Source organism: Amblyomma mixtum, chromosome 4, assembly GCF_055824585.1.
Source record: "Amblyomma mixtum isolate Tamu chromosome 4, ASM5582458v1, whole genome shotgun sequence".
NCBI lineage: Eukaryota > Metazoa > Arthropoda > Arachnida > Ixodida > Ixodidae > Amblyomma > Amblyomma mixtum.
The window spans coordinates 54,625,373-54,697,461 of record NC_143015.1 but is presented as its reverse complement, the minus strand read 5'-3'; the positions used below and the strand labels follow the sequence as shown (position 1 = coordinate 54,697,461).

The 72,089-nt window shown below is 47.2% G+C and overlaps 1 protein-coding gene, 1 non-coding gene and 1 pseudogene across 2 annotated transcripts; 1 reads left to right on the top strand and 2 right to left on the bottom strand.

Moving 5' to 3' along the window:
- Window positions 1–46,086: 46,086 nt before the first annotated feature.
- LOC149346520 (uncharacterized) lies at window positions 46,087–47,717 on the bottom strand (annotated as a pseudogene).
- A 2,594-nt stretch (window positions 47,718–50,311) lies between these two features.
- Window positions 50,312–51,148, bottom strand: LOC149346519 (ubiquitin-conjugating enzyme E2 Z-like). The gene has a single exon (XM_089541364.1). It carries the CDS (start codon window positions 51,146–51,148, stop codon window positions 50,312–50,314), a length of 837 nt encoding a protein of 278 aa, XP_089397490.1.
- Window positions 51,149–66,027: 14,879 nt separating this feature from the next.
- On the top strand, window positions 66,028–66,190 carry LOC149346518 (U1 spliceosomal RNA). The gene has a single exon (XR_016282593.1). It is a non-coding gene; the product is annotated as a U1 spliceosomal RNA (small nuclear RNA).
- Window positions 66,191–72,089: the final 5,899 nt, after the last annotated feature.

The following is a 72,089-nucleotide window of genomic DNA, read 5'->3' as shown; positions in this document are numbered from 1 at the left end:
TGCAGAAACCTAGGCTCAAGCATGTGTCTCTCTCCTCAGCTTAGGCGCGGCCAGACCACCTGAGGTGTGCTCAGCAAGGCTCGGTTAGTGATTTTATACTCCGTTCACAGTGTCCAAGCAAGCAAGCAAGCAAGCAAGCAAGCAAGCAAGCAAGCAAGCAAGCAAGCAAGCAAGCAAGCAAGCAAAGCAAAGCCCAATAAGCAAAGCAAGCAAGCATCGAAGCTCTTCATATGCGGCATCTTGTTTTTATTTGGGAATACTGTAGCGCTCACTTCAGGGCCATAACAGGAGAGGTTTTTATTTTGATTATCGACGAACAAAAACGTCAGGCACCGACAAGACAAAAAAAAACACATAATCAAAACACGAATATTTAACAACTTAACAAACAAGGATGAAGGAAATCATAACAACAGCATGATCAGTTGTCAGTTCCCCTGTTGCCTGTAATATAATTCCAAAAGGTTCTCAAACTATTTGACATTTTGAGCTGTGAAAATGAATTCTGCAAGACCATTCCACATATTAATACATGAGGGAAAAAAAGAGTTTTGAAAAGCACATATCTGGGCTCTGTACGGCCGTATTGCGGCACTGCGGTTTAAACGCGCACTTTGTTTTAGAGGGGGGTGAATATATATTTCTTTGTTTATTTTTAGTTGACTCCTGGTGACTTGGAAAAACAGTTTCAACCGCTGTTTTTTTCGTCGTGTTTCAAGCAGTTCCAGGTCGCAAGATTTAAGCATGTCTGTTACAGAATCGGTCTTCCAATAACGCGAACATACAAAACGCACTGCGATTGTCTGAATTTTTTAGAGCTTATCTCGCAAGTACACTTGGTGGGGGCTCCAAACAGAGGAGGCATTTTCCATAACCGGGCGGATAAATGTATCGTAGCTAAGCGATTAAATTATCGCAAATTAAATTATCGTAATTATTAAAAGTATCGTAGCAAAGCGATTATCGTAGCTAAGCGATTAAAATGAAAGCGTTCGACAACGTTCTGATTTGGGATGCAAATTTAAGAGAGAAATGATTGCCAACCAAGTTTTTACAAAAAAAAACACCATGTTTCGCAACCTTATTCGGTATCCTCATCAAGTTGTGGCAGAGGGCGAGTTGCAGCTATCTTGGCTTTAAACACACATACGAGGTCTGTTAGAAAAGTATCCGACCTTTGGCCGAAAAAAAGGAACTGGCATAACTGGAGCGTTGGAAACCAAATCATCTTCAAAGTAGTCTCCTTGGGACTCCACACACTTCTCCCAGCGGTGCTGCCATTGTTGGAAGTATTCCGAAAAGGCCTCTTTCGGAATGGAGTTTAGCTCAGCTGTCGTTGCAGCCATAATGTCCTCTGTGGTCTGAAATCGCGCTCTTTTCAGTGTACTCTTGATTTTGGGAAACAGCCAGAAGTCGCAGGGGGGCATATCAGGAGAGCAAGGAGTCTGTTGAACTACAGGAGTCTGGTTTTCGCCAAAAAAAGTCTGAATCAAGCGCGAGGAATGTGCAGGAGCATTGTCGTGATGGATGCGCCAATTTCCTGTTGATCTCAATTCCGGTATCTTGCGCCGCACAGCACCACGCAGGCGACGGAGGACATCCCTGTAGTATTCTTTTGGTCAATGTTTACTTTGTGGGGTGCGTACACGTGGTCTGCCACACAGAGGGTGTCAAAGAAAGCGGTCAGCATCACTCAGACATTGCTGGCACTTGGCGGGCCTTCTTTGGTCTTGGTGACGTGGAATGCTGCCATTGTGACGACTGGGATTTGGTGTCCGGGTCGTACCAAGACTCGTCACCAGCGGTTATGGTGTTGATGAAGTCGGGGTCACTGTTTGTGGAATCCAGCATATTCTGTGAGACTTCAACACGAAGCTGCTTTTGCTGCACCGTGAGCAGCTTCGGCACGAATTTCGTCGCAACTCTCTCCATGGCCAAATTTTCGGTGATAATGGAATGTGCAGAAAAATTGCTGATGTCCACCTCTTCCGCAATTTCTCGGATAGTCACACGACGGTCCCGTATCGCCACACAGCGTTCACTTCGGCAATGACCGGGTCATTTCGGCATGTTGATGGCCGACCGGAGCGTGGCTCGCTCTCCACCGATGTGAGGCCATCTTTAAACCAATTCTACCACTGTTTAATTTGTGTGCTGCTCATAGAATCTTCAACGAAAGCCGTACTGAATATTCCGAGTAGTTTCCACTTGACTGTTGTCCAGTTTCTGGCAAAATTTGATGCAGTAGCTCTGCTCCTGTCGCTCCGCCATTTCCCTTGGAATAAAAAACCGACGAGAGCACTGCGCAATGCCTCACTCAAACGCTGCGTCCCAGCGACTGACGCTATCAGCAGGCTGGAAAAAATTCGTGCATGCGCACGAAGGTTCAAGGTCGGCTGATGCAAGCGCGCTTGTTTCATATCCATCAGGTGTTCGCAAAAAAAAAAATAAAGTCGGATACTTTTCTAACAGACCTCGTATAGTTGGCCAGCGCTTCACTGAACCTAAACCGCAAATCGAGGAAGGGCGAACGTTTCCGAGGGAGCGATTGATATTTTCTGGCATCTGCTGAACGCGAAACGAGTGAAGCAGCAGCCTTGTGCGCTTATTTGGCTTGGTTTCCAGCGCACAATGATTGCGTCACTAGCCTGTGGTCGCATGCCTCGCAGTGCTAGGCCACTGCGCTTCGCTCATTTTGACATCAACTTTGTGCTGTTTCATCGTTTCCTTGGAATACTTTCTTGCCCCAACCTACAACACCAGATACTGAGAACAGGACTTCTTGTACTCAGCGCTTTGGGCCTTTTCTTTCGAATGAAGCCCTTTCGGGCGAGGCAGGAGGGTCCGGTGGTGGTAATTGGCTTGAGTATTGTTGGCACCCCTTCCTTTCCGAGAATACGAGCCGAGGATATGCTGGCACCTTTTACGTATGGTCTACATACGCGTCTTTCAGGCTGGCGTATGCTTGTGCTAGGCGCAGAATTTTTTTGTTTGCGTATTTTTTGGTTTCAGGCGATACTTGCAATTAAAAACTGTAGTATACTTTTCTTTAGAGGTCAGTAAAAAAAATAGTCTCCATATTCGCTTTTACAACACCACAGAAAGCTGCGATCTGCACTCAACGCAGCGCCGGATCCGCATCGGCAGCTTCTCCAGTCCTCAAAGTGTCGTCACGATCGCTCTTGACCAATCACGGGCGGCGGCGCGCCGCACGGAATGCCCCGCGGCACAGGCTGCACATTTCTGCTAAAAAAGGCAATACGCGCTTGTTTTTGCCTTATTTGAATGCGATATTCCAGTATACAGCGTGAAAAACTATAGGACGCCGCTGCCAGCCTGATTTTCAAAAAAAGTGCTTCAGTCTCCCTTTAAGGGAAGCTCGCATACAACCACTTCAACAGAAACGTGGCATCCTGCGCGCGGGATGCAACCACCCTCAGTTTAAGCATTCCACCGCCTGCGCCAGAACCTTCTCTGTTCATTCTCGCCGCATATGTGCATCACGTGGCAGCCACCTTTCGGTATCTTCCTCCTCTGCCAAGCGCATTTTCTTCTCCCCACTTTTCCGTCTCCTAACCGTGGCCGGCACGAGATCGAGGCTTCAGAGAATGGACACATTCTCCAACTCGAGGGTTTTAATGCTATCGGATTAAAAGACGCGCTTCACCATATTTGGGATGACGAAAGCTGGAAGAGCACAATGCAGTATTGAGGACAATAAACACGCCCGCCAAGAACCAAGGTATTTTGCCTCAGTAGCAGCTAGCTTGAAGCTGCGGCTCACGCAGAACACTCAAATTGAGCCATAACTATAATCAGCGGCCTCGTAAAAAGCGTATCGCTTTCACTTTTTTCACTAACTTACGAAGCTCTGAGGGATGACACAGGTGTAACGAATTCCATGACACAAAAGTTATTTTCAAAATTATTGAAAGAAGCTAATGGAAGGTTTTTTTTTTGCTTTACACGATATAAATCGTTGTTTGTTTCTCTCTGTTTTGAAAGGAACTTCCCTGAGTCTAGTAACAACAAATGAAGTAATTTTGGCTAACTTCTGAATCACTGAGAAATGGCACAGGTCCGCCGATAGCCACGCCACCTACATTTCAAAATTTAAAGAAGAATAAGTCAGCGGAACCGCCGCCTCTCGCTTAAGGAATGCAAAAACGCCGCTCTCTCTCCTGTTTTGTAAACATTCTTTTGGATTATTGGAAACAAAAGAATCAATTTAAGACGCCTTCCAGAAAACGTTTTGCAATATCGGCGGGATGCGGAGGTGGCACGGTCTAGGAAAAGATGGATCAATGAGCGCGGAAGGAGGGCTTCTAACGTTCGCTCGCTGGACAACAGCTTTGCTGAGCCAACGGGGTGCGTTCCGACGGCCGTCATAACACAGCGGCCTTATTTCGCCGTCCTGAAAACCGGTTTTCATTTGTTTTCAGCGCTCCCCACTCATACACTAAAGCAGGCGTTCTTGACAGCTGCAAAACTGCATTTCCTTTGTATTTGCGCTGCTTTTGAATAACGCCCTCATGGGCCCCGCCGGAGAGCTCTAAAGCGAAAGTGAATTCCGAAAAAAAAAAAATACCGGAAAGCATACGCAGTGCTCAGGGTGAAATCATGAGTAAAAAAAAAACAGGCAAAGTCACTACTTGTTGGGTGCGATATGTTTATCCCTGGACGTAGCAGTCTCCTAAATGCAAAGTGAAATTCCCGAGTAGGCTATCATATCCCCCTGCACACCGGATTATTACTCTTTTTCTTTTTCCTTGAGCTTCCGCAAATAAGACGGCCTCGTTCATTAATCTTTTCCTTTTCTTTACGGCGCAAACGTGGGACGCACTTCAAGACTATATGCGTTTTTATGTTTTTGCATTAACTTTCTTTCTGGTCTCTGAATTTGATTTGTATTTTGACACAATTGAAATCTCCTCTTCCATTCTTTCTAGGGATCATCCGTCTTTTTAAGGTGGTGAGAAGAGACTGGTGCAAGAGTAGTTTTCAATTTCCTTACGTGCTTTCTGGGTCTCATTTCGTTAAAACCTTTAGTTATAGTCTAAAAAGACTCCTTTTTATATTACCGTCCACACATAGTAACAACAAATTAGGATAAAAAAACTCCGCTGGAAGTCATCTTGTTCTGCGTTCGTACAGAGGGGAGATAGGAATGATAGAAAAACATAGAAACGCTGTGTACGCAATGCCTTATTACCTCGAGCGTACCACAACCTTCGAATAAAACCAACTTTATCTTAATTGATAAAAAAGAAGAGGTCAATGACTTGAAAATTACTGACTCATCGGCCAACTGCGCGTTTCCTATAGGGTATTTGCAAAAGTAATCGGTACTTAAATAAGGGTAGTCTTAATTTTAGATCTACTAAGGCACAAGGCAGGCTTTCGTAAAAAACACTCGAGAATAGGCACAATTTACATGATCAAGCACGTGATAAAAAATACAGAGCATAGAACCAACTACTATGTATATATAGCTTTCATCGAATACGAGAAAGCATTTAAATCAGTCGAAACTCAGCACTTAAGCCAGCATTATTCAACCAGGCTATAGAAGAGTCATATCAAAAAATGCCCTTAAGTATCCATAGGGGCTTCGCATTATCAATAGCCCTGCATCTAGAAAGAAATAAAATCCCACTTAAGCACAGTGTTTGGCAGGGCGACGCAATCTGTTCAGTGCTACTCGCCGCTTGTTTACAAGGCTTATCCAGAGACGTGGAATAGGAGCTGTTAGGGAAAAGGGTTAGTAGAGAATATCTCAGTAATCTGTGAATCGGTGATCACGTTCCCTTGCTAAATCACTCAAATTTATTGTCTCTCTCCCTCTCTCAGGGGACGAACTGTAGAGCATGGTCTTTGACTTAGGCAGGCTAAGCAAAACGATGGGTGTAAAAATTATGCTCAAAACGAAGACAATGTTAAACCGTCTCAGAAGCGAGCAACATTTTCCCATAGGTAGCGAAGCACTGGAAATGATAAAGGAGAGATCTGCTTAGGGCAGGTAGGGACCGCATGTCCGGTCTACGAGAGCTACTTGAATAAAGGAATAAGCATGGAGTCGAGCACATTTGGCAGCTACTCTCAGATCATTTGTGGCGACTTACCATTATCCTTCGAGAGAAAAGTTGATGCGTAGTGCCGGAATAGAGGTGTTTATGACTGCAACACTCTTGAAAAAGGTTGCGAACAACCAGTACACTTTACACAAGAACTGAAGTCCTATTTATTCAAAGACAAAACTAAGGAAGGACCACATAAAATGTTCCTAGAAACTGCGTGATAGTTTAGAAAACGAGAAATACACATTATAAATAGAGTAGCTGTTCAACCCCATTTGCGTAACGTAAAAGTGTGCGTTCCGGAAGAACTCAATAAATGAACACCCACACCTAGAAGATTAATGAGTGCTGAACGTCATACACACGCGCGGAAAACGCACAGGGGAACTTTAATAGCGAATACGATGATTTGCTTTACACTGACACAACTAGATATCACTTAACGGCTGTTACAAATAATAATTAGTTAAAAATGTGCAAGCACAGGCACTTTGCACATCCTGCCCATTCACTCACAGCTAAACTATAAAAGGCAACGATACGTGACTCTTCAGCTGAACTATAAAAATAATATGAACAAAGCCGTCACTAGGAAAGACTTGTCATTCCTAGTCATAAAAAAAAAATTACCGACGATTACGTTACTTCCTAATGCGAAATTTGAGCGCAGCAAATAAGCTGTTTCACCTTTTCGATAGATTGAGGCAAAGAAATCGAGCAACACATGTATGCGCTATCACAGAATTTTTTTTTATTTTTCACACGTATTCGCAATTTCGGCTCGGGCGGTGCACATATACAGATCCGCCGCCACCGATCTGGCTCTCTGATTGCCACCGCACAGGGGTTACATTGGAGGAGGAGCGAAGAAAGGAATTAAGTTCGAGCCGGCGCTTTGACAACCGGAGACTCGCAGGAAGAGGGGGGAGGGGGGCGGCGTGTACACCCAGCGGCAAACGATGGGGGCAGAAGCGCGCGCAGCAAGCGGACAACACGATAAAGGGAGGAGGGAAGAGATAGCAGCGACTGACTGATGCCGCTGACGCCGATAGCGCTGGGGGAATGAAAGGGGGGCGGAGCTGGTTACGAGGCCGACGACGACGCGAAACCCAGGAACGGACGCCAAAGAGCTGCGCTCTAAAACGAAACCACCACAATATGTGCGCATTCTTAACTACCTACATCTACCGTGGTTTCTTGCTACAACGTGCCTCCACACAGTCACGATTTCAGATCCCCGCTCCCTTCTACACTTCCAGGATCGTTCCTTTTACAGAGAAATTGCTTTTCCATGTTCGAAAACATTTAAACGAATCCCCATCCAAGAGCTTCAACGATATAAGGGTAGACGCTTGGTGTATTGGTTCATGATTCCGAGAAAAACATGGGTAATAGGAGTTAGAAAGACGGACACACCCAGCGCCAACTTCTAACAATAATTTATAGCACACACTAATCCACGCTAAATAATTTTTTGAAGTTACCGCTATGTTTGTTCCTCTTTCTGTGCAACAAGTCGCGTACAAGATTCTCAAGTATGACATGCCGTCGAAAGTCTACTTTCTTTTAAGATCAATGCCTCTTCATTCCATGTAAACGCTGACGTTGGACCAGACAGCACGTGTTTTTTTTTCCTGGTGCTCGACCGATCAGCATTTTATGACACCGGAAAACCCTCAGTTATGTTAACAATTCCTTCTTGTGCGAAAAATCTGTTACGAGAATTGCAGTATTGACACCGCAACCACTGCAGGGTCCAGATGTGGGCATATGAGAAACCTACAAAGGAATTATTAACCATGAAATCCTTTTAGCTCCCGTTCTCGGCAGTGTGGTGACGTCACGCCAAGACCGAGAGCCAACATCCGGGCACTGAATTCCACTCATCCGGGCACTGCAACGAGAGCACCCGGGCACCGCACGAGATTTAACGAGACTCTCTAAGCCCTCCTACATGACCGGCATACAAGCGCCGGTAGCTTCGCTCCGAACGGGTGGTGGCGTTCCTCTCTTCCTGTACGGTGCGGTTCGGGTGTCCACCGAGACGACAGGGAATTACTGCGCCATTTCTTTTCCTCAAAAAGCGTGGCGTTTAAAGGGCAAGGCATCGCGCCGAACGGGTGGTGGCGTTCCGGGGACTGCCTGGCAGCACTACAACGCGCTGTCGCGTTCCACTCCTAAAGACGAAGCCTAAGCGTCATTGATTAGCAGTTAATATGTGTTTAGTCATTAATCAGTAATTAGTCACTAATTAGTAATTTGCCATTACTTCTTCGTCAATTATGTGTGAAGTAATCAAGTGGTGACGTCACCAGTGTCACCAGTGGCAAGGTGGTGCGGAAAACGCTTTCGTCTCTACGCACTTAAAGACGGTTTCGAACGCACTTCATATGCATTCTTGTCAGGCCTGCGTCTCGTCGTGTCCGCGTACGCTTCGTGTTATGCCCGTAAACATTTCATGCTTACTCTACTCTCGGTTACGGGAGAGGCAGAGATTTTATTCATCCCAAGGTGCAGAAATTGTTTCTGTGCAATATGGACGTAATCAGTGCACACACTGTAGCACTACAACAATTTCTATTATTTATATCTTAATTAGTTCCTCAAAATGCCAAGTGTTGTCAGCCATCTCACCACGTTCGGCACTCTTGCGATGACCCGTCCAGGTTCACTGAAGGGGGGGGGGACATCCTTCCCCCAGCAAGTCCTCCTTAACAGGGTTGTATTTAATGGGTGCGACTGTATTCACTCGCGGTGTAATTGAGGTGTAATGAGGTGTAATTCCCCACAGATACGGCCATTGAACTCTGGGAGTTCGCACTAGCATCACAGAGGCGGGCTCCCCGAAAGGAACCGCACCTCTCTGGGCATCTAATTGATGGACATATATATGCGTAATATCGGAAACTGAAAGAGAGCAATACTGCTTGTTCGCGCTACATGCGCTTCGAACTTGACTTGTAGGATAGGTCGAAGTAGAGAGTGTGCAGTCTCCGATAAATGGTTTTGAAGAAACGAAAAGCTCGGTAAGCGCCGAAAAGAGTGAAAGGAGGGATTGAGAGAAGGAATAGAGTAAGGTGCACCGCAGTTTAGGCTCAGCATATATTTCGATCGACTGGAGTTACTCGCTATCCTGAAGAAACACAGCCTGCGCGTATGAGAAGGGATAGTAAGTTGTCATGAGGGAATGTGCGGTAGCAGTTTTCCTGTTGGCAGGCACCTCGAACGCACGGTGAAGTAAAATATTCAGGAAAGATTAAAAGGGTGAAAGGTTTAATAAAATATTGACATTATTTGTGCCAGCTCTCACTGAATTTCGCATTTTATGCCTTGGGGGTTACTTTTTTAAGATTCTATCCTCGAATACTTGGCGAGATGACGCCGTACATAAAGGCGTGCAAAACGGCGGTATTTTTGCAGCAATAACGTAGTGTTTTTCAGGTATTTCTTGGAAGCGTTTTATATGTACGTGCGTTCGACGTATTTACGGGATTTAAGTCGACACCGCGGGCCCATGTAAGCTGAGCTTCTCTTCCTTCGCTTAAGATGACTTACGCTGAACCTGGCCAGTTTATCACCTCGCGTTGCTACATCCCTACTGAAAGGGGGAGGGAGGGGGGGGGGGAGAAAGGTAGTAAATTTGCGGCGCTATAACACATCTGGCAGGAAAAGCCTATCACTGTTTCTGTCCGGCTGAGAAACGACACCATTGTCATCGCTGCCTTAACACTACATGTGTTCCCAACCAGCAGATACAAAATGTCCATTAGGATCGGGGTATATTGCGCAGCATCTCCGTGGACACATATAATGGAGTGCAAAGGCGGCCGCTAATGACAGTTGCAACAGGAGAACTGTACTTATGAGAAACTCGGCAAAGGGTTCACAAATCGCAGCTGTCCAAGCAAGCATCCCGTGAGAGCATAAGAGCAAGAGTTGAGCAACAGGAACTGACCGAAGGCAGCCGCAAGTGTCAACGAGACAATTTTTGACCACTGCTACGGCAAAGAAATGATAATGTCCGCTTTATAGTACTCTGCGGCCTTGTGAGATATTTCGTATATTGACGGTGCGATCTTTTCCTGTATTCCTCATTTTTTTCGGTCTCATTGTGTTGCGTGTCTAGCCTAGATGCCAAATACCAATAGGATTTTTTTTTCTTGAAACACTCGCTTTGGTCTGAAAAGCTGATGTTCGACTCATTATCTATACCCATAATTTTGAAATAAAAAATTCGCCACAATTATTGACCACGTCTTGGAACCCTAGCAAAGCAGAGAGAAAATAAAATGGAGGGGAAACTTAAGCTCCGCCATAAGAGTATGACGTGATAGCGTAGTGGGTTTATTCCTATGTATGCAGAACGTCACGTCATTCTCGGCATTTACATTCACAGATCTCTTGGAGTCCTCGTACCCCTCCTGGCGCAGTGGTGCAGCGGTTAAGCGATGCGCCACAGCCCTGCGTTGGAAAGTGCTCTCAGCGGTGGGCCTTCTGCGGCCCAGATTGCTCTTCCCGAACGACCAATCATTAATTTAATTGCCACCTTCCATGGCGGGCAGTTTGCTCACTATTCGGAGGACAGGTTATGAGAAAGCCGCAAGGTCACATGGCCTAGGTGGCTCACCTGCCTCCTAGGTTGCACTTTGGACGCTACCTGCCAGATTCATGTAGCGCACACGGCGATACCCGGCTTTACCTAGCAGAGTGAAGCTAACACTTCAGAAATGGATAAGCAATGCTCTTACTCTTGATAACTTTTCCAGAACGAAGAAGTCCCAAAGATAGCTGTAAAAATACCCCACACCCAACCAACTTACTCTAATGTTGACACTATCTATGGCACTCATACCCAGCTTCACGCCTCCACTTTGATTAAGGCCCGCGCCTGGACAATACACCCTTCGGGCTCTAGGTTAGAGCGGCAGTTCTTCGGTACGACGCACTTGCACGGCAAAGTCACTGCGTTCATAGACATGTCTTCATTTGAGGATCAATCTGAAAGCTCCCAGGCCGCCTCTCCAGCCATCTGGTGGGATATAACTACTATAATCTGAGACAGAAAGGCAAAAGAAAACGCGCGTTGCGAAAGACGCAAAACGAACCTGTAAGAATTTTTTGTGCGTGTGCTGTGTGCACTAAACAACCTGGGAGGCAATTTTTTGGTCGACAGAGTAATAAGCAGTTTTGTTTTTACTCTCGAAAGCGTAGGGATGGTACGTCGTAACAGTAAACCTCGAATAACATTCGCTGACGCTCTCGATAAAATATAAATGACTACATACCTACCTAGAAAGAAAGAAAACTTGCAATTAGAAAGTGCACTGCTCAAACACCGAGAAACTAATTAGAGGAAAACCGCGTTGAGCTGTTCTTGCGGTGTTTTCTTTTTTTCACAGTGAAAGACAGTCAACAAATGCCTTGCATAAACAGGCAGCCACCCGCCTTCCCGACCCCTATCCCTCTCCACGCTCAAGTAAATTTAAAATAATAATCCCAACCTGAAATACCATCCATGCGCCATTCAGTTTTCAAGAACTTCATCCTCCCTACGGGCTTCCAAAGCGCAAGACTGACATCTCACAAACCCTGTGCAGCATAGACTGGTAAAAAGAAGGATTAGCATTGACCAGCAAATTCAGACCAGGTACTCATGATCTACCAGGATCTCCACTTGATCACTGAACTTGTTTAACTCCAGCTGAAAAAAAGAGAATGCTTTCCCTGCCTGAAGTGATAAAGTCTCAAGTTTGTAGGAAACAGCATACCGGTGTGTCAATGTCACTAATCATTCCCTGCAAACAATTCACAAGGCTTCGTGACCTCGACCTGCTTTTCCCTTATGTGGCACTTATTTTCAACTTCGGTGGCTCAGACTTTCTCGCCACTAATAACTCGTTCAGAAGGAACAAACATTACAGCTCCTTTTATGCTTTCTTACCCCCTCCCTCCTTTAGAGAGCACAATATCATTCGCAGGAGAGAGATTTGTTTTGAGGCAGCGGACCTCGAACATTTCGGGTCTGGCCAATTCTTTTAGTTATTTATTACAGATACCTGCAGCGCCCGAGGGCATTATTGCAGGGGGGGAAACACAATAACTTCTGCTCATTTGGCCGAAAGCACACATGATAAAAGAAATACAATCACACAACTAATAGATGAGGAAAAGCATGCACTGAAGGAAGAGAACCACGCTCCACAAATAAAATGACACTAATGAAATGAAAAAGACACGCGCAAGACAAATGCGCGCCACGTCACACATCAGATAAGAATGCGCGGAATTAACCTTCCGTGCAGCACTCTGTGACGCCGGCTGGTAGCCTGTTCCACTCATTGATCGTCCGTGGAACAAACGAGGTTTCGTAAACATCTAAATGACGTTTGATCTCTCGGATCTTCCACTGATGATCAACTCGTCTAGAAAAAAAGTGAGGTTGAAGCAGATACCGGTCTTTGTCAATGCTCAGCTTTCCAAAATAGATGCGATGCATGATTTGTAATCTCAAATGTTTCCTGCGGTTAGCTAAAGATCCCCAGCCAAGGTGGTTTTTCAGAGAAGTGACACTAGTTGAGAAGCTGTAATTATTGGACACAAATCTCGCAGCATTATTTGGGACGCGCTCGAGCATATCACATAAGTAAGCAAACTGGGGGTCCCATACAGGGCAGGCATATTCAGGGGAAATATATCAAAACGCAGCACTGAAACACAGGAAGCATTTCAGCTGTGTCATATCCTGCGGTAAATATTGCGACACTTCTGTTTCTGGGAAGCCGTGGGACGTATTTCAATTCCAGGGCTGGGTAGGAGGCTGCCACCGTTTAAGAAAAAAAAAACAAGCGGCGGTCGTAAATCAAACGGGCGAGGTCCGAAACTTCGCTCCGGCGAGTATAAAAAGTCTAGAAAGGCAGAAATTGCAGTTTTGTCAAAACCACCTCGTCCTGTGCGCCCTGTCACGACGTGGAGGCTCTTTGTTCTTGTCATGCCAGGGAATTCAATATCGCTGGTTTCACGAGTTCAAAGGCGCCGCTTGTCGTGATCTTTCCTAATATGGCTAGATTTAAAAATTCTCCTAGAAGAACTTTACTGCATTCGTGCACTGCCTGTTTGGTATTCTTGATTCATCACAGTCTTGAGCACTGGATCTCAATGCCCAATTTCTTCTTTGCAAATTTAGAAACAGAGTACAGTAGGCTTTGGTTCGAATAGAATTCACAGCATGTTTCACACGACACTTTTACCAAGTTTTACATTAGGATTTTTATGTTAGAACACAGCTTTCTTGAGCGTAGCAATTTCAGTGGGGCCGCCCATTAGAATACAGGTAAGACGTACTAATTAGCAGGCTGAGCAACTAATAATGAACGTTAAGCTTTTTAAAGTATTTGTTACGCTCTTTATTTTTTGAGAGTCTATAAGTCCACCGTAATAGCCATATCAGTATTTTTTTACTTTATAAAATACCAATATCGTGACCGAAGCAGCGCAAGCATTTTTGGGGGCCTTAGACTGCCGAAACCGAAATAGAGCGACCAGAAGGAGCCCTGGCCACGCTGCTTACACGCATTCATTGAGCACGGCAGCTGAGGTAATCTTTAATAAAGCTTGTGTTCCCTTCTTTAACATATGCGTTTTAGTGTAGTTTCCAGCTATGGGCACTGCTGTCATGTGCGTCAGTGAAGAACTTCACAACACAACGACAGAGCCCCTAGACGCTCACGAGTAGCAAGCGCATAAGCATCGAGATATTTCGTTCTCATCTCTGTGTCCTGACATTTTTCAGTAGGAATTTCCTTGCTTCATACCCGGCACTTTATGTAAACTCAAATGTCCTTGAATGGAAGTTTGTTCGCTTCGATTTATGGCATATGGCAGAAGTAGCGCGAGCGAAGGGCAAGAACATATTTTGAAGCACTCGTGAAAAATGAGAGGTGAGAAGAATCTAAATAATTATTTGATAATATAAAGGTTAATCTACCCGAAGCGACGCAGGTGCTCTGAGGAACGCCCTACTGAGGAGAGGGGACCTCCTGAATAATGTAACCCACCTGTGATTTTTTCATGTTTGCAGAGATTCCATAAAGAACAGGCGCCTTTTGCACTTCCTGCACATCGAGATACGGCCGCCGTGGCCAGGATTGAGCCCCGGTCCTGTGGGTGACTACTCGAGAATGCTAACCACAGTTGTTCCACAGTTGTCACACAGTAAAAAAATGGTGCCCAAGAAAAGTAGACCTTTACTGGTTGCCGCACTCCAACCGGCCAAAATTTCAACTTACTGGCCTATACTGTCCCTCTGGCTGGTCCACCGTGCAGTGTTGTTTCCCTAGTAATCTGAAGCGCAACCGCAAACAACGCACCGTGTTTTTTTTAATCATTTTGTCTCTCGCAAGACCTTTTCTGCACTAAAGGGTCTGCAGTGGCATATAGGCGCTGTTTTTACTGCTACTCACTACTTATAGTCGCTGACAGCCCGTTTTATGTTCGTCGCGAGACAAGAAGCTGTCCCAGTTCAGCCTGTCTTTTTCCTTTATAGGCCCCTTAGGTTCCCTGCCCAAACGTTTTTTTGTTGGCCTTTCTTTGCAACTTTCATCATACGCCTCCGCGCCCATCCATTAATGTTCCTATTATTGCCGCTGTGTGCTCTACGCACTTGTTTTGTTGAGAAAGCATCTACACACACGCAATATTCTCTAATGCAGTCAGAGCTTTCTTTCCATATTCTTTATTTATTTCCTATTATCCGAAAAACAAACCACCGGCACGAAGCTGACCTTGACACGAATGCTTAGGCACGGTCTCGCTTGCTGCTCCCGTGGGCAAGATCTCACTAATCAGCGCAACAGCCGATTCGGTTTCTTTTTTTCTGCTGAAGCTGAAATGATCCAAATTTCCAACCCTCAGAGCCTGGGTACCATGGATCCGTAGACATTCATAGCAGACAAAATCCTCGGTGGAGGGAGCGAGTCATGACTCAACACCTCCACGCCCTCTTTTATTGGCCCCAACCTCTCCGTAGACGAGACTTCTTCTTCCTATGAAGAGAAAACCTCCGGCACGCCAAGCGAGCACTTCTTCCACTTTGTGGTACCGACCTTCATGGTGGCTACGTTCACTGGGAAGAGGTCTTGCTTCGCAGGTCACGCCTCCGTGCCGCCCTCAGTCAAACGGAAGCCTGATCGTAAGTAGCACAGTACCATGCCCCCTTCGTTGACTCCTGCCCCTTCTGCCCTGGTCCTGTCTGCCAGACGGACACTAGACACCTGCACTGAACCCTGCCCCTCTTTTCAAGCCATTCGGCAGAAACGCTGCGTAATGCGGACCAGCCCCATGTCGATTTCTTGATATTAAGGCGAAAGCTTTTAATGCCTCATGCAGTCGTTAGCATCCCTGTCGGCGACCGTGTCGGCAGCCGTGTCGGCAGAAGTGTCCGCGGTTTTGACGGGTGTCCACCGAGATATGTGAGACAGTTACTGCGTACTTTCCTTTCCTCAAATACAATTTTCAGTTTCTTCATTACGGCCCCTCTTTCTTCTTTCACTGCCACTTCCTCCCTTCCTGTACGGTGCGGTTCGGGTGTCCACCGAGATGACTGAGAATTACAACTCCATTTCCTTTCCTCAAAAAAGCGTTGCGTTCAAAGGGCAAGGCATCGCGTCGAACGGATGGTGGCGTTCCGTGGACTCCCTGGCAGAGCTACAACACGCTGTCGCATTCCACTCCTAAAGGCGTAGCTTAAAGGCGCACTGAAGAGGATTCTGAACTCGTCTTTTTGGTGCGGGAACTTGATCTACACGTTCCTACCATTCTTACAAACAGTGACTTATTGCCCTGTGTGGCCGATTTCCCCAATTAAACCGAATTAACGTCCGCCTCCCGCCTTTTTTTTTTAAATTCTGCCTCGTACGGTGGGCGGAGTCAACCAACGCGTGGAGAACCTTTCACCCCGTCCCGTGGTGGCTTTGCTTTCGCTTTATTTTGCTTTTTAGGTTTCCATGAATAAATAGTTTCATTCGCAAATAATATAGCTGCAAAATAAGTCCGAAGAAATAAAAATACGCGCGGACTATTTGCTACTACGGACTACTACGTATTACTCCGCCGATGGCAGAGCGGCCCGCCGCCACGGGACTGGGTGAAAAGCGCTCCGCGCGTTGGTTGACTCCGCCCACCGTACGAGGCAGATTTAAAAAAAAAAAGGCGGGAGCTGGACGTTAATCCGATTTCATTGGGGAAATCGGCCACACAGGGCAATAAGTCACTGTTTCTAAGAATGCTAGGAACGTGTAGATCGAGTTCCCGCAGCAAAAAGACAAGTTCAGAATCCTCTTCAGTGCACCTTTAAGCGCCATTAATTAGCAGTCAATTAGCGCTGAGTGATTAATCAGTAATTAGTCATTAATTAGTAATTTGTCATTACTCTGTTAGTTAGTTATATGGGGTTTTATGGCGCATAAGCAACTATGGCTATCATGCGCCAAACCCAAGGTTAGATGATGTTATGTTAAGTGTATAGAGGTTACATTATATTAAATTTAAAACAATGGCTTTCTTTAGAAACTTACAAACAAGTGAAAACTCGACAAGTGTTTGGTCGCCTAAAAGCAATGCGGGATGAAATGGAATGTGTTCATTGTAAAATATAGTAAAATTTTTTTTCTAAGTTCTTCGAGATGCGAACAAGAAATTAAAATGTGATTTACTGTGAGCTCCTCACCACACATTTAACACACAGGCTTGTCTTTTTTTGTTAATAAGAAGTTATGGGTGATGTGTGTGTGGCCTATGCGTAAATGACATAAAATTACTTCCATAAAACGTTCTTTATGGCGGCATGATTTCCATTCTTTCAAAATGGGCTTTACATTATGCAGCTTGATGTTTCCTTCATTTTCCCAGGAACCTTGCCATTTGGCTCTTAGTTTGCTATGCACTAACTTCATGTAATCCTTAGGAGGCAAATTCACATGTTTTATTTCCATGGTTCTGGCTTGTGCAGCACACATGTCGGCTTTCTCATTCTCCCTAATGCCAACGTGACTGGGAACCCAGCAGCATTTTATAACATGTTTTTGTGTTGTGACCTTTACTATATTGTGTATGATGCTTCCTATCAGTGGTTCCGTGGCATTTTTGGAGTTTAATGCTGTAAGGATGCTCAGTGAATCTGTATAAATGATGCTGTTTTTGATGTTTTCATTTGTTATTTTCTTTACCGCAACACAAATGGCCTAACAATCAGCGGTGAAAACTGTAGCACATGAGGGCAGTCGTACTGCATTTTTATTTTTTCCTTCTATTACTGCGCTTCCTACATGAGCATGAGTTTTTTACCCATCAGTATAAAATGCAGTATAATTTCTGTTTTTTTCTTGTAATGCTAGATATTCTTGTATTATATGGTCGTGTAGTGTACAGGTTTTCCTGAGGCGTGTTAGTGTGACGTCACACACTGTGGGGAGAGTGTACCACGGTGGTAGCGCTTCGTGTGTTGGGTCAATATTTTTAATTTCATTTAGTATGTTCAGAGCTTAGCATTTTTCTTCGAAGCGCAAGAGCAACGGCTTAATTGCGCGAGGCTTGTTGTTGAAGAGTATTCGGGATGGGCATTTCGTGACAATTGGGTAACAGAGATGTTTGGGCTGAGAAAGGATATTGAGGATGTATGTACAAGTTAGTGCAGTTCTTCGATCTTCTAAGGAAGGTTCATTAGTTTCCACATACAGACTTGCTATTGGGGAAGTTCTGTAGGCACAGGAAGACAACCTTAAACCAAGATTGTGGACAGGATCCAGTAGTTTTATGTAGGACGGTCTTGCTGAGCCATATACTATGGACCCATAGTCTAACTTAGAGCGAACTAGAGAACGATATATATGTAACAGGCAAGCCCTATCAGACGCCCAGCGATTTCTTGACAGTATTTTCAGCACATTGAGGGCCTGGGAAGCTTTTTTCTTTAAGCTGTTTATATGTGGCAAGAAAGTGAGCTTTTTATCGAAAGTTATCCCTAGGAATTTATGCTCTTGTTTGACAGGTAGTGGGGTTTGGTTTAAATATAGTGTGGGGTCGGCCTGTAGGCCTCGTCTCAAAGAGAACAGAACCACTACTGTTTTCTGAGGGGAAAATCTAAATCCGTTTCTATCTGTCATTACTTCGTCTTCAATTATGTGTGACGTCATCCAGTGGTGACGTCACAAATTGACTTCAGTCTAGCTGGTGATATACAACAATAAGCCCCTTTTGACGCTATTCATTATGGCAAGGAACGATGCAAGTCGCTTAACAATTATTTTTTTAAAGGAGGAGAAATTCTAGAGGCCCGTGTACTGTGCGATGTCAGTACACGTGAAAGAACCCCAGGTGGTCGAAATTTCCGGAGCCCTCCACTATGGCGTCTCTCACAGCCTTAGTTGCTTTGGGACATTAAACCCCATAAACCAAACCAAACCTGAGTAGAAAATCAACACGCGCAAATTTGCGCGTCTCCGACTCCAGATAATGGGAAATAGCCGTCTTATTAAAGACCCAGATACGAGACGACCCGCTCGATATTCAGCGCTGCAATTTTAGAGTTAGGAATTCATACTTGGAACAGCTAAGGGCAAACAATTAGGCTAATTTCTTTAAAGCTCTTTCTTAAACAAGTGGCTTATGAACGAATTTCAGATTTGCTTTTTGTTCTTTCCAGGAGCGACCGCGAGACCTTGGTACCAAATCGAATTACTTAGGCTTGGAACAATATAAACTGATCTGAGGAAGACGCTGTTTTAACCCTGTGCACCGAACCACAAGTTCAGGTCTTGCGCATGGTTGTTCACATACGGCTGCACTTTTGTGAGTGGTTTAAGAGCTAATTGAAGGCATGCGCATAAGCTCAGTTATGCAGCTCACTGCCCCCCAGCGAGCACCCTTTTCAGGGCAGGAATGAAATTTACTCTTTTTCTTTCCTTTCCCTTTCCTCCCTTTCTTTTTCTTCGTTTTTCTCTAAGGCTAATTCAGTTCAGCTTGCATGCAGCGCAGCAGTTCGGACTGCTGATAATGAAGGTTTGGTTTATGGGGATTTAACGTCCCAAAGCTACTCAGGCTAAGAGGAATGCCATAGTGAAGGGCTCCGGAAATTTAGTCCACCTGGGGTTCTCATATTGAAAAACGATTCAAAACGTGTACTCACTCCCCACAGCAAGCGTTCACCGACGCCAAACAATGCCAGCAAATGTGCTATCTTCAAACACACAGTATTTGTAAAGGCTGGGCTTGTATATAACTGTTAAAAAAACTGACCAAAACAAAATTCCTCTCGTTATTTCTTTCAGTCACAAAAATTTGCGCAAATGCTCGAAAAGTCGCTAGTGCCTTTATGATAAATTTTTGATGCTCTTGCAGTAGTGCAGCGGACAAGCGATGCGCCACTTCACCGGCAGGCGGCTGTTTCAAAACACTGCCCACGGTGGAGCTTGTGACACCCAGGTCGCTCTTCCTGAGCGAAGTCTCGCGACAAATTTCCACCTGCCAATCTTCCACCTGCCATGGTGAGCAGATTGCTCACGATGCGTTGAGTTGCAGGGGATGACGTCACAAATTAGTGCACTAATTTCTTCTCTGCGGATTTTTCGCTCATGCCAGCGCCGCCGACCACGACCCCTTCTCCTCGGCTGATTGGAGCCTTAACTAAATCGCGTTAAAATGTGCCCCACATAATGCGAAGCGTCGATTCGCGAGGGCATCGTGCCATTTAGCTGTAACGAAGCTTTTACTGTTAGAAATTACTCCATATTCACTATTTTAAGCTGTCCCTTCTGCCAAGGTATTATTTAGCTTTTAATTATGGTGAACTTTATTCAGCGTACTGACAGCTTTGTGCAGTATTGAATATTTTGCAACGCACCCAAAAAAAAAACCACATGGGCTGGGCATGTATGGAACAGTGCAATAGAAAAGGCTTTGTATGGTTTGGGATGCGATGGCGTGACTGAGTCAAGGCCATCAAGAAAGGATAACATGTAATTGAGAACAAAATAAATGTCCTCAGGCATTTCGCGCACAGCAGGCTGTTCCAACCGGAGCTTATTCCTCTTCTCACCATAGGACAGCTTACCTCAGAGGACCTGCCTAGATGAATGAAAATCAGCAATGACCACTTCGCAAGCAATATATTTTCAATGCGATGCAGAATACTGAGTGAGATCTTATGAGGAGGAAATCTCAAAGGGCAAAAACGCAATGCAAAATGCAAAGATGGGATCAGCTAACTGCCGCCTCTGTTAAGACGCTCCGGAGCCGGCGAATATTGCTCTTGCAGAACATAATCTCTGAACCAGAGCTGATTCTTTTGACTCTATGTTTTCTTCACAGCATTTAATTTGAGAGCCATTTATTTCTACGTTTACTTTTTGTATTTTGCATCTGAGCCTTGTATTTATTGCTGTATTTTGTGTTACAACTTGTATTTAACTTTTTTCAATTTTGCTAAACCTGTTCTTTTTTGCATATATTATGTATTCGCCCCTCATGCTTGGGCCTACTGTAGGCCTGCAGCATGTTCTAAATAAAATAAAAATAAAAAAATAATGCCCTCAGTGCGCTCCATTTGCTTCCTGTTCTTATAATTTTTCGTTGTTGTTCCCATCATGCACTTATACTTCTGTTTAGAAAAAAATTTATTTACATATGTACACATGCCAAGGTTACCAGGTACAGTGACATTTTGAAGAACACATGACAATAAGCATGTAAGGCGAGGCAATTAAACAGCTACCATAAACATCTCTAACTAATATGAATTGCTCGTGGGCGATGTAAAACAGGATAGAATGCCTATTGACACAAGGGTGAAAAGGCAATAATTGACATTGAAATATTTAAAAAGACACCTTAGAGCCAGTTTGGCCTAAAAACCAGGACAAGACGACTATTATTCACAGAAATGAATGGGCATGACCATTGCCGGAGGAACTCTTGCTCACCCAAGAAAAAGAGTTCCTCGGACAAAAAACTGATGAGCTCCCGTCGGAGACGGCCGAGAATCGGCCACACAGCGCGGCGCCGAAAGCCACCAGCGACCGCGGCGCATCGACTGCGCCATAAACTAAAAAGACCCGCAACAATTAACAGGCGAGCAAAACGGCCGCTGGGGAATCGGCCACGGGAGACGAAGTACGAAATGCCCTGCCCACGGAATCCGGCATGAACCGCGCGCCAAAAGACACGCGCTACCACGCAGGTGACTGTAGCGTGGCGATTAGATTCCGGGAGTGGGCAATTCGGACAGGTACTGGAGCGTAAAACACCCCATCGCTCTAACCGATTCCAAGTAGGGAGCACTGCCCAGCCAAGTTTCCAGACAAAGTCGCGTAGATGGTCTGGGAGAGGTGTCGACGCTAAGCGCGCCCACTGAACGCAGCGCATAAGTGAGCGGCGAGCCGCCGGCACAACAGGCAACAATAGCGAGCCCATAATGTCCACCACACGGTCTGCGACAATGTTGACATTAGGTGCTACTGCTGTTACATGCCTGTAAAAGGCCACTGACGAGGCATAGAAAGCGGAAGGTTGCTCTGACTGAGGTCCATGATTAACAGGGGCCGCGGGATCCAAAAAGCGCAAAGAAGGGCCCAAAAAGTACCGAGTCAGGTTTCGCGCCGGAGACGCGTTTCCTAGCAGGATACGCAAAATACCCTTTAAAGCTAACAGCGAGGACGTAACAGACAAATTTGGAAAGGCAAAACCTCCTCTCTCCCGTGGTTGTCCAAGAACAGCACGAGCCACAAGCTCGGTGCCGCCTGACCAAAAAAAAGTAAAAACTGTAGTCTGCACCCGCCTTATGACAGGGAGGGGTGGTTTAACAGTATAGCAAAGGTACCAGAAGGCACCGAGAATGACTGACTGAACCAGGTAGAGCCTCTCAAGCAGAGGCAGGTCGAATGTCTGCGCCCTTCGCACACGAGCTGTAATGTCTTTGACGACCGAAGACCACACACCATCCCATATTCCAGCACAGTCGTAGGTCACACCTAAAATGCGCATCTGCGCGCACCATTGCAAAGGTATTGCAGATGAAATACGAGTCTGGGTAGACCCCACAAAAAAGTAACGACTCTTCGAGTAATTAAGAGCAGCTCCAGACAATGAGGCGTACTCACGAAAAACATTTAGAGTTTCAAGCAGGCTGCGTTCATCAGCTAAGTACAGAGTGATGTCATCTGCATAAGCAGTGACGCGTACCGCTTCGCTCCCTGGCAAAGCCAGACCTCTAATAAGGGAGTGGCAATTCACTGCCAAGAGGAAAGGCTCTAATGCTAAGACAAACAAAAGGGGGGAGAGCGGACAAACTTGACGGACGCCACGGCGAACATCAAACGCGGTACTTTCCCGGCCATCGAGGAACAGAGTGCTTGAAATATCTCTGTACATCTCTTTAATGAGAAGCACGAAAGAAGCTGGGAAACCGAAAGCATCCAGCGTCCCGTAAATATACTCGTGCTCTAAAAAGTCGAACGCCTTCTCTTGATCAAGGGAAACAAGAAGACCCTGTGCGCGCCGCCGTAAAGTATACGTTAGGATGTCTCGCGTTACAGAAGATAAACTATGTATTTCACGGCCTGGGATGGAGCAAACCTGGTGGCAGGAAATAAGCAACGGGAGGAGAGACCGCAGACGACGAACGAGTAATTTTGCTAGTACTTTGTAATCTGAATTTAGTAGGGTGATAGGGCGCCAATCTGCCGGACATGTCGAGAAAGGAGACTTTTTAGGAATTAGGACAATGCGGCCTCTTTTGAATGATTCAGGGAAAACTTGCTGAGTGAAGCATAATTTTAGCACTTCCGAGAAAATGGGGCCTACAATATCCCAGAATTGTAAATAGAACTCCACCGGAAGGCCGTCTGGTCCAGGTGCTGAGCCTCGTTTCATGGAGTCCAATGCCTCCTTGATTTCCCTTGTTGTTGACAGAGCCATAAGGCCATCATGGAGTTCAGTGGAAACCTGAGGCAACCCTGCTAAAAATGGGTTTGCGGAAACTACAATGCGATCAAGTAGAAGGAGCGACTGAGCAATACTCCTGAAATGGTTATAAAACGCACTGAAATTCCTGCCACCTGGTTGGGACATAGCCCCTGTGGTAGGTGTAAAGGCAGGGGCACCTTGAGGGGTCAACAGCTCTTGACGCGCAAAGCGAAGTACCTCGGGATGAGCAGTTGGACTGCGTCGACAACGCCATGCAGAAGCTGTCAAAGAGGAGGCACGTAAAAGGCGCTGTAGGCGCTCCGAAAGCTCCTCTTTCCATGCGCACATAAGCGACGAAGGCGACGGGGTGCGTTGAGCAATACACAACTTCGCCGTCACCACGCGCACCTCATCTGACACGCGAGCCCTAAGGGCTCGACCAGATGCGGCGCAATGGTGACGCCACTGCTCCTTCAGACGGTCCCAGTCACCAGGCACGGCCCCAACAACCGAAAAACGCAAGACACGCGTGAGCCCTTCTTTAGTGCTGGCGTCGTGAAGGATGCGTGCATCCAACCGCCACGGTCTCTGAGGAGATCCTGCAGCCGCCGGAACCGCGAGCGATAGAAGAAAAGGGCGGTGGTCTGATATGTGCACCGGCGAGGATGGTAGCATCATTACATTGGCTGCACACACTGTCCGCGAAAGGCTCGTCGGAACATACGCCCTGTCTAACCGACTCGCCGATAACCCGCGGCGCCAAGTCCACACAAAGACGTTGCCATAGAGGAGCTCATAAGCGTCCGTGAGCATAAAATGGCTGACTAGGCGGCGCACCTCGCGCGCATTCCAGCCTGGCCTACCCCTACCAGGGCCTTGCACATCGGCGACCGTATCGAGCACGCAGTTGAAATCGCCCAACATCACAACATTACGCCCTCCAAGAAAATGCACATCTAAATCTTTAAAGAATGCGTTTACCAAATTAGAATGAGCAGGCGCATGAATGCAAAGAATTCTCAGCTGAAGTGCGTTAAACGTGCAGTCGAACGCCAGCACGCGTCCAAGCGCATCGTAGATAACATGATGATCTCGCAAGAGTGAGCGGTTCAAAACGAGAACGCCAACGCCGCTAGAACGCGTGCTGGCGTACGAAAAGAAGGCATCGACGCCAAACCTACGCTTGAATTTCAACACGTCACTGAGGCGAAAAAAATTGGTTTCCTGCAGGCAGACAATATCGCAACCCGAGGAACGAGCGAATGCGACCACTGCTGCCTGCTTCAAAACACTGCGGAACCCCTGTACGTTGAGAGTAATAATTTGAAGATGAGTCATTTTGGAAATGAAAAATTAAACCTGAAAAGTCGTGATGTTTAGGCAATACAAAGCGCGCCGCGAACGGCGCTAAACCACCTCACTTTTTGCGGAGGGTCGGACCAGAGGAGGCACGAGGCCTCCTTGGCCGACCGGCAGAATTGTCCGAGTCCGTAGTTGACGCATGTGGACGCTTTAAGCTTGAACTCAAAGCGACCATCTCAACATGGACGACTGTGCGCTGGAAGTGCTGGCGCTGGTCCTCGATGTCGAAGAGGACGGCGATTGCACAGGGTCAGCGTCTGGAGATGATCTTGGCTCCTCTCCAAGCGATGTCGACGACGACGACGGCGGCGTCGGGTCCTCCTCAGGCGTGATGACAGTCTCGTCAATGACGAGGTTGACTGAAGAGGCTGAGGATGGCAAGCTGCTGTCGTCACCGCCAACCTCAGCTATGTCGGTGTCCCTGCTCAAATCCGCAACGCTGGCCGCGGGCTGTAGCACGGGCTCCGAGAGGGGCACGTTCTCAGCATCATGGTTTTCCAGGACCACAGTAGGCTCGACCCCCGTGACATCAGGGACGCACGGAGAGACGGAGGCTGACGCAGCACGCACATTTACTGTCTGCCCACTTGGTGCAGTATTGGACGCATCAAGAGCAGACTCCGGTTCTTCAACGCAGTGAGGCTGGGACGCAGCGGAAGCAACCGTAACGGCGTCGGTGTTGGATGCGCCGGGCTTCTTGATGGTTTCAGCGGCTCCCTGAGCGGCCTGCGGAGGCGCAGGGCGGGCCGCAGCCTCCCAGTACGAGGGCTTGATGGCGCACGCCACGGTAGCGTGCGGATCGCCACAACGGCGACATGGGAGCACGCAACCTTGGCCTTGGTGCCCAAAGACCCCACAGCGGGCGCAGAAAGGAGCCGTGCACTGTGCCCTGAAGTGCGCAGTGGACCCACAACGCCGGCAAACGCGCTTCATTCCCTTGTAGTCGCACGTCACGCGGTGGCCCGCGACCTTGATGTAGTTTGGTATGGGTGACTCCGGCTTCATCTCTATTCGCACATAACGGGTCCCGGTGGTGACAGTGGGACGCGACCCCATGACGCCGCGACTTATGTGCCGCACCTTGCCATAAGGGGAGAGAGCCTTGGCAAGGGCGTCACTAGGTACACGGGCGGGCAGAAAGAGGACAGTCACCTGGGTCACCTGCGGACTCAGGGGAACGATAGCGACGCGTTCCTTGCCGATGATGAGGCAGGAAGCTTTAACGATTTTAGCCATGGCGGCTTCACTTTTCACAGTGACTTGGTAGTTGCGTCCACCGAAGTGCTGGACGCAATACACTTCTTCCAATCCAACAACGGAGGCTGTCGCATCGACGACTTCCTCCGGACTAGCCCCCTCAGGGACGACAACATCAAAGGCAAGAGCCTTTGTAGGTGGCTGGCTCACCATATTGAGGCGCCCGCCAGCCGAAGGACACCTTAACAAAAGCGCACGTCCAAAGGTCGAACACCGGCCACCGACGCAAGCCGGCGGCCGGAACACACACCGAAGCGTCCACCCTTCACCCCCCCCTTCACCCTTTATTCCTTTATTTCATTTTCACCCTTTATTTTGGTGAAGGAAAACAGAGCAGCTCTTAGCGTCTCTAAACGCGAATTTCTTAAGCGCATAACCCTGGAGTACGCTTATACGGATGCGTTTAACGATATTTAGGATTTTGACGCAGCAGCGGCAGTATAAACTATGTGCCATGAATGAACCTTTATCTGCGCGAAGTTTTTTTATTTTCTCTGCCCTCGGCGTGAGGTTTATGCTTTGTGCTAGCACATATCCTCGCGCTCATAAACACTATCTTTAGCACTTCATTGTTTGCCTATGATCGCTTCGTACGCACCGTAGAGCAAAATCACCCGTTATGCCTTTTTTAGAGCGCAGCTCTTTGGCGTCCGTTCCTGGGTTTCGCGTCGTCGTCGGCGTCGTCGTCGGCCTCGTAACCAGCTCCGCCCCCAATGTCACGCTTTTCAATTGGTCGAAATGCTCGTGACGTCACAGTGCGCGAATTTCAAATCGGGCCAATTGTACTTTGGCTAGTAACCATGCAACCAATCAAAGGGATCGTATAGTGATGCTGCAACTAAGTTGGACTGAGTTTAGTTAATTGCTTAATTAATCAATTAGCCTAAATAATATAGAGGAGAATGAAGAGGTCAGAAGAAAAGAAAAGAAAGACGCGCGCCGCAGCGACAACAGCGTACGCGGAAGGAGACGCTGCTGAAAAAAACATAAGTACGAAGCCGCGTTCCCTCCACCACCACGCACTACCCCACTCGGTAAGACGTTGCTCGTTTCATATACGTTGTGTCGAACATCCTAGACAGTCCCAACAATTGACAGGTTAATGACAGAACACGATGGATAGAAATACAATAATATAAATATGAAATAGCCTAATTAACCTTTCTAGTTAGACCGCATAAATCAATAAAACCGAGAACGAAATTCGTCGAGTTGGGGAATCGAACCAGGGTCTCCGGAGTGCGATACGAGCACGCTAGCCACTCCGTAATGCCAGCTGAATGGTTTGGAATGAACAAAGGCGCGTCTAGCTAATACGGCGTCTTCGTTCACTCCCATCTTCCCCCTTTCCCTTACGGCGAGGTGCAGGTGTCCACCCAGATATGCGAGAGAGATACATTTCCTTTCCTCAAAAAATAAATTTACCGTCCAGCAAGGCGTACAGCCGAATTGGCGATGGCGTTCTATGGACTCCCTGGCAGCGTTGCAAGACGCTGTCGCGTTCCACTCTTACAGGCGAAGCTTAACATGTTAACCAAACATCAGTAACACACGCAGACAGCCAATGGACGCGTCATTCGCTGGCAGCACTTGATTCATCATTCACAACCACATTCTTAACGTACGCTCCCTTGCCGCACATGCCAAGGACGTACACCACGATCACATTCTGCGCCATTCCTCTGTACTTTGCTTTGCTGAAACCTGGATGGATCCCGAAGAGCCTCTCGAAATCATAGATTTCCTATACTGCTGTGGTGCTCGCAGAGACCACAACAGAGCGGCGGGAGTCGCTATCTACTTGCGCACAGGTCTCTCTGCAATACCAGTCGAAATGTTTGGCACGTCACATGAAGTTGGCGAACTGTGCGCCGCAAAGTTGCCCAACGGCTTGCTGGTAGTAGCTGCCTACTTCGCCCCTACCGCACTCACGAAAGACGTCGTGCACTTCCTGCAACTCGCATTAACCGTCCATCGATCCACACCGATGTTAGTAGTGGGGGACTTTAATGTTGACATAAAGACAAACAGCAATTTCCTAACACTTATGCGGGAGAACATCCCGTTCCTCTCGCTAGTAACGCGTCCCACGGCTGTGACAACCTCGCGAGGCACTTGTATAGATCTCGTCTTTGAGAATCAAGCATTGGTGTACCAAGTCGAACATATATCAGTCTATTTCTCCGACCACAAAGCTTCCTTCATGACTGTCAAGAACTGTTAGTGGAGTCTTTGTTAAAGGAATACGTGTGAAAAAAAAAAAAAATTATGTGATAGCGCATACATGTGTTGCTCGATTTCTTTGCCTCAATCTATCGAAAAGGTGAAACAGCTTATTTGCTGCGCTCAAATTTCGCATTAGGAAGTAACGTTATCGTCGGTAATTTTTTTTTATTACAACCCGCGCTTTTGCACCAGTAAATATTTGCTCAAATAGAATGCGAGGAAACGTTGCTTACCGGGCTGTGTTCGGCATATCTTGCATAAAATTTAGGTGAACCAGGGGCCCCTACTCACTCACGTTGTCTTGTAATATAGAAACGGGCATAAAAAGCGACAAATTAGAGTTTTTTATGGGATCAAGGAAATATCAGGGTCCCTATCGCGGGCTACACATGTTAATAATATTTTTTTTCTAGCCAATAAAACGCTTGAACGTTTCAGACCTCGTCACCGCCGCGCGATTCGGTTTGCAGCCTTCGGGCTGCGGCCGTGTATGTATTTTTCAGCCAGCGTCCGTTCCGGCGGACGCGGTTGTTGCGACGCGCGTCTTTACTCTGTCTTTTACTCTGTCCTCTTATCTTTCAACTCTCTTCTATCTGCACGTGGCAGCGGTGGTGGCTCGGCTTGAGCCAGTTGGCAGGCTCATGCACTTTCCTTTTTGTGCTTCACTCAGTCGCAACCAACCAACCAACCAACCTCCGGGAAATATATAATTATTGACATTCAAATGCTTCGTCACATCAAAATTATAATAGATATCACCCGTTTGAAAGCTCCATCATGGTCACCCTGTCAAAACTGTTGAATGAACTCAAAACAGAGCACCCGGATTGATTTCATCGTTCTTCATTCTCTTACACGCCGGCATTCTTTATTATCTCGCAATGGAATGCAGAGAAGAGCAGTATAAGAATGAGTGCGTGAAGGAAGCCTTCAAAGGCCCTCATGGTATCGGGATTACCAACCCTTTGCTTACTTCAGCATCTTGATAATTTTTTTTTACATTTAATTTACAGCCCTTCCTGCGCCCTGAAAATCAAACGAGGCTGTGCTGTACGCATTGCCCAGGGCGGTCAGTTTTTCATCCGCATTTTTCCAGGGTCGTAGTTTGGTTTGTCTCTAGTTTTTGGTCACTACAGTACTACACGGAAATATTGTAAACATAACCACCACTGACAGCATTTCTTTATTCGCCACAATTCAACGCACACTACTTCCGTAGTCGTGATCGGTATTCCGAGTCTTTCTTTCAAATCCGTTAATTCCTCAGTCGTTTCATAAGTTTCAGTCCTTCCTGAAGACCGCAAAGAAATACTACTACTAATCAATATCGGCGAAAACGGTAGAGCAGAATCATTTGAACACTGTCGCGGACAGTCTGTCATTTCTTGTTCCTGCTTCCTCGGAAATCTCCCATGCTCTGAGGGCAAACATAATGAATTTGAGATAAATAAAAAACAGGAAGCCTTCCTTTTTCACCCCGGTTTCTCAGAAAAAGTAGGGACCGTTTAACAGCGCCTCTAATGATATTTTGCGCCGAGAAAGAGAGTGAGGAAGTCACCTACCGATGCAGCTGCTTCTTTTTTCCTTTGTCGCTGCGTTGACGCGACGAATTTATCGCAGCGCCTAAGACCAAGAGAAGGAACATTAAACTACCAATGTAGGCGAGAAAGGGCTGCCTTGCACGTTCGTTACTAAATTGCAGAAACAAAAAAGGAAGACAAACCTAACCTCTGAAAAAAAATTGGCTGGGGTTCAACGTGGCACGAGCCTAGATATAGGAGCAGAAGTTTTGTTAACCATGGTCTCCAGAGTGTGAAATCAAATGTCAAGATCAAGGTCACACACCCAATTTTCATAGTCATATGGTCACGTGGTCATACTACCACATCTTGGGCCATATCACCACGCAGTTAAGTTCGGTTTGAATTTGTGAGGCATTGAAGGTTATTGTGACATGTTGTCCACTGTCTCAAGTCAAATGTCATGGCCAAGGTTAAGGACCAAGGTCAGAGCTGAAGGTAAGGTACCAAGTAGCCATAGTTTTATGATAACTTGGTCATAATATCTTAGCATGGGCCATACTACCACACAGTAAAGTAAGTTCGGTTTCAACTTGTGAGGCATTGAAGCTAATTGTCTCTTTCACATCAAAATTGGAAGCTGAACCCCGAATAACAGAGTTCGAGCTCTAAAATGCCGGCACAGCTAACCTTCGAAAGAAAGCAGTGATGAAGTCTCCAAGAGAAAAAAGCACAAAGCCGCCTTCCAAGCTGCTGAGGTAACTGCGCGAATCGATTACGGACCGCCTTGCTCAGTCCCCAGACGGACGCGAAGCACCATCGACGACGCGGTTTATTTGATTGTTATTTTCTCCAGGTGCACCTCGCCCTAACATACCCAAGGGAGCATCATCCTCAGTAATTCCAAAATGGGTATCAATAATTTCGCTAAAGGGCGAATTACAAACACCTCCCTTAGAATCCTTAACGCAACCAAATTCTCACCAAATTATTCCGAATTGATATGGGTCCCAGCCCATTCGGGGAATCCGGGGAACGAGGCAGCCCACAATAAAGCCCGAGGTTTCGTCGACCGGGCAGTGGGTGAGTCTGGCTCCCTGAATTTCACGAAGGACTCAATGATCACATATCATGATCTCACCAATCATTTTAAATTAGAGAGGAGAATTTTCCCCCCTCCAGACAAAAGACTTACTAAAGAACAAGAGGTTACGTGGCGTCGTCTACAGACGAGATCGATACGCACCCCATCACTCCTCGCGCACATTTATCCAGATCTTTACTACCCAAACTGCAAACACTGTGGCCAACGTGCTACCTACGATCACATCCTGTGGGACTGCAAAATAGAGCCACCTCCGGGTGATCTAGTTACAGCTCCTTCTCTCGAGCGGTGGGAGACCGTGCTGGCTAGCTCTGACCCCAGAACGCAAGTTTTGGCGGTGGAGTGGGCTGACAAAGTCGTCGAGGGCTATGTACTCTCGATCACTTAACGCGACCTCTTGCCAAGCTCTTCCCGGCGAATAAAATGTTTTACAATCAAATCAATCTCGCTCACGGTTTTATTTCTATCTTTGCACGTAGCTCGTCTCTGCTTTCTGCTATTTCTAGTGGGAACAAATAAAAAAGAAAGCAAAAAAGACACGCTGATTGCTTTTTTTCTTTTGCCACCGCATTCGCTTCCGTGACATTTCCGCCCCTGCTTCGATGCTTGTAGCTATACCGTTAGAAACGGTGCGGTGTCTCTAAATGCTCGCAGCGTTCGAAGCGCCAAGAGCCGCTCGGTTCTGAGCTCATTGGGAAGATACAGCCGCGTGGCAAGCTGAAACAAACTTGGCTACTTGTTTATATTCTTTGCTCCTGGAACGCACGATGTGAAAGAGCAGCATCCTTCCGGCAGTTGTGGTTTGCGGTGAAGTAATATAGCTAGGTTTGGCAAAAAGAAAAACATCGCCGTGGAATGCCAGAACAAGCGAGCACTTCGGCCTAGGGGGTAGCAAAGATAGAGGAAAGTATCAATGAATTGTATGAAATAACAGCGACAGACTGATAGACCGAAACATGCGAGGAACTGAGTGAGCAAGATGCGCTCTTATAATGACGTTTTCCCCTTTTATGCTTTTTCCTTTAGTCGCCTACTATTTACTGAAAGTTGCACCGATCAATTCTACTAGTGTGCGATGGCGGAGGAAGGGGGAGAGGGGGGGGGGCACGAGAGGCAAGCAAATTGGTTGGCCCATAGCTAGGGTATTGGGCTGGCGTGGTGAGTGATGGCTGGCCGCTGGCCCTTCTAGAGGGCGGCTGGCTGGCTGTCCCATTGTGCCTTTAAATATGACTGCGCAGAAGATTCTGGGGATCATAGTTTTTGTGCTTGCCGATGGATGGCGCTCCTGAAGGGTTAAAGTATTTAAATATTTAGGTATTTAAATTTATTTAGTATTTAGTATTTAGGTATTCAGTATTTATCTCCAAAGGTATTTAAATATTTATACAGAAATAGTGTTGACTCACAGTGGCGGAAAAGAACTAGAAAAATAAACAGTAAGTATGCCGGTCATAAGGACGGAGAAAGAAAGCATTAAACGACAGGTTAAAGACGCGGAAGATAAAAATTGGATGAATTCAATGGCAAAGAAACATAGTGTAGAACTATATCGATACTGGAAAAGGCAGATCAGGAAAGTATTTTTCTATGATAACTCAAGAGGCTGTGCCCTACTTTTTAAAGCTAGGTCAGGGTGTCTTAGAACGCGCAGCTACAAAAAGCAATTTAACGAAGAAGATGACACATGTGCAGTGTGTGGTAGATCTGTGGAAACAATTGAACACCTCATAATCAAATGTGATGGTATCCATCCGGATGTCGATGCAGGCACAGTCACTCTTACTGAGGCCCTAGGGTTTAAAGATAACAACGGTCAAGCAAATAAATCTGCAGTAGAAGTTAGCAAAAAGTGATTGGAGGATTGTTTGCTGAAAAGCAGACATGTGGCATAAGGTTAGAACTGTAGGAAACCGTAGGAAAAGATGATGGCGAATCTTAATGAGAATTGCCAACACAGTAAACACAAAAAATAATAAAGAAAGAAAAGCTGAGAATGGTGGCAATTGCCACCACCCCGTTTCAAAGGGGGCGCTCCTATCCATCCATCCGTCCATCCATCCAGTGACGGGGGAGGGGGGGGGGTAGAATCGAGCGTGAAGGTGGCCGGGTGGCTTCGGCCATCAAGACCAGCGTTTTCGCAGCATGACAGTCGCAGCGCTTACGGATTAAAATAAATTCCTGCAGTTTCATCCCGACGGATTCTATGCGGGCCTTACTTCACACAATTTCGTTAATGACCCAGAACTCCAGGGCTGTACGGGCGGATGCGACTTCATGGCTGTTTAGGAGATCAGGGGAATGGGAGCAGAAAGCGAAAAGTAGCGTTTTGGCATCCTTAATAAACTATCCCGTGGCGATGTATTCCAATGTTTTGTTTTAACTACACTGCTACTTTTTTAATGTCGACAGGTGCTGTGATGACGACTACGGTTTACGTGTGCGTCGCTTGTTTAAAACCCAGGTGGTTTTTACGTAACCAAGCTATATTGTATCTCCCAAAAAAAAAATTGGCATTAACCGACAATTAATATGCACCCAGATTCTCAAACACCATGAATGCAGTTTACCAATATCCCTCAACAGAAAAGTATACAACTGTATATTACCGGTATTTACCTACGGGGCAGAAACGTGGAGGCTAACGAAAATGGTGCAGCTTAAGTTAAAGACAACGCAGCGAGCTATGGAAAGAAAAAATACAGGTGTGACGTTAGTTATGAGACCAGAAGCGGGCAGAGTGGGTGAGGGAACAAACGCTTGTTGATGACATCCTAGTCGAAACCAAGACAAAGACATTTGCTTGACCGGGCATGTAATGTGACGGCAAGATAGCCACTGGTCCTTAAGGATAAAGAAGTGGATTCCAAGAGAATGCAAGCGTCGTATCAGGCAGCAGGAAGTTAGGTGGGTGGATGAGATTAAGAAGTCTGCAGGTATACAGTGGCCGCAGCTGGCAAATTAGAGGATCATATGGATAGACATGAGATAGGCCTTTGCAGTGCCATGGGCATAGTCAGGCTGATGATGACCATGAACCCTCATCCTTGCCGATCCTGCAGTGTACACAGACGATTAAGTGTCGACAACGGCTTTAGAGCTTTATCAGCGGCAAGACCATGTCAACTGCACGCCGAGTTTTGTATGCCATGATTTTATTTGAGGAATAAAACCCTGCGTATATTCCAGATTTCACAAAGGCCCCCACTGCAGTTGACTAATGCACGAGAAAATTATTTCCAGCGCGCTAAAACCCTCACCCTCTGTGAGGATCTGTGAGATTGCAGGTCTTATTTTAAACAAACGCAAAAGTACAAACAATAAACGAGGCGGCTTTTATCGGAAAGGAAAACCAATTTCAATATGAGCGAGAAAAAAGGAAAAGGAACAAGAGAGCAACGCAACAACACACAGGAAAAACACACGGGGGAACAGAACAAAATGCTTACGGCCAATACAGGGAAAAGAAAGTCAAAGAGGAAAGTAACACTACTTGTCTCTTATTCGAGCAACGAGCGGGGAGGACTGGCTGGGTGTCGAGCAGTCAAGGAGTCTCTTGGCGTTCCAACGTCGATGCAACGCTACCGCAGCGTCAGCGTTCGTGGGCTCCCGGCACGGTTCCCAGGTCTGGTATCCCGGAAAAGGTCACGTAGGCGCCAGAAGCGGCCTGTGTGGAGCAGCTGACGGATGGACGGAGAAGAGTGGCGCCTGGGCCTGGTGGTTGAGGTCTCGACGATGGATGTCCAGGTCTGGTGGCCCGGACGTCTGCGGCTGAGGCCCAAGCCCGGAACTCGGGGAGCCAGCAGAACTCGTCCGCGTCCGTCGTCCACCGCGCTCTTCTCTTCTCTGCCCCGTCATCCTCTTCGACCTGCCCCGCGTTCCCCTCCGCACGCGCTCCTCGTGCTTTGTCTTCTCCTCACGAACGCCGCTGGGTGGCGCTATCTCCTTACACCCTCCCACTGGATTTATGCACGTGGCTGCCAGCCGAAAAATGAGGCACGATGAACGATAGACAAGAGATGATTTTAATGGCCGCTGGCCTAGCGCGAGTGCTTCGTCCACACCACTGCCAGCCTCGATTTCTTCGTCACAATATTAGTCCTGGCCTAGTGGTGTGGGCGTCCGCTTCGGCTGCGGAAGGTGGTGGGTTCGAAACCCACCGCCGGACACCCACCGGTAAAAATGGGTACAAGCCACCCCCGGCCCGGCGCCCGCCTTCTTCAGGGGGTGCGCTTGGAGGAGGCTCCGCAAACCCCGCTGCGCCCTTTCGGGGGCAACCTAGTTTCGAGCACTCAGCCTGCAAAGGTGGTTCGTGTTTCACTGCAAAGTGAAGAGTTCGACTCAAAAGTCGTACGCTCTAACCAGCGTGTCTCAAGACGTACAGGTTCAAACTATTGTAAGCGATCCTTCGTTCCGAAGAGAAAACTTCAGAGTATCACAGCTGACTAGACATTCCGGTTTTTCCGGCTGTCTGACATGCGAGAAAAAAAAAGGGGGGTCACAAGTTGGGCTTCTACCGCACGAGGTGAATTTAAGGTTTCTTGGCGGCGGAACTTATCTCTGATCCGTCAAGGCAACTTTGGTCTAAGACCCTTTTCCCAAGCATCTCACCCTAGAAGAGCCGAGCACCAGGCCAGGGGAAATCTTGTACCCATTAAAGAAACCGGTGCGTGCCCTGCGGCACTGGGGATCGAACCCAGCACCTCCCGATTGCGGGGCGGATGCTCTACCACAAGGCCACGCTTCGGTTTTTTTTTCTTTATTGCCTGACTTTGGCGCATGACATTGCACAACAAAAATACACATAACGCTATATATATACGACACTGTCGTGGGCAGCCAGCCCGAGACTGACTTCGTCAGCTTAAAATTCCCGCAACATACACAACGGCTCTAGTCTTGAGAGCCACTCGGGAGGCTGAAGGCCATGCTTCGGTGTTTACAGCCTCCATGCTTAAGTGGGACGTGTGAGGAAAACAAAGACCGTAAAAATACCCAGTGTTTCAGCAGCAACCTTCGAAAATTCCTAAATATGTGGTGGCAGAAATGGAAAGAAAGTATTCCCACTCTACTAGCCACTCCAGTAGCACAGTCAAGCGGGCGAACTGCATTATCAAGCACCAGGCTAGTCCATAGCATGCCTAAGCTTTGGAAGTGTGGATAATACAGGTCGGCTGCGTGATGGCGCCACTACAGTGGTTAGCTTTGTGGTGTTTCTTTTTTTTTCAGGAACACAATCTCAGCCTTTAAGGACATCAGTGAGCTCTAAAACCTTGCTACAAAGCTAGTTCGTTTACTAAGACCCTAATGTCTTTCTTTGCACTAGATTTCGTCTGTTTGCGCTGTTACTTTCCAAGACTGTTCATATATTCATGTGAAACATCTCATATACAGATCGCAATTGAAAATTTCTTCTGGAAATAATTCTTCACTAGATGTTCAGTTCTTTTACCTTGTCTATTTTGGACTCCCATAGCCTACTCAGCGGATCTCGCTTTTTAGACTAAGGCTCACTGAAGCTCATGTAACGGTTAAAACATATTCATGAGTGCCACAGAACACAGGGCTGCGTGATTGTTCCCCGCCGCATATATTTTATTACTAACTCTCTCGTAACATAATCAAGAAGCTTCTGATGTAATGACAGGCTTATCATTATCAACCTCAAAAAGTTTGGAACAATGAAGGCTCGTATTATCTTTCGAAACAAAAAGTTTCCGTAAATGAGCGATTCTGTCTTGTTGCTTCGACGAACAAAGACTACAATGAAGAGCAGCAGGAGCATCGAGATAGTACGCGGCCAGCGGCACTCCATCACGTCTCGCTCTTTGGACGCCATCAGCGTGCTCGGGACAAAGTCTTCACAGAGGACTTGTTTCTTGTTTTCGGAACAAGCCGTGCACACACACAAAGGCCATCTTTTTCTCTGGGAAGCCTTTCAAAAGCGTGCTACGTGCCCCGTCGCTGCACACAGGTGCACGGATTTGTTGCCGTTATAATGACCCTTATTCCTGCTGAACCTATCTAAGGCACATAGTGAGATGTCGTTTTGACCCTAAATCTTGTTAAGCTCTTTATTATCTGCAACCAGCACTGGGTGCCGCTTGCTCCGGTACTAGCGCACACGCCTGCTTCTTGCGAAGAAGAGAGTGAAAAAATTCAGAGGACACTTCAGCAACTAAAGTTTTGAGAGGCGAAAGCTAAGGACACTATGCCGTGACGACTTCCAGTGGACGTCACGTCACACCGTTCCCGTCGCTACATCAATACCCAAATTATACATCTTTCGGGGATCTTAAGTGTTAATTACGCTTAATTAAACATTTTTCCATCTAATTTGATACAAACTAGACGTTTTTCTAACCATTCTGTGACAATTTTTACTATGCCGCGACGACTTTCGGTGGATGTGACGTCACACCATTCGCGTGGCTTTATCGCCGTCCGCGCTATTCCAGCGCAATTTCGACAATTCTGCCTATAATTAATTAATTGATTAATCTACAGTCGTCGAACATGGCTTTTAGGTTCATTTTTTCCTCTTCTATCTGAAGCAGCCAGTGGTTTTCTTCTATCTTTTTTAGTTCCCGAGTTACACTCGTGATACACGCTTTGTTAACGGACGACAGTACGAGCCATTAAAGGCTTTCGCCTTAGCAGGGACCATATAAATATTGTGTGCAGTTTCTGTGCTCATTACATTAATACCGTGTTCCTACAAATGTAGGCAAAAAACTGTGGTTCGCGTTAGCTCCTAAATGTCACGCCCTTGAACACGCTCAAAAAAAGTTGTACCGCAAAGGGCATCCAAACAAAATCCTTGAAAGTTCCTCATTTGCAGTAAGTTATCATAATCAGAGAAACATATATATTAGCATTTTCTTTTCTCAAGGTAACCGCTAACTTGTCTAACACAGCAGTTGTAGGTCCCCACAGTGGTCTAAACTACTCAAGAACAGAAACCTTCACCTTGAATTCCTGCCGCCTGCGAACTGCTTATTTCACATCATCGAACTGAACTTTGTTCGCGGATATTGTAAATCCGCTGATAAAATGTCTCGTGACCTTGTAGACCACCTGAAAAACCGAGAGGCGCCCCATATACTGTTCATTCATTTATCAGTTAAATAAAGGTTGTTCACCCCCCCCCCCCCCCCCCTTCTCAGTTTTCTTGCTGTTTCACACGGGGGAATCTATGCAAACGTAAGCGCTTCTTGACGTACAGGGAAGTGACTTATGAAACTTTACATCAGTGATGTCAAAAGCCACCCTTGTCTTGGGAGACGCGTGCAAGCGAATCGCATACTTGTGGTGCACACTCTTGAAAGGACAGCGATCGCTGCTGGGAAAGAGTTCCTGCAGAATATGCGCTTCAAATTTCCATATTTCATTTGGACTGATCAATAGAACACACGATAATCTAACGCTTCCTTTAAAATGTGAAGTCGTTTTTTTCTTCTGACCGTTAATATTGAAAGAAAGTCGTGCCATCCTTCCTTTGTCTCGCCTGTCTTAATCACGCTGACTGGACCATCCCGGCACCTAACAGCAATGTACAATACACTTGAAGCAGAATAGGCGGTATATTATATAGGCATCGCAAGCTATCTTTGCGGAAAATCTCTCGTATTGCCAGACCATATACAACAGACACGTCTATCAGGCCGATGTTACGCTTATGCTGTCCCTAAATTTAGCGCACAAATATGAGCGCATGAAGTGACAAAAACGTATATTTATTTGTAAAAAAAAATCAAGTGTATTCTTTTTACTACCTTAATTTTTGCTCTCTTCTGTGCAAGTCTTCCGATTTGAAAAACGGTTTAAAAGCAAGGCATTGATTAATAAATTTCTATCGGTGACTCTGCTGTTTCCTTACTGAACCAGTGGGTAGAAAAACCGGCTGCGAACTATCAGTATGATTTGCTCGTGTTTTTTTCATGTCCATACCTGAAGACATTTAGGTTCCATAAGCCAAACTAAATAAAAAAAATTAAGCGTCGTATACCGTCCTATTCCGAACGGTGCTTCAAAATCACGGCTGGTAAGGAGCAACCGCAGTGTTTCTAAGGAGCTCAAAGCTTCCTGTGCTTCCGCATGCTGGACTGAGACATTTCATTTATAGCTGAGAACAAGTTTGGCGGAAGAACAGGCTGCATTTTTCTCTTCCTGCTTGAAATTTTGTTACGAAACAGTGTCCCGCTGGGAAAACATCGCATAAAGTTCACTTCCGCCTCAAGCGACATAAGCCATCTGGCAAAACGTTGATAAGGAGATGCTAGCGGAAATCAGGACGTGTCGCCACAGATGTCTTTAACAAGGGGAATGTGAGATAATCAGCTGTTGTCTAACGTACCTCATTTATTTCAAACGAATTTGTTTTTTTTATTTTTGGTAATTTCGAACATAATTCTTCCAGAAAGTTTCTGGACGATAAAAAGTTTGTGTTAGCAAACATTCCTTTCTTTTTCGCGAACTTCTACTTCCGGGCAGAAGCGCTCTTTATACAACTTTAGATTTATTTTGTAATTGGTAAAAAACACACTTTCCTCTTTAAACCAAAGTGAAGTGAATCCCATTTTTCTCATTTATGGCCAATATTTTCCTGATTCAAATGATTTTGATCGATGGAGCACCAGTGTGAACAGCGATCATTACTATAAGATAGCAATAGAAGGCGAAATAAAATTCAAGACGAAATTTCTCTGCCTGTGTTTCCATGTTATAAGCAAGTGCAACGTCGTGTCACCCGGGGTTCTCTGCCCAACTGGGGATGGAAGCAGGCGCTTCATGAATTTTTTGGCAGCAGGCAAGGAGTGTGTGGGATTTTTTCTGAGCGAAACTCTAAGCGCATTTACCCCGTTCACGCATATGAAAACTTGCGTTTTGGAAAGAAACATAAGCTTTTCTATAGAGTAGGCCGGACTAGATTGCATTCATTCACTAAATAGCAATTCTTGTCGGATGCCGCCGTCAGCGCAGGGTAAGTACATCGCCCACCATCCCCCACCAACCTCGCTCTACTTCCTGACGTGTTAGTTTTGTTGGCATACTTTTCTTCCTTGAAAATAAGAGAGTAAATGCTCATTACCTTTTTACCAAGCGCTCTCATAAGGCTAAAAAAAGAAAGCTGCACAACTTCCACAGAAACTTCGTAGTTGAAGTAAAAATTTTTCCTGTTGCGGAGTTTTCACCACTGACAAAATAACATCTGTATGAAATATTACGTCGCATATGCGGCACTGTGCATTTGAACATTCTACCTAGGTGAACAAGTAAACCTTGCGCAAATTTAAGGCGCATGTTCCTAGAATTTCAAAAACAAGTTGAAAACTATGATGCAGCCTGGTGATCGCAACGTTGCAGACAAAAGATCAGAAGACTCCCTTGGCACTGATATGAACTCTTTACTGGACTCACTTGTGCCCACAAAGAGCTGAAGAATTTAGAGGCGGTGATAGCAATAGGCGTTCTCGGCAGTCTTGAAGTATAAACTTCCTCCCGCCTCGGTCACGTTCAGTTTAAAGTGCACGAAAAACTTTCGTAGCAAGGCGCGGAAAGCACCTAGAATAAGCTCGCACAGTACAGATGCAGTAGCCCGGTGTTACGATGATTAAAGGAAAATCTGGCAACATTTGGTTTCAGAAAGAATGTGATAAAACGGAGTGCAGCGGTTCCTAGAAAGACAAAAAAGAACGTTGCGAACAATCGCGTGAATATTTTTTTCACAAGAGGTACATTAAAGCTAGCTCTGAAAATAAGCACTGGGGGTGGTCAGCCAGCCGCAGACCACAAGCTCTTTGTCTCCTTTTCATTCAAAACCAAAACAACGAAGCCTTAACTGCACTACTTTCCGTCCAGCTTTCTTCTGAAGGGGTGACTTTCCTCTTCAGCAGGATATAGAAAGCAGCTATTAAAAAATGCAGAAGCATACGATAGTCACATGCATGACCTCCCACAAAAGTAACCACTAGCTGCCGCTTTTCCGAAGGTGCAGCCTTACTTCTACATTTTATAAAAACCTGGAAGAAAACAAAAGTGCGCCAGAAGATGACAGCGAACAGCCGGCTTTCACTTGCCACTGGGAAAACTGGAATGGTGACACTGATCTCGGCATAAATGCGTGGATATCCTACCATGGAAAGACCCCCTTTCCCTTGTAGTTCAAGCGGGTGAAAAAAAAAACTAAGCTTGAAATGCTTTATTTGTACGGCACCCGCCCCTGCTGTTTGGGAAGTTTTCAAGCACCGAGTGGGAGACGCTAGAGGACAGCATCGAGTTGCTTCTTTGGTTCCCGGTTCTCGTGTTAACAAAAAACACGCAGTTTTCCCTGTTTTGGCTGCAGGCAGGCGCCAGTTGTCGTCTAGTGTCTTGTCGGCTTTCAGATGTTTATATTTCCAGGTTGCCTTTCAACGCCCGCATCTGGCCTGGCTCTTCTACGTCAGACGCATTCACTTGAAGGGAACTCGAAGTCTGGTCAAAGAAACGCAAACGTTATGCAAATATTTTGCGTGAAAGCCGGCTCCCATCTTTTGCGAATAAGGGGTAGGTCAGTGCTTGAAAGCGAAACATCACGCAATCTGTTTTTTGTGTGTGTTGGCCGGCGAAAGGCTTTCTTGGTAGTATTTTGTGCACAAACAAAAAACAAGTGCTGTCTAGTTGATAGAAAGCGCTTTCGAACTTTTCACTACGCCATTCTTGTTCACGTTGAAATGTTTCCTGTTTTTTTTTTTAGGTGGACACATTGCTGCACATTCACTCCAGTCATTATTATTTTCTGTCTGGGTTTCAGTAGTGTATTTGGCAGCCGCTTGTCCCTCGAGTAATGCAATGGCTGACCAAAGAGATACCCACAGCTTTATTTTGTGTCCGTAATCCTGCCTTTGTCCTTTCTTTATGAGTGTCCATTCATCGCAGTCTGCCCTAATATTTCCTCAGATATTATGAAAATTCTCTGACATACACGGGAGCATCTTGACGTAGCTTTAAGTACCCTCACGTTGTTGTGAAATGGGGGCACAATTAATTTGTCTACCCTTGCCATTAGAGTAAACAGATGTTATTATGAAGGGGAGGGGGTGGCAGCGCCAGCGCGAGTAGAGAATGTTGGTGTGGTATCCGCCTCTCAGGCGATGGATGCCATGAAGAGGTTCTCATGTGTATTCAACGCGCGGCGGGGTGCAAGGAGTGAAAGAGGGTGATAACATTTATTGCCACCAGTAAAAACCGCACTGCAGAACTCTTCCTCCGCAGCGTGTCTATCAGTCGGCCGGGATCCCGAAGGTCACGGCAGCAGACGGAGCTTTATCGATGATATTACGTTGCGTACTGCATATCAGTATGCATATCAACACACTAGCCCAACTTTCTGCTCTCCTAAGATATTACGTTGCACTTTAATGTCGGGGCTGCGTAGTGAGGCCTTCCATGTTTCCATCGTGTGTGTGCCATCACACATTCTTGTGCAAGTCCACAGCTTATGTACCATATGTGCTATCTTATTGCAAAAACAGCACTGGGGTTTGAAAACCTCCGTGTTTAACTTATTAAAGAAAGCTGGTTAGGAAAAACCCCTGTCGGCAATTTCCTCCACCAAACTTCCTCTTTTTAACAGACCGTGCGGTCCACCGCCGGGAATTCTATTCTAGCGAGCCTGGAATGCTCTGCTATTTCTCTGTAGGTTCCGGGACTTTCGGTCTTACTATTCCGCTCTTGAGATGTGTAAGAAGAGGGAGCCGGTTTGTGCTGGGCAATTAATGATTTAAGGTGAGAATGCTTAGCATACAGAAATTTTTCTATTGCAAATTTTTGGTTGCTGGTTTATTATTAACACATCGATTTTAATAGGACTGGATTATTGGAGAACTCACGGCCAGGTAAATTTCTTCGAGGAAAAAAAAAGAAAGCATGAAATTTCGTCAAGTGCTGCTGAATTAATGAAAAAGCTGAAGACAAGCGAATGCACCGATGAAGTGCGGCGGAAGTTTCCGGGGACGAGTCGCCAAGGCGAGGTCTTTGCGCCGCGTTTCACGGATCTGTTCCAGGCTGAAGCTGCTTATTCCCAAGCAGCGCCGGTGAGCTACATCTGCTGCGCACTGCCGCGAAGTGCTTCTTCGTGGAAAATTCAGAAAACGACCTGATGGCCAAGAAGAAGATCGCGAGAGCTTCCTTCGTGTGGTTAATCGAAAATTTTTCGTACCGCTGGCAAAGGCCTGGACAACAAATAGTAAGCTCTAAATTCCAGTCGTACGGGTCGTGGTATCTCGCGCTTCAGACTGCAGGTGATAACAGCCACACAGATTGTGAATGCCAATTCTTGTCTTTTTGCTTGCACTACAAGGACAGCAAGAAAGTGAGTGCGGAGGTAACGTTGTGCGTCGTCGATGTGACTAACAATGATGCCCTCAAGGGGACGACCACGGTAATAACATTTACCAGGGGTGCATTAAGCCGCGGATTCTTGGGTACCACAACGAAAAGCATTCTGCAGAGCCAAGCTTCGAAGCTTATGCCTGAAGACACGCTCACGATCCGCTGTGATCTGACCTTCATTGACTACGCTGTAGTCCAAACAGATCGCCAAAGAACCAGCGTCAGTATCACTGACTGGCGTCTCTCGGAGTACTTGGGCTGGCTTCTGGATAGTGGAAGATTTTTTGACGTTACCGTGAATGTATGCGATGGCACATATCGTGTGCACAAGGCGATATTGACATCCCGGTCTCCAGTCTCTCGAGCTATGTTCGAGTATGATATTATCGAAAATCTGCAAGACGAAGTATTAAGGTGGAAGCTTTTAATGCCTCATCATTGTAAGCAGGAGTTGTCGACAGAAATGTCACGCTTTTCGGTTGGTCGAAATGGTCGTGATGTCACAGCGCGCGAATTTGAAACGGGGCCAATTGTACTTCAGCTAGTAACCATGCAACCAATTAAAGGGATGGTATAGTGATGCTCCAAGTTAGTGGGTTTTAGTTCAGTTAATTCCTAAATTAACCAATCAGCCTAATTAATTTTTCAAGTCAGACCAGATAAATAAATAAAACCGAGTACGAAAATGGTCGAGTTGGGAGTCGAACCAGGGCCTCCGGAGTGCGAGACGATCACGCTACCACTTCGCCATGCCAGCTGGATGATTTGGAATGAACAAAGGCGCGTCTAGTAAATAAGGTGTCTTCGTCCACTCCCATCTTCCTCCCTTCCCTTACGGCGAGGTTCAGGTGTCTACCGAGATATGCGAGGCAGGTACATTTTCTTTACTCAAAAACCAATTTACCGATAAGCAAGGCGTAGAGCCAAACGGGCGATGGCGTTCTGTGGACTCCCTGGCAGCGCTGCAAGAAGCTGTCGCGTTCCACTCTTACAGGCGAAGCGTTCTACTTTAGAGGCGAAGCTTAACATCTTAACCACACATCAGTGACACAAGCAGCATCACTGCGCTTAACACTTCCGCCTCACTGCCCTTTTGGTCAACAAAGTGCCCCCTTAATTTTTTGTGGCAGGCATGGAACACGAAATATTTGGAGAACTGCTCCGCTTCATGTACACTGGGCGATCGCGAAACGTCGAAAATATGGCGGACGCGCTCATGGTAGCAGCTGACAAATACGGCTAGCAGCTTCTGCGGGACATGTGTGAAGACGCCCTCGTACGGAAGCTCAACTCCGAGAGCGCGGTGGCAAGTCTAATCGTCGCTGACAAACTGAACACCACCATTCTTCGGCAGAGTGCGCTGAATTTTATTTGTGCCAACATGTGCGAAGTGATGAAAACGACTGGGTGGGAAACAATAGTGGAGGACAACCTAGACCTAGCTTTGGATGTCTTAATCAATGTACATCCAGAGTGCTGCACCGACAACATCGAGCCTCCTGCTAAGAGGAGGAGGCCGTCGTAGAGGGCGAGGAAACACTGCCTCAGGCTTATAGTGCTCCCCGTAGACAAGACTTTGAACCACCTCGTAGAAGCAAAGTTGCGTTTCTTGGCTTTTGCCTTTCTGGTAAAGGCATTTATCCCGGTTCCCGAACACATAGGCGTCAGCCCTTGCGGTGAGCCTTTGTGTCTTAGCGGTTAGAAAGTACTGGAAAACGCAGGTCACTGCGGACTGCACCTTACACTAAACCCGTCATAGTCTTAAATTGCAAGCTGTTTTCTTTGTGGACGAAAGCTTAACCGGGCGCTGTGAAATATATAAATGCGTAATTAAAGTAAGCTAAGAACTCCTCGGTGTAGTAGCGGCTGTTGAATACAAGCCATTACCAAAGCACTGATGGCTCGGCTCGGAAAACATTCACAATGATTTACTACGCGTGAACTTCCAGATGTGCTTCTATGCCACGAAACTAAAATATAACGGATAGCCTCCTGTATTATCTTTGTAGTTCCTCTTATATGAAATGAAAGGAGTTTAGTAACTTTAGAAAAACGCTGGAACCATTTGCATGTGAATGCTTATTCACTTTAGCCACATCACGTATCCTGGCTAATACTCATGTGCGCCCCATTACCTATATAAGCATCCGTCTAAGCAGATATAGCAAATAGTGTATGTGAGGGGATCTATTCATGCATCTCCGTTGTTTTTGTATGTATGAACGAATTTGGCGAGATAAGTACATAGTAATTCCGACCACCTAGAGATATTTAACGTGCACTGACATTTCAGAGCACACAAGCGCCTTTTGCGCTTCGCCTCCACCGAAACGCGGCCGCCGTGGTCGGGAACGAACCCGGGTACTCCGGCTCAATAGCCGAGCGCCGTAACAACTGAGCCACTACGGCGGACCGGAGCCCTCCACTACGGCACCTCTTTCTTCCTTTTTTTCTCATTCCGTCCTTTATCCCTTCCCTTCCGGCGCGGTTCAGGTGTCCATGCAGCGCTATGCGAGACAGATACTGCGCCATGTCCTTTCCAAGAAAAAAAAAAGAATTTTCCAATGTAGAGGTGCTTTTCTCACATACATTTACTTCATGTTTCAATTTTCTCACCAAATTTTCTTTTACTGCACTGCCTCCTCTTTGCTGGAACTCACATCGACAAGTTGAATACATCGCTTCCTGCTTTCGGCCAGCGTTACTAATCGGTGAATGAAAAGTCATCTCTCTCGTAAAGACAGCGTCTCAGTTTGTGACGTTTTCCTCGGATGGCACACAAGTGTTACATGCAAGTTTAAAAAAAATTGTGCATCAGACAGATAATGCTGCTTCTTCCAACGACCATGCTCTGCACGCCATGCTCGCAAACTGAAGAACAGTAAACTTAAATGAAGAAATAAGTGTCTACTTTGCCGCCGATCCTAAGCGTCAACATGAAATGATATACAGTTAGAGTTACTCATTTTACAGCATGCCATAATTGCCGATAGCCGTATTCTTTTAATCTTCTCAGTCATGCTGTAGAGTATGTGTTTATCGTAGCACTCGTTCAATGGAAAAATTCAGGGGGGCACTTTGTTGACCTAAAGTGCGGTGAGGCGAAAGCCTTAGGCGGGTGGTGGTGTGGTGTAAAACATTTATTTGTACTATATACAGAGGTATTGCTTGGACCGTGCCTGAAGGGCCCGGCCCTCACAATCACTAGGAAGGATCCCTAGTCCGGGACCCCTGTGGCCTCCGCGGCGGCCCGGGCTCTTGTCACCAGGGCTCGTTGGTCCTGGGGAGTTGAGCAGCCGAGCAGGGCAGCCTCCCAGTCCTCTCGGGTGGGGTGGGGGTGGGGTGGGAAAGCAGGATTCGCCGGTCATGCCCACACCATGTGATACGTGTCCGCAAACACTTCCCCACAGTGTGGACACTCGCCCGAAAAGTCCGAATTGAAATGTTTGAGCACTGCCGGGCACAGTACCGTGTTGGTGTAGAGGCGAAGTAGCCAACGCTCCAACGCTCCTCTGACTTATTGAGGCCTTTACAGAGGGGTGAATATCGGCCGTGAGCGTTTTGATACAGGAGAGAGATCGCCCGAAAAGTAATAGCCGGATTAAAAGCAGTAGCCGGATCAGGCGGTGAGAGAGGCGATGCCCGGTGGTTAAGCGCGCGAGCGGTAGTGTCCGCTACCTTATTTCCCTCTATCCCCGCATGTGCTGGGGCCCAGATGATGGTGCGCCGGGTTGGGAAATCCCGGTACTCACATCTGTGTAAAATTTGGAAAGCACGATCTGGAATTTTGCCCTGTTCAAAATTGCGGCAAGCTTCTCTTGAGTCGGTGATAATGACTCGGGACGCTGGATCCGCAGCTGCAAGTGCGATAGCAACTTCCTCCGCGAATGTAATGTTGGGGGCACGGAAGGTGACGCCCTGAACTGGGTTGTTTTGGTGGACAACGGCAGCCGTGTACCAACCCCCATGGTGTGGACCTGCCGCGTTCGTGTAAAATACCCCTGGTCGAGCACCATACTGCTTGGAAATGGCCTCCGCTCGCGCGATGCGGCGGCCATCATGGGCATCTTTTGTCATGTTATTGGGGAGGGGGCGAACCTTTAGTGCGAAGCGCCAGGCGTCGGGCATAGATACCCGCTTCTCCTCTTGGGTTGTGTAATTGATGTGGAGGCGGGTCAGTAGACGGCTAACCTCACGTGTTTTGCTTAACCGCAAGTATTGATTGCTGAGATGAGCCTCGCGCAGCTCCCCAAAGGTGTTCGTCATCCCTAGGCCGAGGAGACGTTGGTTGGATGTTGCAACTGGGAGGTCGAGAGCTCTCTTATAGATTTTTCGGAGAATCACTTCGAAAGCGTTCTCATCGCATTTGCGCAGGTGGAGGTACGGTGCCGAATACAGGATTCGACTGGTTACGAATGCATCGGCCAGCCGCAGGGCGTCTTTGCATCGCAACCCACCTCGTTTGTTTGATAACCGGCGGACCATACGACCCACCTGATCCCCCACCTTGCGGAGTTTCTTCAGCGTGGTGTCAATCTCGCGGTTCTTTTGTATGTAGAGTCCCAATACTCTGATTTCATCGTGTTCAGGTATCGGGCCACTAAGCAGGGAGAGGGCAATTTCGGTTGTGCACCTTGGATTGGGGCGTATGTACACGAATTCCGATTTACTTGGGGAGCACTCAAGGCAGCAGCGGTGTGCATAATCGTCCACAATAGCCGCCGCTTGCTGCAGGTTGGCCTCGATTTCTCCAACCGAACCGTGTGTTGCCCAGAGGGTGATGTCGTTCGCGTACAGGGCATGCTGCACACCAGGGACCTCACCCAGCAGGGTAGGGAGCTTCATCATGGCCAGATTGAAGAGAAGAGGCGAGAGGACTGCTCCCCGTGGAGTCCCTCGCGTACCAAGTTGGTACGGGCCATGTTCACTGTCTTGGAGTCGGATATATGATTGCCGATCTGTGAGGAATTGCTTGATGTATTGGAATGTGTTGTACCCACAGTTCACTTGGGACAGGTGGGAGAGGATGATATCATGGGTAACATTGTCGAAAGCCCCCAGCAAGTCTAATGCGAGGACCACCTTGTCATCGCTAGGGTGCTCGACGGGATCAAGAATCTCTCTATGAAGTTGCAGCAGCACATCTTGTGCGGACCGGTGTGGGCGGAACCCGTACATGGTGTCTGCAAAGGCGTTGTGCGTTTCTAGGTAGGTGGATAGTCTGTCACGGACCATGGTCTCCATCAACTTCTCCACACAAGAAGTGAGAGATATGGGCCGGAGGTTGCCAGTGTTGAGAGGTTTGCATGGTTTGGGTATGAATGTGACGAGAGCCGTCTTCCAATCCACTGGGAGAGGCGTACCTCCCATCCAGATGGCATTGAAGTATTCGAGCAGCCGCTCGAAGCCGTTCAAAATTCTACGCGGCCTTGCAGCGCAACGTCACAGCGCTTCAGTACACTCCTCTGGGAAACAACGCTGATTCGCAGTTCAAAAAGCCCAGGTTCACCACCCTGATCTGTACAGCGTCGACGTAGTGCAGCCGAGCAGGGTCGCCTCCCAGTCCTCCCGGGTTGGGTTGGGGGGAGGGGGGATAGCAGGGTTGGAGGGGCAGGCCCACACCATGTGGTAGATGTCCGAAGACTTCTCCGCACAGTGCGGACAGCTGCCCGAGAAAGAAGGGTCGAAGTGTTTCAGAGCTGCCGGGCACAGCAAAGTATTAGTATACAGGCGGAGCAGAAGCCGCTCCTCCGCCTTTGACAGACCTTTACACGGGCGGGGATAAAGACCATGGCCAGACTGATAGAGTAAAACGATGTCTTTGAAGGTGTAAGCTGGAATAAATTCAACGCCATCGCCCATTTGGTTCTACGCCTCGCTCGTCGGTAAATTGATTTTTGAGGAAAGGAAATGTATCTGTCTCTCATATCTCGGCGGACACCTAAACCTCGCCGGAAGGGAAGCGAGGAGGATGGGAGTGAGTGAAGACACCGTATTCACTAGACATACCTTTGTTCATTCCAAACCATCGAGCTGGCGTGGCGGAGTGAATAGCATGCTCGTCTCGCACTCCGAAGACCGGGGTTCGATTCCCAAGCTCGACGAATTTCCTACTCGGTTTTATTTATTTATATGGCCTGACTAGTAAAGTTAATTAGGTTAATTGGTTAATTAAGCAATTAACTAAGTAAAGTTCTACTTAATTGGAGCATCACTACATGATCCCTTCAATTGGTTGCATAGTTACTAGCCAAAGTACAATTGGCCCCGTTTGAAATTCGCGCACTGTGACGTCACGACCGTTTCGACCAATTGAAAAGCGTGACATTTCTGTCGACAACTGCAGCTTACAACGGTGAGACATTAAAGGCTTTCGCCTTAAAATAGCGGATGATGCTTTCGCTGTCGTTTGAAACGTAATGCATTGATAGACGAGGCGTTAAGAGAGTGACACGCACATTGTTACCGGATGTCGACTGATCTGGTGGCAATATTTGTTGCTGCTCGACTTCTGAGGCTTCTAACGGCGCTGCAGAAATTGACAGTCTCGATGATACCCCACTTCTCATTCTGCTATGTTCTAAAAAAAATTTGGACGTTGCCGCAGTTCCGTAGCCCCTGAGGCGAATAGCGACTTATGTATTGGTTCATTTTACTGATCGCCACATATGTGCAGTAAATAATACAAACACCATATTTTTTCATATTCACAATACTTAAACGATTTGGTAAGTGTATTTTCCTCTTACTTCGAAGATGTGGATCATTTTCATGCGACAGCAAAACTCTGTATACCACAAGGCGCAGACGCTGTGCCATCACCGTTGAGCTATCGGGAGTTGCTGCACTTCACAACCGCTTCCGGGACTTCTCCGAATGAGTGAGCGCCTCGTTCCTCTCAGGAAACAAAGTTACATCATGGGCTCTAGAAGAACCAATGTCTTCATACATGCTAGAATCCTTTCCTTGTGCATGTACCGCATGCCACTGTTCAATTAATTGCTGCCCCTTAGAGGACCACGGTGCTAAGCAATAAAAACGTCTTTGGGACAAAATGTACCATAAACGAAATTTTCAGACTTTTCTTCACGTATTATAAAAAAAAACTTCTTAATTCTTAGACCACTAGAGAGCAGCAAACTAAAGGTACTCTCCACATTCATGTTTACGGAGGGAGAGCATTGCGAAGGTAGTCAAATTGCCTTTTTCTTATCTTCGGTGCAAGTAAGAACTGAGGACATTCGCCAAAGCCTAATAAGAAAAGAAACAAATTCTAGGAACACAGCGGCATGATGATGTGATGACGGCGAAAGGCTGATTTTAAAAGGCTGCTCAATGTCATTTTTTTTAAACACGTATTGGTCAATATTCCATTTAGTCTCTGTTCTCGGACAGCATGCAGATGTTGTGTCGACTTCAGTCACTGGCATCCAATATGCCGCCTAAAAATCTCGATCTCCTGCCTGCACAAGGTCACTGTCACGGTGGTTGTCAGTACCTGGAATCGTTCCCTCCACTTGCACTCGTAATTTCTGCAATCGGACCAGCAGCCACTGGTAATCATAGGTGCCCATGGTAGCACCCAAATAAGACTTCATTTCTGAGCCATTCACAGGCAGCCTGCTCTTTACCAAATCTTCATACTTGCTGTAAAACTCCACAAACTTCTCCAGCACAACGTTCTTGAAAGAAGGCGGGAACATCGAATCATCCTTAACACACTCTTCCACTGCGTCACACACGAGTACTTTGATTGTCTCGTGCTCTACGTAACTCCTGTGGCGGATCACTGCATGCTCACGCTTGGCATTCTCAATACCGCAATCCTTGTTAAGAGCGCCTTTTAGTGCGAGGAGCACAGTGCTGACGGTGCAGGCCTGGTTCCAGCTGTGTCCGCGATAAATGCCAAGCTTTTTCAGGCAAACTAACCCGGCGTCGTTTATGCGGGCGTTGAACTGCACCCCCTCCGAGCCTGGCGTAGACAGGTGCACTCGTGGTGGCTGAGTTGGGTACTCGCGGGTATACCTGAACACAAAATGGAAGAACCCTCCTTCGTACGGCGTGTCTGGTGGACCGATCACGAGAGCGTGGATCACGGATCCGTCGTCGTTCTCAGGGGCAGTGAATACTCCCGGCATAGGGTTGGCTTTCATGGTCGCTAGCTCCTGTTTCACTCTCAGAAGACACATAGGGGACGGCGCCTCATTTCCAACCTTGGTGGGGTCCTGAGAGCTTGCCTGTGAGCCGTTGTCACCAGCTGCACCTTGTACTTCCGACATTGCCGCGGATTCAGGATCGTAAAGCCGAGTGAGGAAAGTAAATGTTCCCAAAAGCCGGCACCGCAATAGCCAACCATTGACCTCGTTTTCTTCGCTTCTATCGTGGTTGCATGTGCCATGATGATGATGATGATGATGTCCTCAGTCTTGATGGCACATACCTACGACGGTGGATTGGTCAGGGTCTATGACTTGGAGGTATTTTAGGTGATGAAGGTCACACTACTTACTTAAATGTAAGTGGGTTTCGTTTTAGCAATTTTGCTAATTTGTTATTAGGCGTCAATTTTTATTCATAAACGGTCAATTTAAGCACAGAGAAGCTTCGATCAAAATTTAACACTTCCGAGAAACTACCGTGAACACAAGCGCTCCAGAAACTCTGCTGGACTCTAATATGTATGATATTGTACAGAAGACGATCATAATATATCCGTTTCTATCTTCGCTTGAGTATCAAAGTCTACCTATCTGTTATCTGTGCAGAACCCGCTCGTAAACGGCTCTGAATGGCTATAGTAAGAGGATGCCTTCATTTGCTGGGTGGTGGCTTATAATATGGCAGCTAATGAAACCATTTGCCTCAAAATATCAAGGAGTCTAATACATTATATGATTTCAGTAGTAAACACATAGTCTTCTCATGTGCCCAATGAAGTTGGGGAAGCCTTCCACGCTCATGGACCTTACGTGGTGGTCCGGTCCCGGCACTCCCTCGTGGCACCTGGAGCCTGACTGCTGGGGTAGTGACCACCACCCTATCATCATCGGTCTCCATCCGTTACGAGCCCGCCGATTACGCCGTAGGTGTTCTGTGGTCAATTGGGACACCTTTCGCACCACGCTCAAAGATCTCTCTGTGCAGTCATCTACACTACGTATGGACTGCATACAAACTGAGCTCAACAAGGCTACAACTGTCACCTGGACAGACGTCAATCGTCCGGCGCCGGATGTGGGTCTGCTTAACTTGTGGGCTGCTCGCCGACAAGCGGAGATGGCAGCTTCCCGAGACTCGACTTCTGCACAAGCACGCACAAGGCTGAATTACCTTACTGCCAAGGCTCGCAGGTATGAACGTGATCTATCGCGAAGGCAGTGGCATGCGTGGCGTGACCAGTTTTCGACACAGTCATCGAATGCTTCTTTATGGCGAACATTTCGCGCTATGGAACATGGTTCTCGTCGTCTTGACGCAGCGGCCACAGCATGCTTCGCTGCTAACTTAGCTCCGGATGATTTCGCAAGAGAAGCAGCGCGGAAGTTTTTTCCCAAGTATGACGTGTTGCCTCCAAGGACCGCAGGAGCCTCCTTGGCTGGCATTCCAGCATATGTCGACAGGCTACCATCTACAGCCGACGCCGAGGGAATCGCAAGCCCATTTTCCATGCCCGAAATGCTTGCTGCAATAGATGAGGCACGTCGGAAGACTGCACCCGGCCCGGACTCCCTTCCGTACGAGGTGTATAAGAACATGAGTTCCGCTCTACTGCCTTAACTCCTCGCCACCATCAACAAGGTATGGATAGAAGGCGTCGTACCAGAAGATTGGAAATCGGCTATTGTGATCCCCATCCCAAAGCCAGGGAAGCCGCCGACAGACCTTGGTAATTTCCGACCTATATCGCTTACGCCCACTTTGTGCTAGCTTACTGAAAAGATGCTTGCCACACGCCTGTCGTGGTGGCTTGAGCACCACGGTTTCTGTCATCCCTCCCAAATCAGCTTTCGAACGTCCATAGGTACAGAAGATGGATTGGCTGTCTTGGCGTCATCAGTTCTAGCATCAACTCGCAGCCACAATGTGCGTACCGTACTGGCCATGGACGTTGAAAAGGCGTACGACAATATCAGTCATGCTGATATCCTGGAATCGCTTGACTTGCTGCATTTCCCCGTTAGAGTGCGCAATTTTGTAAAATCCTTTCTAGAAGGCCGACACTTTGCCATACACCTCAGTGGTGAGGCCGTCGGATCCTTTGTGCCTCTTCGCGGCGTGCCCCAGGGATCGGTACTATCGCCCACATTATTTAATATTAATTTTATCCCCCTTCCTTGGCGCTTACATGAAGTGACTGATATTAAGTTTTTATTGTACGCTGATGACATCACAGTGTTGAGCACCCACCACGACCTGTTGACTCAAGCCTCCGCCCTACAGTCAGCCATAGATATAACGTCGACTTATGCCTCTTCAATTGGTCTTCAGCTTTCAGTGAGCAAAACTACGTGTGTGTCAGTTGCCAACCGCTGGGGACGCCTTTAACTCGCTGCGACACCAATTCGTCTCCATCTATCCGGAACTCCACTTCAAGAAAGTTCGATAGTCAAAATATTGGGCTTGACGATTCACGAGTCAGGAACAGGGGCTGCTTGGCTTTCTCGAGCTAAAAAGCAAGCGATTCAGGCGTTAGGTCTGATTAGACGAATTGCTCCTAAAACAGGCGGCGCCCGCTCCCATGTTGCAAGGCAGTTGGTGCGGGCGGTTGTCCAACCGCGCCTCGTGTACCAAGCCCAATTCCAGCATTCGACGAGGGCTCAGTGGGATCGCCTTGAAGCCGTTAATCGAGAGGCAATGAGGGTCATCACTTGCCTTCCCCGCATCACCCCGATCGTGGCGCTCCAAGAACATGCGCAGCTGAATACTTTAGATGAGCTGGTGCAGCAAAGACGTGATGCTCGCCGGCTTAAGTCTAACCTTACACACGCAACGTGTGCACTCAGGGCGTATGCTTCCTCGCACTCCATTCGACAGCCGCCTCCGCCAGTTCTCCCTCCCTGGCATTTTGTGCAGCTAAGCGATAACAAACCAACTGATCTACGTCGGCCATCATCTACCCTCGCGGCGGCGTCGTTTCGCGAACGATTTACACAAGAAGACGCCCATCTGCCGCATGGCTCCATCGTTTTATACATTGACGCAGGCATCCAGGCTTGCGAAACCACTACTGCAATTTACTGCCCTTGCAAGCCTGCCCTCAACAAAACGTCCAGGTTTCGCTTTCGAGAACCTCCTTCTTCCTTCTGTGCGGAGATGCTTGCTGTTCAAGAGGCACTATGCTCAGTGGCCGCCGTTCCCCTACTACCTACGGCTCGCATTGTCATCCGCACCGACGCTCTTCAAGTCATACGCCTACTACGACGCGTCAGTCGCACCCCAAACATTTGCCAGGACATCCAGCGTCTCGCGGCACGCATCCCGCAGCCAATCCGAATTCAGTGGGTCCCACGAGACCTCCTGAGTTCGCAAAGCCGTGCAGATTCTGCGACCCACCTTGTGACCCCAACTTCGTCTTCGCCTCGAGTCCTAACGCTGGATGACACCACCCTCCTTTTAACAAAAAAAGGAACATCTCCGGCACCGTACACGTGCTCTAATCCCTCCGTGTGCGGTAACCCTCCCCCGTGGTCTTACCCGTGCAGAGGAGGTTGCGCTTCGGAGGATCCGGGTCGGGGTTGCCCTAACTCCGGCCGTTACACGAAAGTGGCCGCAATTCGAAGGTGTTTTTCCCCGCCCCGGGTGTCCAGTCTGCAAGAACCGAAATCTTGAGGCCGACTTTCATCACCTGCTGTGGGTTTGCCCGGCGTTGAAGCCGACAAGAATTTGGCACCTGGCGGCAGCGGGTCTTTCGCCCGATAATAGTGCTTCATACACAGCTTGGATACAAGGACCTCATCATCATTCACTGCTCGATTTCATTAGATCAGCGAACCTTTACTCATTTATTTAGGCATCCTCATTTATCATTACATGCCGTTTTATGCCCTGAGGCAATCAACATCGCATTAAAAAAAAAGAAAAGAAGCACGTGCACACAAGGCGGCTGATTTTAAATAAAAAAGATGTGCGCCGCTTATCTTCGAAGAAGCCTTAGTATATCCTGTTTGGCTGGTATTTTTCATATTTTAACAGCTAATCTGTGCAGTCCCATGAAATTAGCTTTTGTATTCGGACACATATTTATATATGCTTTAGACCCCTAGGTGGTTGCGGTCTGATTCTACAGCAATGGTGACTTTGGTGTATTGTTTTGCCTTTTTAGGAAACACAACAGTTGAATGAAGCGTGTTCACAAAATATTGGATCCTATGAAGTCATTCACCGCCGGCTAGATAGAATAAACTTTTGAAGAAAAACCGCGTTACCAAAGCGATGCCGTTAAAACCTTATGCATAAGTTTGTCGTAAGCATAGTGGGTAAGTGTACTATGCCTGCGGTTCTCCGCGGCATTCATATATAACATGAAAATCCTTTTCTCTCTACGCTGTGCATATCACGAAGGAAATTTGGTTGAAAAAGCAGCGTAAAGAAAAAAACGCAGATCTTTAACTGTCGCTTTTACATAAGGCAACAGTTTCTAAGAAACGTTTTTCGTGGGTTAGCGCAAAAATTAGTATTGGTATTGTTCAATACCGAGGTACTAATTTTTTACAGAACAACCCAAATAATTCGGGGTCCTATGGATCAGTTCTGGGAAAGGTAGATATTGTGTACATTGCATTCATTTTGAGTTTGAGTACTTGCTCCTACAGTTTCCTCATCAGTGTAATCGTTTCAGGTCAAATGACAGTCTTCGTATTGAAAAAACTCGCTGCAGTTGAATCGCAACGTCTTGGAAACACACACGACAGCCATACCCTGTGGTAAACGCACTGAAGCGTGTACTTTCGCTGCTAAAATGCTCCTTGTTAAAGCCGCAAGTCGTGCTTCAGCACCAAAATATTTAAAGTTCGTCCCTTGTGCCAAGAGTGCGGTGTATAGGGCTCCCTTCACGTGCGGCGAGAACTACATAAGCCAGACGGGAAGAAGCCTTTTCTCCTGCCTGCGTGAACACAACACCTCTTTGAAAGGGGCTCCTTCCTCGAACCTAGCCTTGCACTACAAAGAATGGGGTAGTAACACCTCCGCACCTGCTGCCCAACCATGTATTCCACTTTTTAACGACACAAAACTCTTCTACAATCAGAAAGATAGATTAACTAGGGAAATCAGCGAAGCATTTCATATTCAGAAAAACCGCGACACATGCGTAAGCACCCCATCCGTCCTCGATCATGACTGTGAGTTATCGTTTCTTGAACATCATGGCTGATTGTGACATCTTATCAGTGTTGTTGGCGTATATCATGCATGCTCCTGATTGTTTGAAGAGTATATTTTTTGTGTTCCGTGCAATAAACCTTCAGTTGCTAGTCAGCGCCTGTCCCGTCGTCTTATTTTCTCTTGTCCCTGTTCCTGCGCTGTTTCCAAGCAGTATGTACCAACTTGCTCAACTCGCCGTTTTACTGAAGTACCATATCTGATAACCGGACGACCAGATTCACCACAATGTTCTTTCCCGTATTCAGAGAATTTTTCTTTTCTTTCTTACATTATCGCAATAACCATCTGACATACTGACAGAAGTACCCTTCAGTGTTTTTGCTTCTGCAAAGACTTCGAACTTTTTCTTATGTGTCACAAACTTTACAATCACGGGCCGCTTTTCACATACTTTCGCTACAAGCTTCTTTCACATGATTTTAGTTTGTTGCACTTGATTCTCGCTGATCTGTATCTTTAACGTCAAAGAAAAGCAAGTTGCAACACCGACATCCAATTTAGCCCTCAGGCTCTGCAGCTCGGCTTGATGCAACTGAATACTTTCCTGACATTTGGCAAAAGTGCACTTTAGTTTATCAAGACGGCCAATGTGCCGCTCCAGTTTTGTCAGCCTCGTGTTAAGTGTCTGCATGGCAGCCCTGTTCTCAGCCCGGTACTCCTCAATGGATAACAATTTTTGCGTAATATCAGTCTGGCCCTCTAGAAGGTGTTGCATAGCAGAGTATTTATCATGGCCTGGATTCAGCTCAACGTCTCCGCACAATAACAGCAGCAGCATGAAAAACACAGATCGGCGCATTAACAAATATCGCCGCCTTCGACAGTACTTTGCGTTCTCGACAGAAGAGTGTGAGAACACTTGCGCAAAAATCACGTGGGGGGGAATGGCCAAAACGTACTAAACACCGGCGCCGTAATGAGGCATTCCACCAACCTGCATGAACAGCCATAACGTGAGGGGCGGTGTCATGGTCGCGCCGGTGACACACCCCTGAGGAAGTCTGGCATGACGCCCCTTTTGTTGCTCGAGGTGACGTTCGTTTACGGTTCAATGTTGGGCGACTGGCAGCAGGCACTGTCCAAATTCAGCGGCACCACACCTTTCACTGACGAGGTAGGCATCGGCGTCGAAAGGTTGCACGAAACTACCTAGAGCATTGCCCGGTGGTGAGCATTCCTTGACTCTAACCGGAAGGCAGTCAGGATCGCATTGTAACGAGACAGCTACGTTGAAAACCTGCATGAACAGCCACAGCGTGAGCGGCAACGCCATGGTCGCGCCGGTGTCACGCCCCCCAAAAACATGCTATCCTTTGTAGCTTCCTAGTTTCGAGATGAACGACACTGCGCTTACTAATGTTAATCAGCGCAAGGTTCTGGAACTTATCCAAGAAGTTTTTATTTTTAACGTCACTGAAATTTCGTGTCAGAATTACGTGTTCCGATCCACGATGAGTGGCGCTAATGTCGCAACGGAGGTGATATATTTTTGTAACCCTCCGCGAAATCCGATCATGTATGCTTTAGGAAAGCCTAAGAGAAGTGGTACCTGTTTTGGGAGGCAATCGGAAAACAAGACGCACTAAGATGTTCTGGAGAAGCAATTGATTTATGGTTTAGGGGGGTGCAACGTCCAAAAGTGACTCCGGCTATGAGTGATGCCGTAGTGAAGGGCCCCGGAAATGTCGACCACCTGGGGTTCTTTACCGTGCACTGACTTCGCACTGTGAATGGGTTTCCAGAATTTCGCCTCCATCGAATTTCGACTGCCACGGCCGGGATCGAACACACGTCTTTCGGGACAGGAGCTGATCTACATAATCACTCAGCCCCTGCGGCGGCCCCTAGTTCTGGAAAAGTTCTGCTGCTGAATAGCTATGTGGTCTGTCGAACCCCAGCCTCTTCAGAATCTTTAACGTGGTACGAAGTTATAAGCAAGACTGTTCTCAGCACAACCAGGACTGAAGCCATGAAGTTTTGCTTTTGGTTCCAAAGCCAGCGCCACTGAGCCGAAACTGCGACTTGAAGTGCCGGTCTTGTGTGGTAGTCAGAAATTTTCGTTTCACAGTGTGCAGGAGATAGCACACAAAAACTAGCCGTCAAGTCTGCAGTTCTGCTCTGTACTTTGACTAACTCGAACAAACAATTGGCTTAGTCAACTTGGGATTTCCTTAAAGGGAAAGGCTCTTCAATGCTGCCCACGGACGTGCATAAAAAACGAGTCGGCAGTTCCGCACTAACAAATATAAACAACCCATGGCTTTGGAAATTCGTCCTTTAGTCGGTGCAAGACCGTAAACAGACCATGCCGTGATCACTACCAGTAAATAAAATGCGTGGAAGGTCGAACGTGTTCAACATTCTCAGACAAAACTATAAATATTTAAAAATTGTGAGATACTGCCTTTGAAGTATTGAAGATAATGGTCCATTGTTGTGATGTCTATCAAAATCTTCGTTTTAACGTGTTTCCAACGATCGCATCAAGCAGTTAAGAGAGCCATGCAAAACTAATAGGAAACGTTTTTTGAAGAAAGCAAAAACATTAATACAGAAAAATCGAAAATTGCCGTCGGGTGGTCTGGCGATATATCGATTCTTATACTGAAGCCTTACATAACATGAAAAAGTTCCGTTCATAAACTTCTCGCTCAAAAATGTTTTTGTCCAAAATGGTTATGTTTGCGAAGGTAATAGAAATATTTCTCCTTGAGAGCTCTATGAACGCCTAGAAGACGAATGACTGGGCTCCATTTTATAACTTCCTTTACAACCCCTAAACCCGTGTAATTTTAACCCAGCGCGCTGCTGGTAAGAGATGCAATGAAAACTGAATGGATAGACCATTTATCATGTCGCCGAAGTGGAAGCGTCTGACCATGTCCACAAATCAGTCGCAAAAGAAGGATATCGTGCTTGCGGTAGTTCAGGCCTAATCTCAAGCAGGGTTCGTTTATTTTACAAATTTTCCAACATCCCATAGGATGCATGGACGAAAACAACTTTATTACAACAAAAAATCTTCCAGGGTGGTCCCCCTACTGGTCCAAGAGTCCACGGGCTTGTGCTTCACGCAAAGCCCGATCCACCAGCCATTTCTGGACATTGGGCTGAGCGGTCGATGTATATAAAAAAATGGCGGTCTGATGGGACCTCAATTCGGTGCTTACTGATTGTCGCAAAGGTAGTGAAAACGTAGTAACGGCTGTTGTTACAACCTTTTTTTAACCCTTACTACCTATGTACTGTGTTGCTACGACCTTGTTACTAGCACGAAAGAAAATTAAGAAGTAACAAGGTAGCAACTTCTGCTGTTACTACGTTTTTTGGCAGTTACTACACTTGTACTACCTCATTATAACCCTGGCAGTATCGATTACTACCTTGATCTGGAAATGGATGATCGCAATATGCACATGTATGTATACTGACATTCCCGGTGACATTGCTAGTCAATGTCCGATGTTTTTATATAATGAAAAGGGTTTCCTAATTGGCGGCAAATCTAACAAAATTGCCAGTGCTTTTCTTTTTGTTTTCAATACAATGTATACGCAGCACGTATGTGTTCGATTCTCTAGTTTGATTTCTTAATTGCACTTTTTCACCAACCCAAGCTATTGTCGGCAGTCTGGAAAGAGAGAGGTTGTTTACTGGCCAGTGAAGGTTTTCTTGAAAAAAAAACATTATGCTTGTCGACAGCTATTGAAACATTACACGCAAAATTCGATTTTTTTTTTTTGCTCTTTAGTGTCCAGATTAGTGGTCGTTACCTGTGATCATCATTCAATGCGATGAACGTATCGCGCGGTGGCGTTAATACGAGTGGCCAAGAAACGTGCTACCAGTAAGGGTGAAAGGAAGAACTTTTTTTTTGTCTGCAAAGTGCAAAATATGGGCTCTCAAGACACTGATACAGCAACGAACAACGTAATATCAAAGGCTGGCTTAGTTGATGAAAGCGTCAGCGCGCGCTGTTTTCAATATAACTCCGAACAGTGCAGAAAGGAACGCAACAAGAAAAAAAAAAAACAAGTGACAAGCATGCGATGTACCAATGTACAAGATAAAAAAAGAAGACAGCGCAGTCTCTCGATCTTCAGTCACGTCATCATGTGTGTTTACAACATTCAAACGTTTAGCTGGATTAGAAAGATGTGTGTCGCTAACATGCTCGCAGGTTTTGAAGCTGCCTAGCGCATTATTCCAGTAATTTGTGCCCCGGAGTGCAGTTTTGCACAACGCTGTGGTCTGTACCAAGGATTAGGAGCGCTAAGACAGTAAAACGGACAGCTGTCGTTCTGAGACTTGTAGTTAGGTTTGACACGGCCAGTGCGCTCTATGTCAAGGCTCAGAATACGTTGGCACTCCCAACAGGCCATAAAGGCCCTTCTCAACAACGTTGTTGTCGCGTGCGAGCATGTAGATGCTGCTACTACATTTACACGTAATGGAAAGAACATGAAACAACTGTGGCTGCACATATCACGCAACATAAGTTGGCTAGTCAACGTCTGGTGGCGTGGCGTGGTTAGCGTGGTAGGATAGAGACTTAAGGTACGCGGTTCGAATCTTCGTGAAAGCAGGCATCTTTTTCTTTTGTTTTTGCTCCACTTTTTTATTTTGGCTCCTATTTTGGATTATTATTATCATATAGGCATAAGATCCTAATGTCGAAAGTCATTAGACTTTCTAAAGAAAGTCATTAGACTTTTTCTCAAGGTGTTTTCTCTCCAGAGGTAGCAAATGTTACTACTTTGCAGTTACTACGTACAGTTACTACCTAGGTAGTCATATATGTGACGGTTTTTGCCACCCCAAAATTTAGTAACCTCAACTACCTTTTTTTTAGAGTTTAGGGTCAGTGATGGTAGACTGGGTTCTAGTTCGAGATTGTTAATAAACGCACAACCGTCTGGCAACAAAATGAGTGAATCCACTGCGGTAACCAAAGTTCATAAGTTCAGAGTTCTAGAAAAAAAAGAACGGGTGATGGAAAAAAAAGGAAAACCTCCCCACAGATAATAATTACGACCAATTGCTGCAGCGTTTGGAAGCACCGCCATCTGTAAACACCGCAAACTAAGCACAGGGACAAGCAAAACTTTGAAGCGGAGTTTCTAACACCTCTAATATCAACTCTTAGTCTCTGTCGTTACGCTCATGAGGTAGCGCGCCGCATGAGGTGGAAATTCCGGGCCATTATCCGAGTCTGCCCCCAGGAAATGGCAATAAGGGGATTGTTACATTAACCCGTGCCTTAACTGATGGATGACGTTGTGCATGCACACGGTGTCGCCCCGTTCATTGAGTGCAGTGTATATTCCCTGAACAGTTATGGACGACATCTCTTCACCAGTAATCTCCACTGTTTCGCTTATGACGAGCTCACCTCGACATGGGTGTTTCGCTGCTTTCAAAATGGCTTTTGATGAGCTGTGCTCTCCAACTGGTGTTTTTGGATTTAAAGCATAAATGGCAGCATCCGTCTTTTCATCTGGATTTTTACAGAATCATAGTTTTTACACTAGATGGCAGAAGGACATGGAAAAATTAGCGCACTCAGGACAACGGACAAGGAAGACCTTTAAGCGCTTGTTTTGATCTTCCTTGTCCGTCGTCCTGAACGCGCTATTTTTTCCGTGATGCTATACCAACTAGCTCAAATGTCGATTCTACTATCACGGAAGGTGTTCCTCGTGTGTTTAGGCTGGCCCTGTTAGCACTAGATTTTCCAAACGTTCAGACAAACATGGCACCATCCGTGACGAGATATACTGCGAGAGTGTTACCTGTCGGGTAAAAGTAGCGTGAGCGATCCGGAGGTAGACTTCGAATACTATTCTTCAAGGGAAGAAGATTCTGGTGACATTATAAAAGACAACCTGTGCGAAGACGAAGGAAGCCTGCAAGATACAATCGCCATGTGGCGTGAATTGTGTCGCGTACAGCTCAATATTACAGCAATACTCAAGAATACTCAGTAATACCGGGAGCGTGGTCCCTCTCTAGCCAACAACTTTGCCGGCTTTTTGACTGCGCTCCCAGCATCGCCTTGACTGATGGAATTAATTGATTAATTGATTGATCGATTGATCGATCGATTGATCGATCAATTGATTGATTGATTGATCGATCGATTAATCAATCGATCGATCGACTAATCAATCCATTCTTTCCGTTTCAATAACGCTGTCAGAAATATGTTCTTACAAAAGAATGAATCATATCCAACTGTAAAATAAACAAAGTGTCCATGTGCTATGATTAAACTATCATTTGCGTGTGTGTAACAGTACCGAGACTATTCTGGTGATCTGTTATGAAGATATTGTACATGTTATTTCATGCATTCTCTTGTTATTGTTTTACTGCTGTCTGTCATCGCCGTGCCAAGCCGCTACGGGAGATGGGAGCCTTGTCAAGCCGCGTGCGCGGCTTTTTTTCCTTTCTCCTCAGCCATTGTACATGACTGAATTAAATGCACTGAACTGAACAGAACTGAACTGATTGATTGATTGATTGATTGATTGATTGATCACAAGCTTGGAAAAATGATGACGTGTTGGGAAAAGTCGGTCTTTGACCTTTTACCCCACGCAGTCTGGAATTCTGCACTGGAGCTTCACCGGCTCCACTGCGATTCGGATTCAAATAAAATCAAACTATCACCATCACTGCCATTTTTACCCTTTGTCAGTCATCTCAGCTGTCAACAAGAATGTGCATCGTCCGGCAGTGGTGGAAAAGAAAGACAAATTTGCGTCTGCCGCATCTTTTTTTAATTGTGCTATCTTTTTTTACAAAACGACGCACATCGTCAGCTATCTGAAAACTACTTCAGAAATGTGGGATAATAGTTGGAAAAGCATTACTAATAAAGATAGAAAAAAGGAAGCTAGAAGCAATCTACGTCAACCGCAGCCAAAGACATTTCAGGAGGCCCAGTACATACCGGCATCAAGCATCTCTTAGGTATCTACGCCGCAGGAATAAAAGCGAAAGCATTTACAATTGTACAGCGTGTGTGCTGCTTGGGCCACAGTAGCTTCGGTTTCGGCTTCGGTTTATTTCGACCAGCTGCGATGCTTCAACAAGCGCTGGGGTCACAAACACAAGAGAGAGAGAGAGAGAGAAAACTTTATTTACACAGAAATTCGGGGTACGCCTCAGGGTGCCCGCACGGCCCCATTGCACTCAAGTGTTTATGTTCCTGAGGTCCATAACACTGGCAGCACGGCCGGTGGCAATGGTCTGCACGGCCGGGTCCTCCGAGCGCAGCAGGGTCTCCCAGTCCTCCCAGGTCTTGAGGTTCTCTAGGTCCCGCGGGGGAGGGTCCGCCGGGAAGAGGGAAAGGATGTGGAGGGAAGAAGTGAAGGGTTCTGGGCATAGGGCGCATGCTGGAGTGGGGAAGGATGGATGATAGTGGGCAAGGTTAACAGGTGAGGGGAGAGTGTGTGTCTGTAGTCTGTGCCAGAGTGTTGAGTGTTTGTTATCTAGGGAGGGGGGGGGGGGCGGGGGGTAGAGCTGGCGTGAGGCTCTGTATGCCTGGGTCAGCTCACTGAATGTGTGCATGCGCTCCTTCGTGAACCCCCGATCCGAGGCCACCTGAGCCCGGTTTAAAGAACCTCGGGCTAAAAGGTTCGCAGCCTCGTTTCCGGGATTCCCGGAGTGCGCAGGCACCCATATCAGCTCCACATGGCGGGGCGGGGGTGCATCGGGCGAGTCCAGTATGCGAAAAGCAGGAAAAAAACTCGGCCTCGAGCAAAATTTAAAATCGCAGTTTTGGAGTCACTTAATATATACCGGGCTTCCGTGCGAGTGATAGCTAGTGCAATAGCGGCTTCCTCTGCAGCCTCTGGGGACGTGTCTGGAGGGAGAGGTAGTGTGAGGAGGGCGGATAAAGAGGAGTCCACCACAGCTGCTGTCGCTTCATCACCCGTGCAGGCAGCGTCCACCCATGCGGCGTCCGGCTCGGGGCCGTACGCTCGATGGAGTGCCTTCGCACGGGCTCTGCGGCGCTGCTCATGGTGGGACGGGTGCATATTTCTCGGGAGCGGCCTAATGAGAAGCTCCTGGTGAAGGGCTCGTGGGATGGCGAGGAGGGTTGGGTCGTTGGCCGGTATTGTGATGCCGAGGGAGTCCAGGATATACCGACCTGTGGAAGTTTGTGTGAGCCTGATGTATTGGCTAAGAAGTACTTGAAACTGGGCTTGTTGGTGCATATTCGTGAAAGACATGAGAGCGCTAAACGGCGACACGGACGAGGAAGGGAACAGGACGTTGAAAGTGCAGCGCTCGTCCTGTTCCCTTCCTCGTCCGTGTCCCCGTTTTGCGCTCTCATGTCTTTCACTGATGTATTGGGCCTGTCGGTGGGCCTCCACCAGTTCCCCGATCGTGTTGTGGAGGCCCAGGCCTAGTAATCTTTCTGTGGGTGTGTTGAGGGGAAGATGAAGTGCTACTTTGAATGCCTTGCGAATCAAAGCATCCAAAGCGTTTAGTCATGTTTGGATAGTTGTATGGGGTAGTGTACAGTACACTGCTGAGGACAAAGGCATGAATGAGGCGACATAGGTCGCGCTCCTTCATGCCTCTATGACGTCCCGAAACACAGCGGATGAGGTGCGATATCGCGCCTACAACCTGCTTGAGTTTCTTGAGGGCAGTGGTGTTTTTGCCATCTTTCTGGATGTGCAGGGCCAATACACGGAGGGTGCCAACCTCAGGTACCGGGTCACCATTCAGTTCAATGGCAATGGGGGAGCGGGGACAACGGTGGTTCTTAGGACGGATGAGGAGCAGTTCGGACTTCTCTGGGGAGCAAGACAGTCCGATGGTCCGTGCATAAGTTTGGGTGAGGGTGGCTGCTTCCTGTAAGGTGCTCTCTATGTCGCCGTCACTGCCGTGAGTGGTGCACAGGGTGATATCGTCGGCATAAAGAGTGTGCTTCAGGTGGGGAATAGTTGCCAATTTTTGGTCAAGGGGGATGAGGGTAATGTTAAAGAGAAAGGGGGAAAGGACGGACCCTTGAGGGGTGCCGATGATCTGAAGCGTGTAGGAGGGGGAAGACAAAGGGCCGAAGTGTATCTCAGCCGTGCGGTCAGTGAGGAATGCTTGAATGTAGGCATACGTGCGCGCACCCACATTCAATGGGGATAGAGCAGTCATGATCGCCTGATGTTCAATGCGATCAAAAGCTTTGGAGAGATCCAAAGCTGAGACTGCCTTGGTGTGACCTGGAAGAAGCGGGTCGAAAATGTCGCGTGTGAGTTGCAGCATGGCGTCCTGTGCGGATAGATGGGGGCGAAATCCCACCATGCTATGCGGGTAAAGATTGTTGTCCGCCATGTGACTTGTGAGTCTCGCTAACAGAGTATGCTCGAGGAGCTTCCCGAGGTATGAGGTTAGCGAAATCGGGCTCGCGCCCAGCAGCCGAGCTCGGTAGCCAACTGAACCATGGCGGCAGGTATGCTCGTACTTCTAAAGTCACAGAAAATTAATAAACAATGCACCAGAGCGTATGAACGCATCCCCTTCGCCCATTATACACTTGCGTTTCCTTGCGCAATATTTGTTACAACTGACTTTAGCAGAGGCGATTCCCCCAAACTTGAAATACACGTTTCTGCGCATGGTTGCTTTGCGTTCAACAGCTAGCTTCTCAGTGGAAGTATTCTCAGCTTGTTGTCAGAAATGGTACAACAGTGGGTTTTCTCATTGGCGCTAGACGGCGATGTGCCTTGCATGGGATGCGTTTACTTGTGCTTTCGTCAGCATACTTACCTGGTGTCGGGTCACTGGCGATCACTCAGGCCGGGGCCCCGTGTTGAGGTCTTCCATTGCACTGCGGTTGGCTGAAGCATGCCACTACCCCTAATTGGGGCAGATGGGACATATAATTTTTGGTAGTGGGGCTTGGCGTACGCGCCAGGGCCCCTGCATTGTTCAAATCAAAAGACAGAATTAGTGAGAAATGAATGCCGTCTGCAAATTCATTGTAAGCTATTTGGCGAAGTTTTCCTTACTCCGGAGATTTGGTGACAAGCTCTTACTCTGGAACACAATAACCCTATGGGTCCCGTTCACATTGCGTAATTCCAACCATCATAGGGGAGTGATAGAGTAATATAGAAGTAAAGAGCGGACACTCCCGTAGGCCCCAGCGGCCGACTTTTGTGCACAGCGCACCTAGCGGACCCGGGGAAACGCACTGGCCTCAGAGATGATAGATGTAACAGGAATCTTGGAGGCTCTACTTTCATTGAGTCTTGTGCGTTCTCCGCTCTCGCGGAGGAGGCGGTGTCACATTGCCCAGCTGAGCAGCCGGCCACCAGCGTGACGATTACGGAGCACGCAACGCTTATCCAGGTTTCGTCGTGCAACGCTCGTCAAAAGCGTTTGGCTTTGATCGCTTGCCTGGGCGCCGCGGCGAACACGTCACCCACAAGCCGCAAAGGCGTTATGCCACGCATCGCGTGCGCTTGGCAAGCGGCAGTGAACCTACTACGTGCATTCTGTCAGGGTGACAATGAGCGCATCAGTCACTCCGCAGAAGCAAGCCAAGACATGCCAAGACCATACTCTTTTTCTTTTTTTATTTGCACGTGCAGTGCCATCTCGCGGAAACGGGGAAGCGCCGAACTCGGCCGCGAAAGGGCCCGAGTGTCCGCTCTTTACTTTTATGTTACTCTATGTCGGAGTTTCGGACACGCAGGTCCTTCCCACGGCTCCACCGGCCGGGCTGCCAGTGTTATGGACCTTAGGAACATAAACACTTGAGTGCAGTGGGGTCGTGCGGGGACCCTGGGGCGTGCCCCGAATTCCTTGTACAATAAAGTTTTTTCTCTCTCTCTCCACTGCACTCAAACGTTCCGGAGCGCAGTACGATCTTCCAAGTAAGGTGCCCCAGGCCCCGCGGGGGAGGATGCGCCGGGCAGAGGAAAAGGATATGGTCCAGAGTGGGTTTGGGTGGTGGCAGAGGGTACAGGAAGGGTTTGTGTAGAATTGATAGCGCAAGCGTATATAAGGGGAGATTAAAGTGCGTGTTAGAGCCGCCTTCAAAGTTTCTGACGATAATTGTCGAGGGAGGGGTGGGGTGGTGTGTAGAGCCGACGCCCGGCTCTGCAGGCCTCCGTCATGTCACTGAATGATTCCATGCGTTCCCGCGACAGCCCCAGATGGTAGGCAGCCCGTGCCCGGTTGAGAGATAGGATAGGATAGGAAAACTTTTAATGTCCAACAGACAGAGGGTAGCCAGAGGGCTACCCGCCTAGACGACGGCCGGAAGGCCTTGACTCTCGGCGGTGGCCTCGGCCAGTCGGACGAGTTGTAACTGAGTCGCCGGTTCGAAGCTCAGTAGTAAGGTCTCCCATTGATCTTTTGTTTTTATACCTCGCACCTCCCGGGGGGCATGAGGACATTCCCATAGTATGTGGTCCAAGGTGGCCTTAAGTTCTCAGTCTGCGCATTTGTCTGAAAATTGCCCTGGGTACATAAGACTCCAGAGGGCCGGGTTTGGAAAGGTGTAAGCTTGTAACCGGCGCCAGTTGATGGCTTGGTATCTGGACAAGGATCTATCCGCTGGAGGAAGTCTAGCTTGTTGCAAACGATAGTGCTGTGTAATTTCTCTGTAGGTCACCATGCGATCCCTGTCTGTAAAGACCACCTCACTCGGGCCCGCTCGGAAGGAAAAGCCTCGGGCGAACACGTGGGACGTCTCATTACCAGGCAGGGATGCATGTGCTGGTGTCCAGACTAGTGTAATTTTCTTGTCTATTACATGACGGCTTAGAATTGTATTCGTTAGAGGGGAGACTCGGCCTTTGCTGAAATTTAGAATGGCAACTTTGGAGTCACTGATGATGTACCTCGCTTTTGTGCCTACACAAGCCAGTGCTATGGCAGCTTCCTCTGCAGTCTCTGGGTTACCCGAGAGAACGGGGGCACTTATTTTGAGGAGTTGTTTATTATTGACGACCGCGACGGTCATCGTGTTCTTACCATACTCAGCGGCATCCACGTAGACCACGTCCTCGTTTTTGTAGGAGCGAACCTCGTGCTGAAGCGTTGGCGGCCTCGTTTCCGGGATTCCCGGAGTGGGCAGGCACCCATATCAGCGCCATGTTGCGGGGTGGGTGTGCGGCGAGGGAGTTCAGTATGCGAAATGCAGGACGTGAACTCTCCTGCGAGCAAAATTTACTATGGCAGTTTTACAGTCAGGCAGTATATATCGGGCCTCCGTGCGAGTGATAGCAAGGGCAATGGCGACCTCTTCGGCATCTTCCAAAGTGGCAAAGGGGGATATGTAAAGGGCGGAAATCAATTGGAGGGAGGTGTTCGAGATGCCTACAACCGCGTCCTCGCCTGTGCATGCGGCAGTCACCCAAACGGCATACGCTTCTGTGCCATAGTGTTTGTGGAAGGCCCGTGCGCGAGCTCTGCATTGGGGTTCGTGTTATGTGGGGTGCGTGTTTATGTGTAGAGGATTAATTAATAGTTCGCGCTGAATGTGACGGGGGACCTGGAGCTGTGTGGGACCCGTGGCTGGTAGCCGGATACCGAGTGTGTAGGATTTCTCTGCCTGTGCTGGTTCTCTTGAGACATATGTGTCTGTCGGTGGGCCTCAATAAGCTCACCCACCGTATTGTGCAGGCCTAGTTGGAGGAGTTTTTTGCTTGAGGTATTCAGGAGTAGGCGTGGCGCCTTCTTAAATGCTGTTCTGATCATGGCATCCAGGGTGGAGATTTCCGCGGCCTGCAGTTTTAGGTAGGGGAGCGTGAAGATAAAGTGGCCGAGGATGAAGACATGAATGAGACCACATAGGTCATGCTCCTTCATGCCCCGGTGGTGTGCAGAAATGCGGGGCGGATTAGGTGGGATATCGACACTGTTGTCTGCTCGAGTTTCCGTATGGTGAGTGTGTTGTTCCCGTTGCTGGGGATGTGGAGGCCCAGTACCCAGAGAGTGTCTACCTCCGGGATGTGCCGGTTTACCAGTGTCACTGTGATAGGGGCTATGGGACAGTTTCCTGATGTGGGGTGGATTATGAGGATCTACGACTTCTTCGGAGAGCAGGAGAGTCTGAGAGTCCGCGCTGGTGCTTGGGTGAGGGTAGCTGCTGATTGTAGAGTGTTCTCTGTGTCCATCTCTCGCATGGGTGGCCCATAGCGTGATAGCATCGGCATGGAGTCTATGCCGAAGGTGAAGGACGGTTTGTAGAGTGTAGGCAAGGGGAATGAGAGTAACATTGAAGAGAAAAGGGGAGAGCACGGATCCCTGTGGGGTGCCAACCCCACTAAGCGTGTATGGGAGAATATGTGAGAACCGAAGTGAATTTCGGCCGTGCAGTTAGTAAGGAATGCTTGAATACAGGGGTGCATACGTTCACCTACGTTAAAAGGGGAGAGGGCCGCCATGATCGCTTGATGGTTGGCTCTCAAAGGCCTTGGGGAGATCCAAGGCTAGGACAGCTGTTGTGTGACCGGAAATGAGGGGGTTGAAAATGTCCTGCGTGAGTAGGTGCATGGCATCCTGTGCCGACAGATGGGGTCGGACGCCCACACGCTGTGCGGGGTAGATGTCTTGCTCCGCCATATGTTGAGCGAGTTTGACGAGTGCGACGTGTTAGAAAAGCTTGCCTAGGCATGTGGTTAGTGAGATGGGACGGAGATTTGCTGATGTAAGAGGTTTGTGGGGCTTTGGTATGAACAAGATTTTGGCGTGACACCAGGATTGGGGAGAGTGCCCTCCTGCTAGCATTTGTTGAAGTACCCCGCGACCTGGCCGATCGATTGGTTGTCCAAATTGCGGAGCAAGGTATTGGAGATACGGTCAGCTCCTAGACGGGAGTTAGAGCGGAGAGTCAGGAGGGCCGCTCTATGTAATCCTTTTGTGCTCATTGGTATATGGGGACAGGCACACGCTGCGCAAGGTCGACCTCCTGTCTAGCTGCCTCTACTCGATGCATGCGTGCGTCTACCTGAATTTCGATGTTCTCGCAGAGTGATGGGTTCACGGGATGTTCCCTGGTTAAGTAAGGCCAGAAGAGTTTCATTGTTTCACTTGCATGCAATAAAAAAAGCGATGAAAGCTTCGCTTCTATCGGAATTTTTCGCTGACAGCCGATGACGCCGAAGGCCCTCTGTGGAGTGCCCTGTTTTAGTGATACCTCACCGTTGGTATTCTCTAGTTGTTTGGAGGACGAATAGTTAATTGTGTAGTGCTATTCAAAACCCACCCTTTCTTTTTCGAGTTCCGAAACTTCGCAGAATTAGACTGATTTTGAGAAGTTCTTCAATAAAATCCTACTTTTTCGCAACCCACTCCTAAACATGGCACTCATGTGCGCAGGTCTAACCAAGAAAGGGCGGGGTATTGATTAATGGTTGTTTTAGTCCCCATTGCACTCTGGCTACTTTTTTAAGCTTAATTTGTCTAGAGTCCGTACAGCCGTCAAGATTAGGACGGCGACGTTAGCCGGAAGACAATATTAAAAGTTATTTAACGAATCTAGGATAACTATTTGTATAACCACCACCGCTATTTTCCCACCTTGATTGTTCTGTCCCCAACACAATAAGTAAAAGCAGCCCTAACGGCAGTATCGGCATAAATTTTTACAAAGCTGCAAGGATTAAATAAGATTTCATGTCAAGCCTATGACGTACAGGAAATTTCATGGTAGAAGGGGTGTTTTGTTCTCCGTATTTGTAGAAAATATTGTCCAGAATCTCAATTTTTCAAAAGGGTAATTAACAGCCCCAACTATTTTCAACAGTGACTGGTAGGTATGACGACTCTCTAAGCCACCCACTCTGAAGTGGAGGAATGCGGTATGTTTCGGCTGAGTTTGACGTCTGAATATAAGAATATAGCTTAGATAACGTCAGTAACTTGCGAGTTTGACTTGTATTGATTTTTTTTTTATGTCAACACAGCTGGATTCCAGAAATGATGCATTGCCTTCTCGAGATAATTTGGGAAGGTGTTTTTTCTGGATTGTCTAGCATGAAAATAAACCGCCGAAACTCCAGAGTATAATAATACATTCGTTTTGTTTCCTAATCAAAAATTTCTGACAAGCTTTAAGTATTGTGTAATCCATTCTCATATACAGAATATGTCAATACATTTCAAACAAGGCATATATCAAGGCTAATTTTATTTCCTGCTCTGCGTGAGTTGTAGGGCTGAATTCAGTCTCATTTTGAAAATATGCGGCGTTTTTTTACGTCTAATTAAATATTTTAGCGGAGGTGTGAGGGCTTGAGGTAATTCGCGGTCATGAGACAGCCTTCGAGCGGGCGATACGACTCATTTTAGGCAGTTTGGTTTGTCCACGCTTTATAATGTTGTTTTCGTATATTACTCGAGTATTGAACAGGACGTAGTTTCAGCCGTTTAAAGACATAACAGCAAGAGCTTTGCCTTCATCACTACGGTAAGTAAAACTTTAAATTCCGAACAATCTGCTCTCCTAGCATAGAAATAGAGATCATATGCATTCAATGTGCATCCTAGAAAGCCACCGTAATTCGCTTGTGTAGTTTATGGTGAATTATGCGAACAACGAAGTCGGTGCAGTTAATGCGTGCGTACAGGTGGCCTTCGCAAGTTTAGATTGCTGCGACCCTCTTCTAATGCTGCACGCTGACTTCCATAGCTTTTCGCGGCAGTGATGCCTCGGACGAAGAACAGACGATCGTACAAGTGCTTCGAGATACAAATCAAGGCCATCCCTTTTCTCCTATTTCTACACAAAAATGATCAAAGTGGTCGGGCTCAGTGAGCGACTTCAGAAAGCGAACCATAAACCTCTTGACGGGGTCAACAATCACT

Coding starts and splice junctions, on each gene's coding strand:
- LOC149346519 (XM_089541364.1), bottom strand. CDS start 51,148: ATGTCGGAAGTACAAGGTGCAGCTGGTGACAACGGCTCACAGGCAAGC.